The sequence below is a fragment of the Silurus aristotelis genome, assembly GCF_946808225.1.
Source record: "Silurus aristotelis genome assembly, chromosome: 5".
NCBI classification, from domain to species: Eukaryota; Metazoa; Chordata; class Actinopteri; order Siluriformes; family Siluridae; genus Silurus; species Silurus aristotelis.
Window position 1 is genome coordinate 15718811 of NC_139578.1, and position 71412 is coordinate 15790222.

General features: G+C 37.3%; 6 protein-coding genes across 13 annotated transcripts; 2 read left to right on the forward strand and 4 right to left on the reverse strand.

Annotated features, from left to right (window-relative positions):
* Positions 1-2526: 2526 nt before the first annotated feature.
* eif4a1a (eukaryotic translation initiation factor 4A1A) lies at positions 2527-8019 on the reverse strand. Its single transcript, XM_083543087.1, has 11 exons — positions 7919-8019; positions 6751-6796; positions 6445-6577; positions 6041-6180; positions 5567-5735; positions 5090-5199; positions 4689-4832; positions 4340-4477; positions 4008-4097; positions 3832-3911; positions 2527-3745 (listed from the first exon to the last, which is right to left on the reverse strand). Exons 1-11 carry the CDS (start codon positions 8011-8013, stop codon positions 3601-3603), a joined length of 1290 nt encoding a protein of 429 aa, XP_083399213.1. The 5' UTR covers positions 8014-8019; the 3' UTR covers positions 2527-3600.
* A 779-nt stretch (positions 8020-8798) lies between these two features.
* Positions 8799-16150, reverse strand: senp3b (SUMO specific peptidase 3b). The gene is made up of 11 exons (XM_083541120.1): positions 15957-16150; positions 13844-14575; positions 13598-13750; positions 12005-12116; positions 11671-11818; positions 11512-11559; positions 10465-10542; positions 10051-10188; positions 9808-9891; positions 9536-9586; positions 8799-9335 (listed from the first exon to the last, which is right to left on the reverse strand). Exons 2-11 carry the CDS (start codon positions 14535-14537, stop codon positions 9225-9227), a joined length of 1617 nt encoding a protein of 538 aa, XP_083397246.1. The 5' UTR covers positions 14538-14575; positions 15957-16150; the 3' UTR covers positions 8799-9224.
* A 5393-nt stretch (positions 16151-21543) lies between these two features.
* Positions 21544-37016, forward strand: tnk1 (tyrosine kinase, non-receptor, 1). Of its 6 annotated transcripts, none has more exons than XM_083540786.1 (15): positions 21544-22285; positions 25276-25328; positions 25424-25614; positions 25738-25808; positions 27390-27578; positions 28904-29056; positions 29291-29568; positions 30392-30518; positions 33524-33670; positions 33943-34037; positions 34340-34558; positions 34696-34757; positions 34854-35335; positions 35522-35617; positions 35699-37016. In XM_083540786.1, exons 3-15 carry the CDS (start codon positions 25458-25460, stop codon positions 35834-35836), a joined length of 2214 nt encoding a protein of 737 aa, XP_083396912.1. In that variant the 5' UTR covers positions 21544-22285; positions 25276-25328; positions 25424-25457; the 3' UTR covers positions 35837-37016. The 6 variants fall into 6 exon arrangements, with proteins under 6 accessions (XP_083396912.1, XP_083396915.1, XP_083396911.1 ...); XM_083540789.1 differs by having other exon boundaries at positions 34699-34757; XM_083540785.1 differs by lacking the exon at positions 25276-25328.
* Positions 37017-37461: 445 nt separating this feature from the next.
* LOC310725779 (phospholipid scramblase 2-like) lies at positions 37462-47905 on the reverse strand. Of its 3 annotated transcripts, none has more exons than XM_083540818.1 (10): positions 47477-47800; positions 46960-47076; positions 44744-44811; positions 42845-43054; positions 42271-42359; positions 42139-42181; positions 41696-41916; positions 40122-40283; positions 39239-39400; positions 37462-39072 (listed from the first exon to the last, which is right to left on the reverse strand). In XM_083540818.1, exons 3-10 carry the CDS (start codon positions 44754-44756, stop codon positions 39013-39015), a joined length of 960 nt encoding a protein of 319 aa, XP_083396944.1. In that variant the 5' UTR covers positions 44757-44811; positions 46960-47076; positions 47477-47800; the 3' UTR covers positions 37462-39012. The 3 variants fall into 3 exon arrangements, with proteins under 3 accessions (XP_083396944.1, XP_083396945.1, XP_083396943.1); XM_083540819.1 differs by having other exon boundaries at positions 46953-47076; XM_083540817.1 differs by lacking the exon at positions 46960-47076 and having other exon boundaries at positions 47477-47905.
* Positions 47906-51222: 3317 nt separating this feature from the next.
* Positions 51223-55377, forward strand: LOC310725775 (uncharacterized protein). The gene is made up of 2 exons (XM_083540813.1): positions 51223-51357; positions 51961-55377. Exons 1-2 carry the CDS (start codon positions 51242-51244, stop codon positions 52928-52930), a joined length of 1086 nt encoding a protein of 361 aa, XP_083396939.1. The 5' UTR covers positions 51223-51241; the 3' UTR covers positions 52931-55377.
* On the reverse strand, positions 53627-56057 carry LOC310725786 (uncharacterized protein). Its single transcript, XM_083540828.1, has 3 exons — positions 56017-56057; positions 55563-55706; positions 53627-54899 (listed from the first exon to the last, which is right to left on the reverse strand). Exons 2-3 carry the CDS (start codon positions 55687-55689, stop codon positions 54211-54213), a joined length of 816 nt encoding a protein of 271 aa, XP_083396954.1. The 5' UTR covers positions 55690-55706; positions 56017-56057; the 3' UTR covers positions 53627-54210.
* Positions 56058-71412: the final 15355 nt, after the last annotated feature.

Sequence of the window (71412 nt, forward strand, 5' to 3'; positions counted from 1 at the left end):
ACTGATATACCCCATGTCCCTCCTCTGCACATGTCCAAACCATCTCAATCGAGCCTCCCTCACCTTGTCTCCAAAACTTCCTACATGCGCTGTCCCTCTAATAAACTAATTTCTAATCCTGGCCATCGTCACTCCCAACGAAAACCTCAACATCTTCAGCTCTGCTACCTCCTGCTCCACCTCCTGTCTTTTACTCAATGCCACTGTCTCTAATCCATACAACATCGCAGGTCTCACCACAGTCCTATAAATTTTCCCTTTCACTCTTGCAGATACTCTTCTATCACAAATCACTCCTGCCACTTTTCTCAACCCACTCCACCCTGCCTGCACTCTTTTCTTTACTTCTCTAACACATTCTCCATTACTTTGCACTGTTGACCACAGGTACCTAAAGATACCTTTCCCCTGTAGTTACTGCAGGTCTGCACATCACCCTTATTTTTAAAGATCAGTACCTATAAATCCTTTTCTCCTTCCTTAGTGTCCAACTTCTCATACAGCTCCACATATGCCTTTTCCTTGGCTTTCGCCACATCCCTCTTTACCTGCTGCCGCATCTCCTTGTATTCCTGCCTACTTTTCTCATCACTCTGTCGATCCCAATTCTGTTTCGTCGACCTCTTTCTCCTTATGCTTTCCTGCACTTCCTCATGCCACCAACATGTCTCTTTATCTTCCTTTCTATTTCCAGATGTCACACTTAGTACCTTTCTAGTTGCCCAATCATTCTGCACCTCTTCACCACCACTAAGCCCCAGTCTGACCTCTTCCCTGAATCTCACACTACACTCTTCCTCCTTCAGTTTCCACCATCTTATTCTTCTTCAGGCCTCACTTTCCTCCTCTTCTTCTTCACCTCCAAAACCATCCTACAGACCACCATCCGATGCTGTTTAGCTACACTGTCCCCCGCCAACACCTTACAGTCTCCAATCTCCTTCAGGTTGCATCTCCTACATAGAACATAGTCCACCTGTGTGCACCTTCCTCCACTCTTATACGTCACCCTATGATCCTCCTTCTTCTTAAAATAAGTATTCACCAATGCTATTTCCATCCTTTTAGCAAAATCTACCACCATCTGCCCTTCCACATTCCTCTCCTTAAAACCATACCTACCCATCACCTCCTCATCACCTCTGTTCCTTTCACCTACATGCCTATTAAAGTCTACCCCAATCACCAATCGTTCTTTTCTAGGTACACCTTTTACCACTTCATCTAATTCACTCCAGAATTTTTCCTTCTCCTCAATCTCACAGCCCACTTGTGGAGCATAAGCACTGATGACATTTATCATTACCCCTTCAACTTCCAGAAACTTCACTACACTCTTACTGTACTCTTCCTTTAGGATCACCCCTACACCATTTCTCTTTTCACCCACAGCATGATAAAACAGTTTAAATCCACCTCTAATGTTCCTGGCCTTACTCGCTTTCCACTTGGTCTCCTGAACACACAACATCGGCCTTTCTCCTCTCCATCATATGAGCTAACTCTCTCCTTCACCAGTCATAGTACCAACATTTAAAGTTCCAATCCAAACCTCCACTCTTCTACACTTCTCCTTTCTCTGCTGTCTCTGTAGACGTCTTCCTCCTCTTTTTTCTCCTCCTTCAGCCAACAGTAGCCCAATTTCCACCCTGTTGGCTAACAATACCTGTGGGGGCCGTTGGTAACTCGGGGCTTGACCGATCCGGTATGATTCGTGCTCCGCATATTCGATTTGGCACATTTTAAGCTGGATGGCCTTCTTAACGCAAACCTCCCCATTTATTCAGGCTGAGTGTGCACTGGCTTGTGCAACCCTAATGGCTGTGTTCCCATATAACTACTTCTCAATACAAAATATATCTGGTGTGTTGTCCAGCCAGAGACACAACACAGCAAATTTGTTTCATCTTTAACACACTTGAGTAAACTGATCAGACATCCACTTTTAAAATCACCTTCAATCTCTGAAAATCTACAAGCTAATTTAGAAAGGCCATCTTGATATGCGAGGTTTAGATTGTATGAAGAGCAAAATCACAAACCTGTATGTTATGACTTGTGACCTCAGCAACCAGTGTTTGACATGCCTTTATTTATCCTGTCTACCATCTACACAACAGCATTCATTTCTATAATTAGGCTAAACACAAGAACTAATTAAGGTAAAACAGCATTCCTCCTGCATGTGACTTCATTACAGCATGCCCCCAAGCTTACGCCAGCAGATTTAGTCATCACTAGTATCACATGAATAGTCAGCATGAAAAATAAAACAGCCAAAAGGTTTGCATGGTCAGTATTTACTATTTACTTTAACTAAAATACTAACGATTTGGACAGACAGCACCATGTACCACGTCCTAAATATTTTATCCCATTAAATGTGATGAGTTTTTATGCTTATAACCTTTATGAGTCGGGAGTTTTCCACTAGATAAAGTGGACTGCTTGTTTTGTACCAAACTTTTATAAGGCTTAGAGACTTTACCTTGGCATGGTGCCTCAAAGGACTCCCAAGAAAACGTGTTTGACTAGATAAAAAGAAATACCTTTATTTAAGAAATTAAAATAAATACTATACAGAATCCAATGTAGAAAAAGTTTAATACATGGCTTCTGTCTGAAAAAGGTTATCACATTTTAATAAATTCATTTAAAAAAAAAAAACAGCACTGAGCAATGTAAACTGCACAGCCAAACCTCCGCTCCCACTTCACAAGACAGGTTTCTTTAAACCAGAAAAAAAAAAAAAAAATTCGTTAGAAGCTCTACATAATCATTTGTGGTTTGGTCCTTTAAAAGACCCCTCCAATCTCTTTTGGTGAGGTAGGTTACTGGAGCAACACTCCTCAATACAGGACGTACACAAAATCTATACAATACACTATGGGGTGATAATGTCCCAACACCGAGCCATGTGTGGCATGGGTGAACCGAGAAACGTCCTTAAAAAGACAATGCTACTGCAAAATGGCACTATACAAGTTAAGATGTAAAAACCATGTCCGGCAACAACGCTTATTAATTTAGAAATGTTTCTAACAAATGTGATGGCAGTGTTTTTGTTCCGAGCACTACAAGAGGGGAAAACAAATCAAAATCTTACACTCCACCCTCAAAGCACAGAAGATTTAACACTTTGAATGCAAGACAGATCTTTGCCCAAATACCTGGCTGAGCAAGATGAGAATTTTACACTCATCATTGTATGTTCAGCCATACTTTTCCATAAACTATTAGAGCAGCCACAATGTATGGCATAATGGCATGTCAAATAAACAGGTCCACTTCAACCATTTGGTGCTCAGCTCTTTAGTCAATAGATACAAATATACAGAACAATAAAATAAGTGGATGGAACATGTCAGAGGGATAGCATCACTGCACAAGGCTCACTCCAATTTAACCAATCATTGTTAAATGCTAAAAAGAACACTCAAGAAAGTCTTTTCAAAGTCACACAAGGCATATTTATGTCTTTGTGTACAATGATAATTGTTTGGGCAATGTTGTGGATTTAGAGGGGAAAGGAGCATGTACAAGTCCAGATATATAGGAGACAAAGAAATGAAATGGGAGAAGAATAGTGGGAAGATGGTTTTAGATCAAGTCAGCCACATTCATTGGCATTTCTTCCACAGTGGTGTTGTAGAAGGTCTCAATGTCCCGGAGTGTGCGCTTGTCATCCTCAGTCACCATGTTGATAGCAACACCCTTTCTGCCAAAACGGCCACCACGCCCAATTCTAAACAAAATAAAATCATGGTTAGAATCCCACAAATCACTTCATTAAAAATATATTTTCGGACCGGTGCTGTGCTCATTTCTTGCCTGTGGATGTAATTCTCCCGGTTTGTGGGCAAGTCGTAGTTGATGACCAGAGAAACCTGCTGCACATCAATGCCACGAGCCTGGAGGACAAGGAGTATTTCCATTTTAAAAATGCACTTGGCAGGTTTTTAAAAATGTTATGAGCATTACCATCCCTAAACTTAAGACAAACCTACCAGCAGGTCAGTGGTGATTAGGACACGACTGGAGCCAGAGCGAAACTCCTTCATAATTAAATCTCGCTCCTTCTGATCCATGTCTCCATGCTAGAGAAGGGGAAAAAAAGAAAAGCCAGCTCATGGTTAGTAAAACTCAATTTCAGTTCCAAATATCTGTGTCCATAGCATGAAACAGTCTTCTGCTCACTGTACTGAGTAGACTGGGATGAATATGGACTGCATTTTTTATTCCCTCAACAGATATAGAACCAAGTGCCACTTACAGACACTGCCTTGCCCAGTTGTTAAGGGGGGGTGTTTGTATTATACACAGGTGAGAATTTACTTACCAAAGCAGACACTGTAAAGTCTCTAGCATGCATTTTCTCAGTCAGCCAGTCCACCTTCCGGCGAGTGTTAATGAAGATAACAGCTTGAGTGATAGTCAATGTCTCATACAGGTCACAGAGTGTGTCCAACTTCCATTCCTAAGACACGATTGAAGGGAGCCAGTTACACAATATGCCAAGTAAAAAAAACAAGTTACTAAATCCTCTAAAAACTTAAATATCTAAAGCAACAGTAACCAGACCACCTAGATTAAATTTGACCACGTGTGCAATGACAAGTTATGTACACCAGATGGCGCCTTTTAGCTTTACATTCTTGCACTGCAGAAATTATTGTAAATGCATTTACCTCCCTCTCCACATTAATGTAGAACTGACGAATACCCTCTAGGGTCAGCTCTTCCTTCTTCACCAAGATCCTAACGGGATCTCGCATGAACTTTGTAGTGACATCCAGCACCTCTTGAGGCATGGTGGCCGACAACAGAATCACCTGCAGGAAAATATACACGTTTTAGCACAACTGAAACTTGTTTTTAATTATTTAATCAAGCAAAAATACACTGGAACAATGAAATGTCAACTGCTTTATAGTCGTGATAAGGGACAGAGGGGACCCAGTCACTGTGGAGAGCAGCAGGAATACTATACCAAAGAACTTTGTTCCCTCCACAGCAAAGGTGGCTAGGGGGAGAGGGATCTTTGGCCAACAGCCATCGAAGATCATAATGATTGTACATAATTTTTTACCTGAATGTCAGTGGATAGCTTCTGGAAAATCTCATAAATTTGGTCCTTGAACCCTCTGCTCAGCATCTCATCAGCTTCATCCAAGGCAAACATCTTAATGTATTTGGGAGCTAATAAAAAAAAGAACACCCATGTTTAATGAAATCTTCCACCAGACAATATACCTTGAAAATTAATTAATAGCAAACTGAAAATATGCTGGACCAGGTTAAACAAAGCTGAATCTGCTAACCAATAAAAACCCTCATTGTCAACTACTCAAATCCTCATAATGCAAAAGATGGGCAATGCTGTGTTCAGGTCAGTGAAGTCAGATCATGCCTCCAGAGATCCATGAACCCTGTTCACACCTCAACAGAACGTAGAGATGTGGCAGAGGAACACAGGAAACTCTGGAGTCAGTTGACACGCATGGGGATCATCATTACAGCTTTTACGCCCTCAGATATTAATTAGAGTGTTGTAAGAGATGCTTACAAAGATATCGTCGGTTAAGCATGTCAAAGACTCGCCCAGGGGTTCCAACCACAATGTGGGGCACATCAGCCTGGAGCTTCTGCACCTCGTTACGGACATTGGTGCCACCAATGCAGGCATGGCAGGTACCACCCATGTAGTCTCCTAGGGCAAGAACCACCTTCTGGATCTAAAGTCCAACAGAGAAATCAGTTAAATACACCCAGTTGGTTGCTATACACAAACTTAGCACCATTGAGCCAAATACTAGAGGTCAAGGACATGAGCTAATGAGCCAGAGCAGCAAAAAAAAAAAAAAAAAAAAAAAAAAAAAAAAAAAAAAGGACTGATTTTCCCACAGATATAAAAAGATATCACTGAGACACTACCCTGCCTAGCGAATAAGACAGATCTATATTTCTAATCAAGTGCTCAATGCATGCAGAAGTGTAACATTTATGCAAGTTATAAAAATTACTATGCACCGAGTCTTACCTGCTGAGCAAGCTCTCTGGTTGGAGCCAGGACCATAGCTTGCGTGGCCTTAAGCTCTATATCAATCTGTTGCAGGATGGAGATAGCGAAGGTGGCCGTCTTCCCCGTTCCAGACTGAGCCTGAGCGATGACATCATAACCTGCACAAATAAATTTTGGTAATTATTTTGCCAAAGGAAGCCTTCCAAAGTTAAAAGGCCTTTTCATTCTGTGCCCGTAGCATGAAACAGTCTTATGCTCACGGTACTGAGTAGACTGGGATGAATACAGGCTGCATTTGCTCTTCCCTTACCAGATATAGAACAATGTGCCACAGAGAGACACAGTCTTGCCCAGTTGCTAAGGGTGGCAGAAGACCAAATAACACTACTCCAATAAAATAAAGATCTTTCCAAAATACATACCCTTAATGCAAGGGAGAATTGCCCTCTGCTGAATGGCAGAAGGTTTCTCAAAACCATAGGCATATATCCCCCTGAGGAGGTTCTCACGCAATTTCATGTCATCGAAGCTGTCGACAATCTCCTTCCAATTTCCCTAAAAAGACAAAAAAAATCCTTAGCACAAGGCATGCATGGAGCAGGAAAAGAACTAGTAAGAACAAAAACTGGAGCTGTACTGGCAACCAATTAATGAATGCGTATAAAACACTAGCATTTTAAGCTACATAGATTAAATTAAATAAATGTTAAATACGGTATGTAACCCACCTCAATGACTCCATCAGGCTCCATGCCCTCGGGACCATTGTCTCTACTGGGTAAAAAAAAAAAAAAAAAGGTGGAGAAAAAAAATTAGATTCTAATCTATTCGTGCCAGTTCTTATAACTGGTTCGACATTAGCGAGACCAGAGAGAGGCGCAAATCCAGGAGTGAGAGAGCCACGAAATGGAGGAACACGTGAGACACGTCGCAGGTTCTGCAGGAGGCCCCTTCATGCCAAAACCAGTTTCAGCAGAAGGGTTTTTGGGCCTCGTTGTATAATTGGCAGTAAAAAAAACACCCACACGATCGTTTAATAAATCGGATCACTGCCATTTCATAGTTAATGTAAACCCGTAGCGAACAAATGGAGTAAAACCAGCTATGCTAACACTTAGATCATGAACACGCGATCAGACTCGTTTAAATAATATTTTCCGCCTAAATTAATGAAAATCGGGAAAAGTATAAAAACAGTTGAATTTGTGATGACTAAGTGAACTCGGTGTTAAACCGAGGTGGGGCTGGGTGAGGTTGCGGCCTACACTCCCCCGCACTAACGGACACTTCTCTTTTGTCTAGCCGGTAGGCCATGTGCACGAGGCTCAAGGTTTTTGCGATACTTTTCTAATCCTGGTTAACACGAGGCAGATTGATGAACAAATCGCACGATATTATACCAGAGAGCATCGCAGCCCTTTTCCCCCGCGTCAAATGTCGGGAGAAAGTGACTGATTAACCCTCGAGAAGTAGAGTCACGAGGCGACCATGTGGATGAGGCCGTGCCGGCATCTAGCATAAAGTGTTAGCATGAGGCTAGCGACCCGGCAGATTTTAAATTTTCCGCTAACCTCATACTAAACGGTTTTTACCTACACATATAGACCAGAGTGATGGTTAGACACGTACAAATTGTAAAACGCACTAAAATAACTAAAAGGCTAAAACAAATTGTTTTATGTCCAACCGCGGCCTTCTTTCGTCCACGCTGCGGAGTTAGCAAGCCTACTATGGGCCACGCCGCCAGAACCTTCGAATTAGTCTGAATTTATCCGAAGCAAAAATCGAATAATCGCTTTAGTTCCTTCTCGTATAAGCAGTATCAAAACATTAAAACCAACATTCAATACATTTAAACATGTTTAAAATGCTTGGTGTATTAAGCGATTCACTCACCTATGTTCATGTTCAGTCGTCATGATTACAATGAAAGATAGAAGGGCGGAAACGTTCTTAATACTGGGCTGTGTCACGGCTTGAAGAATTTTCATTGGAGCATTCGCCTGTCATCAAATCTAGGCTTGGCGCCCATTGGCTGAATACTACATCGCAGTAAAATAGTTACTGTGACATCACCAGCCAAAGAAGTCCGGCCCAAAATGTAGGCGGGACTTCTATGGCCTCACAGTAAACGTTGACTCAATGATTTCCGACAAACGTTGAATTGCAAAACTATAGTATTATAGCATTAAATAATCTATATAATAATGATGTCGTGTATACATATCATATATATTTGTGTATGTATATATTTATATTTATATTTATATATATATATATATATATAGAGAGAGAGAGAGAGAGAGAGAGAAAAAGAGAGCGCTAGCTAGCTCGCTTGCTTGCTTGCTTTATGTTCAGGCAATTCAAAGTTTATTACTAATCAGAGTGCAAGGTAATTTGATCAACTTAAAATGATATGTCTGTACTAATAAAAATGTTGAAATAATAATCCGACTATCAATTATACTAGGGCATTCCATTGAACTTAGAGGCACAAAACCTAGATGAAATGATCGTCACAGTGGTTGTGAACACTACACAGGCATACAGGAGGATTAAAAAAAATAGACTGTGCTGTTTCACCCTTTAAATATCTCCATTTGATCATATTTTGTCATTTTAGAGATCTTCAAAAGTGGTCCAATTCAAATCACAAAAACAAATAAATTATAAAGCAGTGAAACAAACAATCTGCATATTTTCCACAAACTTGTAATACACAAACATGACAAAGATAACAATATACAGTCAATAGTGATCAGACCAGGCCGACCCATTAGTTTACACAGGACATGGTTTATTGAAAAATAAAAATAAAAGAAATATGATTATACTTGCACATTTGAGTAACATAACTTTTCTCAACATTTAATAAAAAGTCTCACTAGACCATTACAGATGATGAGAAAAATCCAAGAGCGGCATTCTAACCCTCTGGTGAAGCCTTTTACAAGAGTCCGAAAAGGCTGCTACCAAGATGTCAAATCTCAAAAAGGTAGCCATTAGAAAGAAAGGAAAAAAAACCCTGGCCTCTTGCAACCACAAGAAAAAATATCACTGATACAAAACAAAAATATTTAAAAAACTGGGTTTTTTTTAATTAATGTGATATCCTGTTGTATAGTCTTTCTCTGCCTTTTGGGATGAAGGTTTTCAGCTGTTTCTTTTCCGCATCTCTTGCTGCATAACCCTCAAACAGTTATCACAGTGAGAGCTTGCAATGACAGAGCTCTTTGTACATAAGTCTTCTCAGTTTAGGCATATCCTGCTGACTGAAGCTGAATGGCTGCCCCAATGCCAGACACTTACAGTACTAGAATGAAGAAAAAGTGAAAGTTAGCAAGGTGACACAAAAGATGGTGCATTCATTCTACTGACATAAATTTACATTTTTACTCTTGCATGTATTGATGGTGGTTTCTAATGGTTTCTCTGTTTCTCTGGGATATGAAACAGCTTTAGAAAATTATACAAAAACACTGAGGAGTGTTGGAGAAGGTTTTCTTAACTTACCTGAAGGACAAAAGCTCCACAGTCGCTGTCATTATTCTGCCTTCCTACATTCTAAATACAAATACATTAATAAATGAACAGCTTGTAAAATGGACTATGTACAGGTCATTTGTCTGGTATCGGTAACACTTTACACCTACTGAATATGTACACACACAATCGCTCACGCCTCACACACTCACTCACATGCGTTCACACTCAATATAATTCTCAGAGTTTTGTACATAGAGGTTTCTGGTCAATTGTTCTATAAAACTGCAACTATGACTCACCATTTTGAAAAAGCCCCTCCACCCAGTGAGAAAATCTCTCTGCTGCTTTATAATAGCTTCTGCCTGGAGGTATTTAAAAATATGCTAAAAAGGGAAACAAAAAACAAGTGGATTTAAAAATACAAACTGTGTATATGTTAAATGCAAATTCATGTTAAATCATCCAATTGTGGAAAAATAAAAACACTATTAAAAAAAAAAAAAAAAAAAAAAAAAAAAAAAAAAAAAAAGACAAGCTCGGACCTTGGGACATCGCCGGTTAAGAGTTCGCTGAGAGTCGAAGTAAGTGATGAAACGTTGTTTGATGTCCACTGATACAAGTGACCAATGCACTTCCAGGTGAATGGGAATCAACAGAAGATCCTTGCTGAAGATATCAACCTAAAAGCAAAAAATACAATACAACCTTACACACTTCAGGCCCAAATATAGAATCTATGCCAGGAGGTCTCTATGCCATCTGACTTTATCTCAGAACAGACAAAACATCTCAAAAAAACCAAACAGCTAAATATCCAGCCAATGGACTATCAAGTTATAGTCACAAAATCATTACATCACTAAATACCTATCACTATTACCTCTCTAAATGGCATACTATTTTTTATTAATTTTTTATTTTAATGAATGTATTCCAAGACAAAAAAAACATCTTACATTTTTTGTCCACCGTTTTACTCCTTCATAACCTTTAGTTCGCAGCTTATCATAAAAGAAGCTGTTGAAGAAATGGACCTAAAATGCATGGGGGAGAAAAAAAAAAAAAGTTTCTTAAACATTTTGCGCTTAAAGACTCTTTCACCTAATATACAACTCAAACCTCACTCAGTACAGCATTATATTACAAACTATCATATTTACAAGGTAGGTGGTGCCCAGGAAATGATTTATCATCATTATTTCTCTGTTTCAGTGAATAAGAATATAAATATCAAACGTACTGATATTGCAAATGTAAATGTTCTCATTATTAATTATCAGCTGAAACATGCTCCAGGCATTCTAGACATTCCTTTGTCTAATATTAGGCATCTGTTTAATGAAGTTTATAAATGTTCCACTTCAAATGCTTAATTTCTGTGTAGGTGGAAAATATAATTTTACAGAGTGTAGTGGAATTTCCTCTTTTACACCTCAGAATGGGTTGGTGTCGAGACAAAGTTTGTCTCCTGGATCAGACTCATGTATTCTGATCCACAGGCCTTAGTTACAACAAGCAATATTCATTCATTGGTATCAGTATTTCACCTCTTTACCACTCGTTTAAAAATACGAGACAGAGCTAGCCTTATTATGTTCAACTACAATAGAAACCCTGGCTCTTTATTTTAACCCTTTTATCATGTGTAAACAGAAATTTAGGGTAAAATTGGTCTCTATTTAAGTGGACAACCTTTTTCTAAATAACTCTAACCCACCCAACCCATCTCTGTTTCCATGCCCAGTCTGTTAGCCAAATATCTGGATAGAAATTACATTAAATAATGGTAATAATATTTTGGGTAGTTGTTGTAGCCAGAGAGAGTTCTTATTAAAGAATAGATTTTTTATGACATCTGAATGCAGATTCCAGTTGGCATTATATAAAGTAACTTTATAAAGCGGACTGTACAAACCCCCTGGATTCCATCCATTTCTTTTTTATATTTTTATATTTAAAAGAGTTACTGGAAATAATGGAAAAGTAATTTCATGATTCATCACCTTGTCAGGCACTGAATCCATTACAAGGTCTCCGTACATGTTCATAACCTGAAAAAAATGTACATGGTATTCCTTGAGAAGACGTGAGGGAATATACAAGTGTGTACATTTTAAACATTTTATTAAATAAATATATATTACTATAGAAATGCACTATACCTGGTCATTGAGCCAGTTCTGTCCATACAGAGTGCTCAGATCATCCATTGTGAGAACATGGCGCTTGTAGTTAACGCTGAACCCACGTACCATGCTCGTACCTGGGGACCTCTGGTAGGACTGGATTATCTGGTGCACCTCTGCTTTCCTAAAATGACCATCATGTGTCCATTTGTAATAAATCACATGTGCAGTGTGAAAAAAAAATACAATAACTATATGTACTTGAATTCACTGAATAAAATCTAGCTGGTATCTTAGAAAAACAACTTTTTTCTCCCATACATTCACTTGTGTATTAATTGTGAGACCATTAAAGTTTGTTCAGCTATACCTGTAAGGTTGAGAGAAGCTCTCACTGAAGATCTCCTGCAGTTGCTCCACTATATCATCAGTGTGTATTGGGATCAGACTGCCATATTTATGGAGGGACTCATCCAAAATGCCTGGTAGAGGATTTAAAAATGTTTTGCAAATATATCATTCCATACAATTAAAAAATATAATTCCATAAAAAGTCTGAATACCCTTAAAATATATGTAGAAAGACATTATAGCTGTTCAGTTTTACCAATGCTTTTTTACAGTAACAAGACACCTAAAATGTATTATAGAGGTACATATACAATACTGCCACGTTTCCACGTTTTCTGGGAAAAGGGATGGCATACATTTTCTCTATACAATGAGTTGAGTAATATAAATAAAAAAAAACTGAGGCAAATTATTTGAGAAAAATAAATAAATAAATAAAAGTACTATACACGAAACATGGTGTTTCCCAGAGGACTATTATTACTGATGCATACTCTGGAGAGCTCTGGAGAGGTACACACAAAATATGCTGCAGAATGAAAAAAAAAAAATGGAGGAACTGGGAGAAAACGGTGAGGGGCGAGGAGAAGATTCATGTTAAAGCTTGTTTCCGCCACAACTTGATTTCTCGCAATTGCGACTCGATTTCTCGAATTGTCTCCCAATTCTAAAATTTTTTTTTAGCCAATCAGGCAGCGTCACCTCCTCTGCAGTGCCAGAAAACTTTACACATTGAAAATAAAATAGTCTACAATCAATAGAATTGCATTGTATAAAACTGAGCCTCTGATCCTTCGAGAGAACTCTGGAGAAGACGGAACAAGACAGATGAAGCAGAGGAGCCTCGTCCATACACCAACAGCTTCAATCTTTAGGCCAACAACATGGTTACAGGTGGATGCACCAGAAATACTGGATGTTTACAAGAAAAAAGTCACCAAAAGAAACAAACAAAACAAAAAAAAAACTGAATGTAGTGAGAATTGAAAGAAAAAAGTCAGAATTATGATGAGAAAAAAAGTCAAATTTACGAGAGAAAAAAAAATTGCAATTGCGAGAAAATACTAATAGGAATCAGGCAAACTTTTTTTAATGTGGCGAAAAAGAGAAGAAAGAAAACGACAAAGTTTGGGATCATTTCAAACTAAAACAGAAAACACAGTACAGTGCTAAATTTATTTTTATTTATATATTTGTATTTTGATGTAATTGTGGCAATTAACTGCACTAAATGGGTTTAGTTTTCACAGACATATTCTTATATGCAATTTCAGAAATAAAAATATAATTTTTTCTTAAAAGGAAACAAATTACTTGTTAATTTTTAGAGACCCGTCTTATTTTCTCTTGTGTATTTAGTATTGCTCTTAAATTAAGAAAAAGTACTTCTTATCCAATTACTAGATTAATCAGTGGAAAAAATCGGTAAAATACATGATGACTAAAATAACCGATAGTTGTTGGAGATCAAGAGGACTTTTTCATTAAGATTTAATTGAAGTGATGGATAAAATCTTTCAATAAACAAGTAGTAAATGCATTTTTAAAGACAGGATATTATTAGATTTTTTAACATTTGCTGCCAGTGGGTTTACTGAATATAAATATTTACCTTGGACACAGGACACATGCTCTTTTGTAAGGGCCATCTCCATTCTTTGCATGGAAACTGAGGGAAAATCTTGCCTTTCACTGTTCCCAACACTGACCGCTGTGCTTGACTGGGAAATGCCATGATACCCATTCAAATCACTAAATGAAGCATCTGAAATGAGATCAACACCATTTTATGAGGAACTACATGGATAAGAAAGTTGCTGATAAATGTCATTTGGACTTCATGAAATATTAGACTTACCTGTCTCAATTTCATTTGCACTCTGTGCTGTTAGTCTTGAGCTGTTCAACCCTGGGTCCCGCCTCTGCCTGCTTGGATAAAGATTATACTGACGCCACCGCCTTGCTCGTCTATACCCAAGTGTGCCAACCCACTGTGCCCGCTGCCGCCATGATTTCCAATTCTGAGCAAGCCGAAAGCGAAGTCGTGTTGAGGCTCGAAGCTTCCTCCACCGCTTCAGCCTCTGCTGCCTCAGGCCAAGAAGCCGAGCCCAGAGGGGTCTCTCATGGACATCCATGACTTCAGGTTTGTCTTGCTCCTTATTCGAAGGTGAAAAGTTCTGGTAGTAATGGGCCATTTGTGGCAACGACTCATGTGGCTCATGCCAGTCCCCCATTCCTTCCTCCTCCTCTACTGGAGCACATTCAGAACTGATCTCCTCACCTTCCTCCAAGTGGTCCTCTTCTAAGTCTTCCTCCTCTTCTTCATCAAATCCATCCTCTTCATCCATCTCATCAGTCTCTATATATTCTCCAGTCCACCCCCTTTCTTTTTGACCTACTTTGAAGTCCATAGCACTTTGGGCATTAGGAGGAGAATCAGGGCCCAACAGGTGACCTCCTGCCATACCTCCACCACTGCTCTCATGGCTCACGGTTAAGGAGAGCTCACCCTGCCAGCGGTTTGGAACCAAGCTTGTCCCGCTGTCCCTCATGGTCCACGGGCACCCTGCCACCTGCGCCAGCTCGCCGTCTGCAACAGGCATAGATGCACAAAGCCTCATTTGGTAAATGAAAGGATAAAACAAGCCTTTGTAATATAAAATACAGCAGAATGCAATGAAATAGGACAGGCTGGGTGACACTAAAGCACTGATCTATATTGTTTCCTTCTGATGATGGATCCAAAATGTAAATATGTAAATATCAATACTGTTTGCTTATTTTTTTAAAGCACTGAATGTTACACATATAATTTTGCTTTCAAAACAAATCAGAAATTAATAATTTATAGTTTTCCCTATTTTATATACACATGCAGACTGTGTTATTTAATACAAACAAGTATTTGTATGGTCATTTTCACAGTACTAATTTTAATTTTTTAGTTTGTGTATGTGCGAGACAACATTGTGGGTGTACTGAAGTACTGAAGGCAGTGATTTTGTTCACAATACCTCCAAGTAAATTTTACACACACAATATGTATACTTCAATAACAAAACTGCAATATAGTTTAGTATAAATGTCATATAGTACTCTATCAATAATCACACAAATTCAGGACTGTGGTGTTTATTTTTAACCTGAGATGTTACTGCTTTGGGAATTTCCTGGTTATAACCAAATAAATCAGGATGTGTGACAATATGATTTATTGCAGACTTTATGCACAGATCCGGGAAGTCTGCAGAGTATAATTAAGAGGCACTTTTTCCTATAGTATTAAAAAACACATTTATTTAAAATGACATAAAAAAAAAAAAATACACGTAAAAATTTAATTCTGTTGTCAAAGTAGAACGCAACAGATTTTTTTTTTACATGTTTAATTTAATAATTAAACTCAATTATTTTTTAAAGCCCTTTAATTCCCACAGATCAATATGAAAACTAACAGTATATAAAATGTTTTGAACCTACAGAGTCTTTACTGAGCTGAATTGTTAATTGGCTTCGACATGTTCGTATTGGTTTCAAATACAGCTTAATAATATAGCACTGGAAAAAAATTCATATCGTTGGCCAGAACAAAAGAGGAAAATAATAAAGCTGCTTGTGTGTGTGCTGAAGCACCTTGTGTAATTCACACGAACATACTAACAGGTTAGCATTTAGCCGCAGCCGAACATGTTTATAAACGTGTCTTCGGTCAGTGCGGCTCATGAAGAAATGACTGATATTTCACATGATGCTATGTAGGTTAAATAATCCCCCTGAATCCCGTTAGACATCCCTTTATAATCCGCGATATGTTTTTTTTGTTTCTTCACTTATTGAAATGTGACGTTAATAAAGCGTGCATAATTAGCAGGCTAGGTGGCTAGCTGGCCTAAACACTTCTCATCACACCGTTCCCTTTTTTTTATTTGTATTTTTTGCATTTGATTTATTCATATCGAGATAACACTCACCGTCCGAGTGCAGTTTTGTGTGATTTTCAGTAGATGGGTGTTAGCTGTGCGGTTCACTATATGTATTAGATTTGTCGCAGATTTGGTATGAGGAGAATTTCAGCCCTAATCAATGAAGCCCGTCGCCTTCTTTCAACGAAGCTGTGACGCGCCTGTTGCCGAGCCTTTGTTGATGACGTCAGCAACGCGCGCGCACGCACATGCACACACACAAGCCCCCCCCCCCCGTTCTCTCTCTCTCTCTCTCTCTCTCTCTCTCTCTCTCTCTCCACGTTCCTCTAGAGGTGATAATGGTGTGTGTGTATAAGGATGATTGAGATTTTGTTAAAAAAAATTCTTAACATCTTAACAACAACCTTTTACTCCCAACATGCATGGATGGATGGATAGATCAGGGATCATGCATGTTGGGAGTAAAAGAAGGAAAATAAATCAGGGATGGATGGATGGATGGATGGATGGATGGATGGATGGATGGATGGATGGATGGATGGATGGATGGATGGATGGATGGATGGATAGATAGATAGATAGATAGATAGATAGATAGATAGATAGATAGATAGATAGATAGATAGATAGATAGAGCAACAAACTTGACTTGATTGATTTGACCAAAAATGCAACTTACGACCATTTGACCATTACGACCACAATCGCTAGCCCCAGCGTACGAAAGTGGCATAATTTCACAGTACTGTACATATAGCCTACTCTACTTACGACCAAATCGTGTTACGACCGGTCCTGAACAAACTTTTAAGACCAGGAAAATTATTTGCATTTCTGCTGGTGGATCATAACCAGGTTGTAAGAACTTCTTCAAAAAGGCAAAAGAAGAAACAAGGGCAAGAGACAAAAAATAGAGAGTAGACAATTTATTAAAAACTGCATCAAAAGTTTAAGACCATAGCCTTTTAAAATCTGTGCAAGAATATAACTTTAAAGTCATGATCTCCTGATGGAAAAAAAAAAGCTTTCTGTTTTTGAACGTGGCAGGATTGTTAAGCTGGGACAGAATAGATTTCACCTTCATTGAGCCAGAGGATCCGACAGGATGTCCATGAGGACACAGACTGATCCTCGACCAAATTAAGGCCCTTCCTGATGCTGACTGGAGCCCAATAACTATAAGACAGCATCTGCGAGAGAAGGACTTAAAGAACAAAAAACGTTTTCGAAAGCCACGTCTCCTCCCACACCACAAACTGGAATTTGCAAGGGAGCAACAAACATGGGACATTTAAAGATTTTCTCGGATGAGAATTTTTTTTTACCTGGATGGTTCTGATGTCTTCCAACGATACTGCCATGACAAGGAGATCCCACTGGAGATGTTTTCTACATGGCACAGTGGAGGAGGCTCCATTATGACCTGGGATGGAGCTTTAGCTTGTGCAGGGGGGTCAAATGGCAGCTGGCATTGTAGACATGTTGACTGAGGGCCATTGTCTGTGTGGTTCCCCTGATCTAACTCCCCTTGAGAATGATTGGGAATGGATCGCAAGGGAAGTTTACAAAAATGGACAATCAGTTCCAGACTGTGGATGCCCTTCGTGAAGCCATCTTCACAACATGGAGCAACGTTCCCACCGGTCTCCTGGAAACAGTTGAATCAAGCATGCTGAAACAAGTGTTTAAAGTTATGAACAAGAACTGTGGGGCTACTCACTACTCCTTTTTTGAGACTTTTAGTTCTGTTGTAGGGCTATAGTCTTAAACTTTTGATCAGCTGATGAACAGCCTGTTTGAGTTTAAAAGCAGTTTAAAAAAAATTGCCTACTGTCTGTTTCTTTGTCTCTTGCTCCTTTTTTGTCTTTTGACATTTTAAAGCAGTTCTTACAACCTGGTTATGATCCACCAGCGTGAAATGCGAATACTTGGAATGTTTCCCCAGTCTTAAGATTTTGTTCAGGAGTGTATATCGTCTTCTTCTTCTTCTTCTTCTTCTTCTTATTTCAGCTTCTCCCATTAGGGGTCGCCATGAACCTCCTCCTTGGTCTTCCTCTTTTCCTCCTTCCTGGCGGCTCCATCCTCAGCATTCTCCTACCGATATACCCTATGTCCCTTCTCTGCACATGTCCAAAGCATCCCAATCTGGCCTCCCTCACCTTTTCTCCAAAACGTCCTACATGCGCTGTCCCTCTGATAAACTCATTTCTAATCGTGTCCATTGTCGTCACTCCCAGCAAAAACCTCAACATCTTCAGCTCTGCTACCTCCAGCTCCACCTCCTGTCTTTTAGTCAATGCCACTGTCTTTAAACCATACAACATAGCTGGTCTCACCACAGTCCCCAAAACTTTCACTTTCACTCCTGAAGATACTCTTCTATCACAAATCACTCCTGCCACTCTTCTCCACCATGCCTGCACTCTTTTCCTCACTTCTCTAACACACTCTCCATTACTTTGCACTGTTGACCCCAGGTACCTAAACTCCTCCACCTTCTCTATTTCTTCTCCCTGCAATGGCACCACTCCACTGCCCTCCCTCTAAATCACACATATGTACTCTGTCTTACTCCTACTGACTTTCATTCCCCTTCTCTCCAGCACATACCCCCAGCTCTCCAGGCTCTTCTCTTCTCTAGGCCCTGCTCCCTACTCGCACTACAAATAATAATATCGTCCGCAAACATCATAGTCCATGGAGACTCCTGTCTGACCTCGTCTGTTAACCTGTCCATCACCACTGAAAACAGGAAAGGGCTCAGAGCTGATCCAACCTCCACCTTGAACCAGTCTGTGGTTCCTAATGCACACTTCACTGCTATCACAATGTCCTCATACATGTCCTGCACCACCCTCACATACTTCTCTGACACACCTGACTTCCTCATACAATACCACAAATCCTCTCTCGGCACCCTGTCGTATGCTTTCTCCAAATCCACAAACACACGATGCAACTTCTTCTGACCTTCTCTATACTTCTCCATCAACATCCTTAAAGCAAATCGTCTGTGGTGCTCTTCAACGGCATCATCATTAATTGAATTACATATATAATGGGAATGTAACTCACCATTATGCAGAATCAGCGGGGAATAATTTATCGATGCATACAAAAAGAACTGCAATTAAAACAAGTGCAGGAAATTGGCACAAGCGGAAGATGTTTTTATTAAACACCCTGCAAAAACACTTTTGCTGACTGAAAGATTTTGACAAAAAAATGTTTTAATAGTTTTAGTTTGATAGTAGGTTTGAGGAACCCTGCATTTACAGAATCTTTGTAGTTTTTGGAAGGGGCAAAGTAAAAAAAATGTTTATTAGTTGTTGCAAATTGGATGGAAAAATATAAATCAACTGATAAGACATAGTGTGCAGGCCCAACATATGGCATAGTTAAGTCCGAATTGTAGTTTCACATGTTTGAGGTTATGCATTGCTGTTATTTACTGTGCTGTATGGCTAAAGGTTTGTGGTCACCTAACCATTATACTTACATATGCTTTTTAAGCCTCTTATTTTAGATTTGGTCCTCTTTGCTGTTATAACACCATTAACCTTTCTGAAAAGGCTTTCTTGGTTGTAGGGATTTGTGCTTATTTAGTCACAAGAGCATTAGTAAGTTCTGAGCAATGTTGAGTAAAGAGGCCTTGGATGTAGTCAGCATTCCAGTTGAGGCCAAAGATGTTTAGTGGGATTGAGGTTGGGGTTTTGTGCTGGCCGCTTATTTTTTTCTTTCATAGCAAATGTGTCACTATAGAGCTTTCTTTGTGCACAGGGGTATTGTCATTCTGGAACAGGTTTGGGCCCCTCAGTTTCAGTGAAGGGAAATTGAATTGCTACAGCATACTATGACATCATATACGGTTGTGTGGTTCCAACTCTGTGGCAATAGTTTGGGGGAAGAAACACTAGAAGAAATAGGTGTGATTTTTAGGTGTCCACAGGACTGTCTTTAGAGTTGTTCAAAGATCAACGCAGGGTAAATGTGTTAAACAGATGCACCCATGGTTTCAAGGATCTGTGAATTTCTGCTAAAATATTCCTGGGGTGGTCAATTCAATCATCATTTCATTTGATCTTTACTACTCTGTTGAAGAAGAGTGTCAAGAAAATCAAGTGTAATTCTGAGAAAGATCATGCCCTGAATCAAGGAAAGGAAGCATTCACTTAAGCGCCAATCAGTCAAATCAATCATATCAATTAATTAGCATTGTTAATGAAGAACAATCACACAATTATATAACAATTATTTACAAAAAGCAGGTTGTGAATTGTTTGTGCTGAACAGCCTGGACCAGATTTGTCTTTAAATGAGAATATTCAAATCTGTGTAAACCTGTGACACAGTGCAGGTTGTTCTACTGTCCATAGATTGATAATATCAAGGAATATTAGGAAAAGAAATGTGATATTGTGATTTGTGGTGAGAGTAGAGAGCAGGTTGAGAAGAGCCTGGAGAGGTGGAGATATGCGCTGGAGAGAAGGGGAATGAAAGTCAGTAGGAGTAAGACAGAGTACATGTGTGTGAATGAGAGGGAGGGCAGTGGAGTGATGCGGTTGCAGGGAGAAGAGGTGGAGAAGGTGGAGGAGTTCAGGTACCTGGGGTCAACAGTGCAAAGTAATGGAGAGTGTGTTAAAGAAGTAAAGAAAAGAGTGCAGGCAGGGTGGAGTGGGTGGAGAAGAGTGACAGGAGTGATTTGTGATAGTAGGGTATCTGCAAGAATGAAAGGGAAAGTTTATAGGACTGTGGTGAGACCTGCGATGTTGTATGGATTAGAGACAGTGGCATTGAGTAAAAGACAGGAGGTGGAGCTGGAGGTAGCAGAGCTGAAGATGTTAAGGTTTTCGTTGGGAGTGACGAGGATGGACAAGATTAGAAATGAGTTTATTAGAGGGACAGCACATGTAGGATGTTTTGGTGACAAGGTGAGGGAGGCGAGATTGAGATGGTTTGGACATGTGCAGAGGAGGGACATGAATTATATTGGTAGAAAAATGCTGAAGATGGAGCCACCAGGTAGGAGGAAAAGAGGAAGGCCAAGGAGGAGGTTCATGGATGTGGTGAGGGAAGACATGCAGGTAGTTGGTGTGAAAGAGGCAGATATAGAGGACAGGGTGGTATGGAGACGGATGATCCGCTGTGGCGACCCCTAATGGGAGCAGCCGAAAGAAGAAGAAGAAGAAGAAGAAGAAGAAGATTAGGAAAAGAAATGTATGTCTGCATGGATGCAGACTTTACCAGTGGGCACATGGAAGGTACTAAAGAACACAATTTTGACCATTAAATAAAAAATAAAATAATAGAAAGTGATTACAAACTTAGCAAAGCTCATTTAGTAGATGTTCCTTAAAATGGACATTGATTGCTGGGGACTCTGGACCAAAAGTTCTCAGAAGTGCAAAATAAATATTTAATTATTAATTAAGTCACCTGGCCACCAGTGTTGGACTCCAGGAATGGATGAGTATAGCTTAAGGCCTAACATTCACCCACCCAGACACATGTAAATGTAGACTGCAAGGGAAAAGAAACACATCACACACAGGGCCTTTCTGTAATAGTCTAAAAGCTATAGAGAAAAAAAAGGGGGAAGCAGTGAGGAGGAGTAAGAATCTAGTCAGACTGGCCTGACTAGATCCAGGAACTTAGAAACAAAGCATGCAAAATAAAGCTTGAGGAAAAAAAGTTTAGTTTTTTTTCTTTCATATTTGTTTGTTTTTTTCCCCTCATGTGAAGTTGCAGCACTACCTACAATTCTGATGGTGTAAAAACCACCAATGATCTTTTTTTTCACGTGTCATTTATGATTTTTTTTATCTTCAGTGAAACAAATCAAGACAATCAGAAATGCATCTGATTGTTGCTAATTGTATTTTTGTGAACGTCCACTCTGTTGCAGTGCAAAGCAAAAACATCTCCTCGGTGGATGTTGGCGGAAATTGTAGGTGTCATGCTTGTTGGACGAAGGTACAGGTGGATGTCGATGGGCGGAGAGCCGGAAGAGGAGGAGTGCACTTGGAGTTTTTGGAAAACTCTGGTTAAAAGAACTTCAGGTGGAATCTCCTGAGTTACTACTGAGCACTGAATTAGTTCCAGGATTCCCCCAAAAACTGTCAATAAGGGAAATACTCTGTGTAAGCGACATCAGATCGGACCGTGCACCATTTCCTGCTGAAGATCGCACAGGTTTGATCCAGGGATACGATTTACTTTTAAAGGAGAATCTGTGTAAAACAAGCTCGGGAAGGCGACCTGAGCGATAATACTGCGGTCAGACTTAACAAGTTATAGACAGAAGCATACAGGCTGCTATGTAATTCACGAAGAAAGAAGATTCCTTGAAGAAACTCCGACTTCCTGTTTACTTACCTGTAAGTATTTACCTGGTGTAGGACTGAGGGTCGAGGTTGCGTGAGTTTACGTCAGAGCGTCGCTCGTGCGTGACGTTAGTGCTTCCTGGAACCGAAACCGACACCCTTATATGTGTTTTAGATCACAAAAAAAAAATTAATCTCACCCAAAAACCTATATACCAAATCTTTTGATGTACCAAAATAATGATACTTTTATAAAAATAGATCTGTATAGTCTGTATGTATAGACAGTAAACTCTTATGCTGTATATATGCAGTATGTAGTCTCAGGAATAACCTTAGCAACATGAATGTAAATACATACAGTGGGGTTGCTGAGTTATAAAATGTCTTTGTTGCCTAACAGTATGAAAAATGATTAAATCCTGGTTTGTAGACACACAATCAATGATGATCACAATAGTGAACTCTGTGAACACAATTGTGCTTTTTAGTTTTATATAATTTATATTGTTTTATGGTATAAGTGTGTGTGTGTGTGTGTGTGTGTGTGTGTGTGTGTGTGTGTATATATATATATATAATATACAATATTTTCTACATATCTAACTGTTCACTTTTTTTATCAATGCATGGTTTTACAAAACCTATATCAGCCTCCTTTGGTTTCTGCTGCTAACATGGAGGAAATGACAAATACACGACGAATGCGTAATTAAAGCAAAGCACGCATTGGCATTTGTGCCAGTTCATGCACCAGTTCATATGCGTCACATGTAACAAACACAACTATTTACCAGTTAGGAGTATTGGACAACTCTTCTGGATACCTATTCCTATGTTCAGTCAAAGGAAGATATGAATCACAACTGATCCCTTAATGTTAATAATTAATATTTATCGACTAATTATTTTCGTATGAATTTTTGATACCTTTGTATCATGTTCCTTATAGATTTTGGAATCAGAAGGACGCATGTAATACCCGGTAAACTTCTAAACACACCTATTTTATCATAGACCTTCAGAAACATTCACCTCTGCATAATTGCCAATTGTTATCTTGTAAGGGCTTGGCAATGTGACAATATAATATAAATGTTTAAATTCATTATGCTATATTTGTTGGTATTTGCATAATCTTATGCCATTTAGAAACTCTGATTAAAAGATTAGATCTTAAAAATGTTTCCCCCCTTTCCCAAGGTTTTTTTTAATGCAACACTGAGTCTGAAGGTTTTTTGCTAACCTTGTGTGTGTTATATTTTAGATGTCTGTAATAGATTGTGATTGATTCATTGACATATTTTGATCACTCATCCTCGATTTATAAAAATAAGGCTTTGCTGTATCTATGAGTAATCATGGCTTACTAATCAACCTTAGCCTGAGAAACTGATTTCACATGTGCATTGTTTCTGTGAAACTGTTTTGTTAAATTCATTAGATTTCCTCTCAGTGTTTTGGGTGTGGGTTTCTGGGTGTATCCCATGAGAATCTTATTATTTTTTTTAAGTCTTTTAGTCTGTACTTGTCTGAACTGGCCCCCATGTTATTGACTCTGACATGCTTACTGATGCTTCAACTGTGTTTCATTTATTCGTTCAGTAACGGTTGTGTATCTGTCATTCTAAATACTTTTTCTTTCTTGGGATACTGCCAACGTCAACATTTGGTAATATCTGTTTTTTTTACACTTATTTCTTAAAGTTACAAATATTTAGGATTTGCCTATACTTCAGGTAGCATTTGCATTCTTTTTATGTGGTGATAAAATAATCACTGAGATTTATTGTAATGTTTCAGTATTGAATTGTTAAGTGTTAAGTGAATGTTCCAGCTGATTTGAGAAATCAGAAAGTTCAATAGCAACTTGAATTCCATCAATAACTAAATACATATTGAACATAGTGAACATAGTGTTCACACTGTCTAATACTACAAAATAACTTTTTCTGAATTCATGATATCTTGCTGAACAAGTATGATAATCAGCCAGCCAGCTGCATGATACATAGATGTTTCAACCTTCCTTATACTATTACAATGAAGCAGAGGTCATTAGTTTTGGGTTATAAATGATGGTACTGTTACTTTTACGGTATTCTGCGAAAAAGCTCTCTGTTATCTGTGAACATGATGTCTTCCTTTTCCCCCTCCCTTCTGTCATGCTAGCCATCTGTAGGTTAATTCTTCCTCCTGTAATTGTTACTTCTCTTTCTTTCTTTTGAGTCATGTAATTGAAGATATTATGTTGCAGTTTGTTAAGTGTTCTTTAGAAGGCATGTTGCTTTGGTCAGAACATTATCATTGTTTTTTTGGTAAAAAAAAAAAAAAAAAAAGGTTAAAATACTTTTAATGTCTGAGATTCTGTTAGCAGGTTCAGTAACACATTACTTTTATTATTATTATTATTATTATTATTAGTAGTAGTAGTAGTAGTAGTAGTAGTAGTAGTAGTAAGTGATTATTTTTATTTATATTTTTTAAATCTGCTTTGGATACAACCTTCACATTTTGGTGTCTAGGTTCCTAACCTAAATGTTTTTTTGCTGAATGCCTGTCTGTTGTCAGCAGCAACCCAGCATGCCTCCTCAATATAAAAACAGCAGACGTAAAGAATAAGACATTACAAAAACACTGCTTTCATAGCTCTAAAAATATTTTTTTTTGTAATTATTAGTTGTCTAATTAGTTGCAAATAAATCATTAATGCGTGATGGCATTTAATTATTTATGGAAATAAATGTGCTCAGATTTACGATTGAGGTAAGGTTTTTTTATTGCAGGTTTTAAATAACTTGTGGTTTTATGTAACTAACTTAAATAACTTTATGTAAATATTTCGAGACACAACATAATTTCTGTAATTTGGCAAGTATGACCCTGGATCTTATTTTTTGTCCCAACTGAGTGGTTGTTCATGTTTTGTTAGTAATAGCAATATTTATTGTATTGAATATAGAATAAATAAAATTGTTCTGAATCTGGTTTTATAGATAAATTATATTTCTGTGTATATTGTTATTTATTTTGTCCTACTGCAGATTTATATAATTCAGCTGCAGGACTAAATGAAAGCTTGTGAATGAAAGTAGATGTAAGCTTTTTTGGCCTTTCATATTATATAATCATTGTTTTAAAAATCTTTTATATTTAAGTGTATTTGTTTTATTAAAAACTTTCTCCATTCAGATTGCCTACTGTGTTGAACAGCCATGGAATTCTGATGGATCCGGACACTCAGTTGCTGTACCAGCTTTTAGCAGAAGTTCAGCTGGAGCGTTTTTTCCTGAAGATCCGCGATGAACTCAATGTGACGCGTATCGAACACCTGGATTACGTCAAGGACACGGATTTGGAACAGATAGGCATCAAAAAACCAGGTTTTCATCTCCTATGCTTTGGGTTTCATAAATTTATTTCCATTGGTATTTTAAAGAATATTAAAAAAAAATAATTTAAGCTAGATTTGCAAATAAAAAACAAACAAACTGATGTGTCAACAGGGCAAAGACGATTATGGGAAGCAGTCAAGCGATACAAAACAAATGCACGGCCACGATCATGGATGGCCAAGGTACAGTCTTAATACATTATTATACAGTGCCTTGCGAAAGTATTCGGCCCCCTTGAACTTTGCGACCTTTTGCCACAATTCAGGCTTCAAACATAAAGATATAAAACTGTAATTTTTTGTGAAGAATACTTTGTAGCGCCACCTTTTGCTGCGATTACAGCTGTAAGTCGCTTGGGGTATGTCTCTATCAGTTTTGCACATCGAGAGACTGAAATTTTTGCCCATTCCTCCTTGTAAAACAGCTCGAGCTCAGTGAGGTTGGATGGAGAGCATTTGTGAACAGCAGTTTTCAGTTCTTTCCACAGATTCTCGATTGGATTCAGGTCTGGTCTTTGACTTGGCCATTCTAACACCTGGATATGTTTATTTGTGAACCATTCCATTGTAGATTTTGCTTTATGTTTTGGATCATTGTCTTGTTGGAAGACAAATCTCCGTCCCAGTCTCAGGTCTTTTGCAGACTCCATCAGGTTTTCTTCCAGAATGGTCCTGTTTTTGGCTCCATCCATCTTCCCATCAATTTTAACCATCCTCCCTGTCCCTGCTGAAGAAAAGCAGGCCCAAACCATGATACTGCCACCACCATGTTTGACAGTGGGGATGGTGTGTTTAGGGTGATGAGCTGTGTTGCTTTTACGCCAAACATAACGTTTTGCATTGTTGCCAAAAAGTTCGATTTTGGTTTCATCTGACCAGAGCACCTTCTTCCACATGTTTGGTGTGTCTCCCAGGTGGTTTGTGGCAAACTTTAAACGACACTTTTTATGGATATCTTTAAGAAATGGCTTTCTTCTTGCCACTCTTCCATAAAGGCCAGATTTGTGCAGTATACGACTGATTGTTGTCCTATGGACAGAGTCTCCCACCTCAGCTGTAGATCTCTGCAGTTCATCCAGAGTGATCATGGGCCTCTTGGCTGCATCTCTGATCAGTCTTCTCCTTGTATGAGCTGAAAGTTTAGAGGGACGGCCAGGTCTTGGTAGATTTGCAGTGGTCTGATACTCCTTCCATTTCAATATTATCGCTTGGACAGTGCTCCTTGGGATGTTTAAAGCTTGGGAAATCTTTTTGTATCCAAATCCGGCTTTAAACTTCTCCACAACAGTATCTCGGACCTGCCTGGTGTGTTCCTTGTTCTTCATGATGCTCTCTGCGCTTTAAACGGACCTCTGAGACTATCACAATGCAGGTGCATTTATACGGAGACTTACACACAGGTGGATTCTATTTATCATCATTAGTCATTTAGGTCAACATTGGATCATTCAGAGATCCTCACTGAACTTCTGGAGAGAGTTTGCTGCACTGAAAGTAAAGGGGCTGAATAATTTTGCACGCCCAATTTTTTAGTTTTTATTTGTTAAAAAAGTTTGAAATATCCAATAAATTTCGTTCCACTTCATGATTGTGTCCCACTTGTTGTTGATTCTTCACAAAAAATGACAGTTTCATATCTTTATGTTTGAAGCCTGAAATGTGGAAAAGGTTCAAGGGGGCCGAATACTTTCACAAGGCACTGTATATTCTTAACATTTATCTAATGGAATTTATACAGAAAATCTGTCAATCATCTTATGACAGGTCTTTACTGGCCGTGGACAAGAAGGAGGTGACCAGTTGAGTGGTGGTGCCCCTGGCCCAGGGCCGGATGTAGTACGAGCTGTCACTTGTCTTATCCAGGACAGAGATCTGGTGTTTGGGGACAGGCTGGGCTCAGGTTCCTTTGGGGTGGTGAAAAAGGCAGAGTGGCATACACCTTCTGGACGAGTGGTTTGTTTACTTATTTCTGCTAAAAGTTTTTTTACATTAAGTCATTAAAGTAACTGTGTGTAAATCAATATTTGTATTGGTTTAAAGGATAATTAACCATGCTTAAATCAGGATAAATATAATACAACATTGTTTAGACATTTTGTTCAGTTGTGAAGATATATGCATAAATAAAATATAACAATATATGCATAAATAAAATATGCAAACATTATAAATCATTTGACCGTAGAAAAGTCGCGGTAAATCACGTTTAAAAACATATAAGGTATTGTTGTAATAGACAAATGCTATAAAAAGAGAATGGAGCTGAGAAAAAGGGAAAAAACATGCATTGGTGAAACATTTGCTGAAAACCACAACAGTGACTAAAAAATGTAATAGTTACACTGCTGCTGTTATTTGCTGCTTTTGAATTCAGTGTTTGTTTACACCGTTTTAATTGAATCCATGTCAAGAGCGAGCAGATTGCGCAACCTGATGCTTGCGAGTCCAGAAGTTAACAAACAGTTTACACAATAGCACCTCATTAAACTGTACTGTTTTCGCATGATAAGGATTACATATCTTAGTTTTTGCTTACTGTGCTGATGATTCGCCTTCATCCCTGACACCAGTGTGTTTTCTTTTCATATGCTTGTGCATTACTGTGGTATTTCCATGCCATACAAGCCTCTTTGAATAACCTGCATGTTACAGTCTTTATTGCCTTGGATAACTTAAGACGCACAGTTTTTTTCCTGCTGCCGGTTGACCTGTACTCTCCGCTATTTTGCAAGCAGCTGTGTTATCTCACACTCACGCTAACCCATAGCTTAAGCAGCAAACTTATCGATAACGGCATTGTTTGACAATTAATTTCATTATTGATTATTATCGATTTTATTTATTAGTTGTTGCAGCCCTATTTATGTATAAGTTCTTCAAAATCAATTGTACTTCTTAAACATGCAAAGAATATTAACACGTCTAAAATAATACAATTGGTTGCTAGAAACTAGAGGCAAGTGTACCATCCAATCACCAAGGGCAAAACTAACATAAAAGAGACAAAGAGGGTGGTTGTTGACCCATATATGTTAGGCTGTTAATATAACAATACATGCAGTAATATAAAAATCTAAATAAATAAATAAATAAATTTATACTGAATTAAAGACAGCTGTTGACTTGTTTTGTATAGGCAAGTGGGTCTGAATCCATGTACAAGTGATGAGAATATGAAATGTTCTGCTGACTACAATTGACAAGTGACTTAAAATTTGGTCTCAGCAGAAGCACTGTAACTATTAAAAACACTGCATTTCTTGTGTTCTTGCTTTTAGCTCCCTGTAGCAGTGAAGACTCTCAGAACCAATATGTCTAGGGAGGTGGAACTAGTAACAGACTTTCTGCAGGAGGTCACTACCATGCAGTCTCTGGACCATCCCAATATTATCCGTCTGTATGGCGTGGTCCTCACTCATCCTCTAAAGATGGTAAGTTGTGGTTCCCTTGTGTTTTACTGTAAATGTTAATCACTTGGTAGGCTGGGTTGTAGATGTTCTGGAGTTTTCCAAAACTGTAGCATAAGGAAACACAGGAACATGTTGTCCAATCATATACATTTGTTTAATGCTTAGGATTTATAAGGCAAAAAACATTTCTAAATGATGAGCCAAGCTATAAAAAAAATAAAAAAATAAAAAATGTTTTGATTGTGTTTACTTAAGGTGACGGAGCTGGCAGAGCTGGGTTCTCTGTATGACATACTCCGCATGCGGCGGGGCGTTTACCCACTAGCTCGTCTGTGGCACTTTAGCACCCAAATTGCTGCAGGAATGGATTATTTGGAGTCACGCCATTTCATTCACAGAGATCTGGCTGCTCGGAATGTGCTTCTGGCCTCCAAAGATATGGTCAAAATTGCAGACTTTGGCCTGATGAGGGGTCTGGGTCGTGACAAAGATCACTACATCATGGGAGCCCACCGACGTATCCCTTTTGCTTGGTATGAAATAAACACTTATTTTTGCTAAAACATGTTACTGTTGATAACCATAACCCACCTGGAAAATGTCAGACTCTTATATGTGTTCTGTGATGTTTATTTTATCCTGCGTTCTCTGGTACATAAATGCAAAAAAAATATTACAAAAATGGATAACTAAACAAAACTAGTCTTGTGTGTAAAAAGTCATTTTAACAATAGCAATGCCGTTTATGTGGAGGCTAAAATATTTCTCCTTGCAAGTAAAAGTCTTCAAGACCTAATTTAGAGTTTTGGGCAATTCCCTGTGTATCAAAAAAAAAATTTATGCACAAAGCAAACAATACACACTTTTTTTTTTTTGGACATAGTATACTTCTTTATCAACAATGGTAGTCAGTCAATCAGTCAGAGAAAATAACTTTTTAGGCCAGCCTGTGGTTTGGCAAAAACACCTGGACAGATGTGTCCACTTTTATTCTCAGTAAAGTATCTTCGTACATCCTATATTAACATAAAATATCATGTCAATTTAAAGACAATTTCGTTCAAAAGTAGATTGTTTACATTTATATATTTATGAGCCTATAAATAAGCCTTTTCAAAAGCCTGACATATTCTTGTACAATTTCAAACAACAAGCTGTTGTTGTATGACACTCCTGGAGCCTTTTTTAAGTAATAGCTCTTCTGCCCACTAGCAGTAGTTCTGTGAATTGATTTGATTTTGTTAAAATGTAAATTTCTTAGAGGTGTGAGGGTATAGTTATGCATCTACTGAATAGATGGAGATTAAATAAAGTATATATCTCCCTTTCGTGCTTTTTCTCTCTCTCACTCTGTAGGTGTGCTCCTGAAAGTTTGCGTGTGGGCTTTTTCTCACATGCCTCAGATGTCTGGATGTATGGGGTCACACTGTGGGAAATGTTCACTTACTGTGAGGAGCCCTGGTTAGGATTGTCTGCAAGACAGGTTTGTGTGTATGGATGTAAGGTGTTTATCTGCAGGAATTGCACGATAAACTTGTGATATAGAAACAGCTATTTATATATTTATTTGGAACCCCATTAGCTTCCACGAGTGGTCGCTAATCTTCCTGGGGTCCATTTTACAAAATCAAAACATATTATATACAATCACACCACACTTTTTACAATATGTTATAAAAAAATAAAAACAATTAAATTTGTCATTACACTTAATTTTGATTACAAATCATACATTTTTTCACCATCTTTTTAAAATAATATCTGTTACTTATTTGTCTTATACACATTGACAGTTGATTCCAAGCTATCGAGGATCTAAATAGTACAGTTCTCCTCATACAATTTGACTGTGCAAAAGGAACAACTAAATCACCAGAGCTGACCTGCCGAGTAATATGTTGTACCCACTGTAAACCAATTTATCCACAAAAAATCTGGGATTATTTTTATAGATAGCATTATGCATATAGCACAGAAGACTTATCTTTACCTTATCCTGTACCTTCAGCCATACTAATATAGTGTGCATCTCATTCACACTGGTCCTGTACGATCAGCCAAGAGCTACCCTGGCAGCTCTATTCTGTGCAAGTTGAAGTTTTTTCAAGTGCTCCTGTGTAGCACTGGACCAAATAACTGAGCAGTACTCCAGGTGTGACAAGACCAGAGACTGGACAACTGTTCTCATGACTGAGGGTGGACAAAACGGCACACACTTCCTAGACAAAGCAATGCCTCTGCCCATCCTGGAAACAATATGATTTATCTGATCAGTCCATGAGAGCTGATTATCCAGCTTGACACCCAAGAGTTTAATTTTAGTAACCTGCTCAACCAAAATTGTTTCAATAGTCAAATTTAGGTTACAAGGTTTATTTAACAAATGTTTAGTACCAAAAACGATACATTTGGTTTTGAAAATATTTAAAACTAATTTGTTCAAATTAACCCAGTTGATAATCAAATTTAATTGGTTTTGAAGGTTCAGACTTAAATTAGTGATTGAAGGAGATGCACAAAATAAACTTGCATCATCTGCATACAGTACAACTTCTGCATTTCTAACAACATGGAGCAAATCATTCACAAAAATAAAAGTGGACCCAAACAGCTGCCCTGTGGAATACCGCATGATATACATTTACTGTCAGAAAAACTACCATTAAAAAAATACTTGCTGAGTTCTGCCATTAAGATAACTCCTTATCAGTGAAACAGACAGTTGTGAGAACCCATAATACTTGAGCTTTGACAACAGAATATCATGGTCAATTACATCAAATGCAGCTGTAAAATCTAAAAGAACTGCACCAACAAGCCTTTTATCCTCCATATATGTAAGCCACTGATCAACCATGTGCACTAATGCAGTGTTAGTTGAATGGCCTGGTCTATAGGTATGCTGTAAACTAGTAAGCAATTCATTTAATGTAAAGTACTCTAACATTTGATTAAAAAGTAACCTTTCAAATATTTTGCTTAATATAGGAAGAATATGAATTAGTCTACAATTAGAAGGAATAAACCCTGCCTTATCCTCTTTGAGTAAAGGTACAATTTTAGACTGTTTCCATAGCTTAGGAAACACTCCGCTGAGCACTGATCTGTTAAATATGTGACATATTGGTTTGCACAAAATATTTGCAACAATTTTACAAATTTTGCCATCAAGATGATCAGTACCAGGCGTTTTCTCATCAGATAAAGAGAGAAGCAACTTCTTAACATTGTCCTCACTAAAAGTATAAAATGACAAGGAGCAAGTTTTCCCTCTCATAATAAATCTAACATTGTCACAAGGAGATTCAATATCTAGCATTGTCATACAAGATCTTAATTGTTCTACTTTGCATATAAAAAAATTATTCAAATGATTGGCAATATCATATGGTTTACTGATAATGTCACCATCATTAGTCTCCATATACATATTCAAATTATTTGGCTTTTTACACATCAATTCCTGTAATACTTTCCACAATTGTTTGCTATCATTCATAGTATTAGAGATTTTTTGTCCATAATATGCTTTCTTTTTTATGTTATTTAATTTTGTAGTTTTGTTTCTCAACTTGCGATAACGTGCTCTGTCTACATCACATTTTGATTTAAAGGCCAGATCTTTGACATTGTCCCTTAGCCTTATGAGGGACATTAGCTCTTCATCTAACCATGGAGCGCTGTTGATTTTTATAGATCTTTTCCGGAGAGGTGCATGTTTATCAACTATTTTACTAAACGTGTCCATAAAAATGTTAAGAGAAGCATTTACATCCACCTCCTGAAGAACTGCCGACCAATTTGAATTATTGATCTCATCAACAAACAGGTTGGGATTAAAGTTTTTATACGATCTACGATATGTGATCCTTCCACCAGGTTTAGGAATTTTCATCATTATTGAAATTGCTATCAGGTTATGATCACTGCATCCTACCCCCACAGAAACTGCTCGTGTACATAAATCAGGAACATTAGTAAAAATATGATCTATACATGTTGATTTAGACGTATTATCCATAGCAATTCTTGTGGGTTGTGTCACCTCCTGTTTGAGATTGCATACATTAGCCATTGTGATCAACTTTTTATGTAATGAGCACTTTTTTGAAAACCAGTCAATATTAAAATCCCCAAGCAGAAAGATATCCTTATTTTGATCTGAAACCATGTCCATATTTTCACATATTTTTTGTAAGTACTCTACATTTGAGTTTGGAGGTCTATAACAGCAACCAACCAGAAATGGCTTATTGAATGGAAGATTAATCTGTAACCATATTATTTTAATATCTCTGCACATTAAATCTGATTTAATTGTAGCAACAATATTCTCCTTTATATAATCTGTCACAATGTTATTACGTCTGACAGACAAGCAAGTTCTATTAAGTTTAATGTGAGGTTTAATAAGTTGCCTGCATTACGTTACCATTAAAGCACCCATGTTCACATTGGTCACTAAAAGCATATTTTGTTCAATTGCAGATCCTGTTTCGTGTGGAGCGGGAGGGAGATCGCTTGCCAAGGCCCCCTGACTGTCCTCAGGAGATTTACGGTGTGATGCGGAAATGCTGGGCCTGCAATTCAGCAGATCGGCCCACATTTGCCCAACTAACTACTTTGGTGGCTGAGGTTAGTCCTAAGTACACTTAAGATATGTATGAAATTGCTCCATCATTTGTGTGTTGCATACTCTGGTGTTCAATACATGTATATTAAATGCAGTAAGTAGATTAGAAGGGTGCATGTGATTTTGTTTCAGAAGACTGTTTGGATTATATACTTCAAATTTTTTTTGCTTCAATGATGTGTTGACCATGTTAATATATTTATATATCATATACAATACATGAAATATACAGTATATAATAATATAATGTTCTTACATGCTTTTATATGTCTAGGCTCAGCCTATGCTACTGTGTGCAGCACGGGATTTTGCAGAGCCCAGAAAGCTTACTCTACAGGTCAATGATGCACTGACTGTGATAGAGCATGGGTAAGATATGGAAGGAAAACCAAAAAAAATGGACTAGAAATGGGACAGATTAGTTTACCTCAGCCTTTTGAGTCAGCCCTTATTCTTTAGTCTTTAAGCTCTTTGCAAAGACCTCTTTGCAAAAGAGGTTTAGCAAAAGCTCTTTAATAGTTGACGCTTGACAGGAGCAAGAATTTAAGATTTATTCTGTTTCTGACTCAGCAGGGAAACTGGCTTTGATTTAATGCTTGTCTGTAGAAATTTTAGTCTCAGTGTAATATAGATCGGTTTTCTATTCACTTTTTGACATTCTTGATACCTAGGCCGGATTTCCCTGAGTGGAAGGGTCAAAACCAGAGGACAATGAATATTGGTTGGTTTTCTCCAGCACTGACCACTTCCTTCGCTCCTTCAGTGGGACCATTTAGTCCTAATTCTGGACCTGTTCATATTTCTTCGCCAATCAGAGGAAGCCTACAGCACACTGGACATGGAGACAGCAAACTAGAGCGTATCTGGGGAGCCCCAGAACGACTTGAGGAGTGAGTGATGTGGTTTGATTTCTTTTACCTGTATAACACGGAAGTGTGGTTGATCCAAATTGTTGTGTATGCAGTCCGATTTGTATGTTTTTGCTATGGAGGTTTACACTTGACTAAAAATAATGTGGTCATTTCAGCAGTGGAAACTGGAGAACAGGAGTGAGAGAGAGGCAAGAATCCAATCTAAAGAATATGGCAGGTTAGAACAAAGATACAGCATGTTCACAAATGCTGTCACCAGATACATGATTCCTTGTTATTCCATGCCTTGATACCTACTATTTTTTTTTTCTAGGAATGTCCCGCAGTTTAGAATCTGTCTTGGGTGCCCCTCAGAACAAAGCTCCAGGTGGTAATGGTAACTGTGTTCAGCGAGCTAACGAACGAAAACCTGTCTCAGGTGCCTTTGTCATGGACACTCGCAGGTTCAGTGATGCAAGTGGTAACAACCCTCCTCCACGGCCACCACCCCCCAACTTCAAACGTATAAAGCATCCAAATATGATTTTTGATCGGCGAGGAGCAGGAAATCCAGGGCCTTGGGCACCTCCTCCATTTCATCCAAATATGCAGTTCCAACCACAGCAGCAGACTAGAGGTTTTACCAATCTAACCAAGATGGCCCATCTGGCCAAATCAAGCCCCCAGCTTGATAGTGACATGGATATGGAGAAAGAAAAAGAGAGAGAAAGGGAACGGGAGAGAGAAAGAGAGAAAGTACAGGAAAGATACCCACCACAACAGACCCAGGAAGTTAAGGAAACGATAAAATCACAGGTGTGGACATAAAAAAGAAAATATATATATATATTTTCTTTTCTTTTCTAATAAGCTTACAAATGTAGCTTTTTAAAAATTTTTGTTTTACACTACACTAATGAATACTATAGTACAAAAACAAAATAAGAACAATCCACCAAATATAAATTTCAGTCTGCCTGCAAATACGTTGTGATTCCACAGGTTCAGGCAGCAGTACATGGAGTAACTACTGAAGAGGTTCAGAAAGCCCTACAACGCAACGACTGGAATCCACTGAGGGCAGAACAACAGCTTAAGGTAAAAGAAACATTTTTAAATATATAATATATAATACAAATGTATATAGCTTTCACTTATCTACTACTGTGCTCTATTCAGGCAGAGCAACTTTACCACATGAACCAGTGCTCTCGAGATGAATGCCATAAGATACTAGCTCGCTACAATTGGGACCTTCAGCAGGCTAGCCGTTTCATTATCCGCATGGTTACTGAAAAACGCAGTGACAGACCATAGAACTGAGAGGATATATTTCAGTCAGATACCTCACTAAGGAGATGCTCAGCTCTACACTTGAGGATTCAAAGGGCCTGTGTCAAATGGCAAAAGGGGGCATGACTAAACTTCTTTATTGACCACCACTGCAGGGCTATTCTCTCTTTTGTGGTTGGATTATTCCCGCCTTTTATGGATCACAGTCTATTACCAACTTGAGAAATAGAAGCTGCAGACCTAGTAACATTTTTGGTAATCAGCGTTGGACCCCAATTTAAAAACCAAAAACAAGGAGCAGGAATCATCACTTTCAAGAAATAAGAGAAGCTTTGCTGCTACACAGTTGTAGCAAACAGACACCACCTTGTCCTGCGATATTACCGGTTTCAAAGTGCAAATTTAGTCATACGTTTTGTGGAGACTGTGTCCTCTGAACTAGAACCTGTCTCTACATGCACGAAAAGCTGCTTGCTTATCCAAATCCTAATTTGCAAGTATGTAGCAACTCAGTATTGCCCCCTGCCTGCTGAAGGAATTATCCTTAATAGACTTCTACAGACTTACCTACAGTGAATCACTCAACATCAGCACTCATGCAAAAAATGAAGGATTTGTTTCAAATGTTGTACTTCAGCATAATTCAAGCAAACAAAATATGGGGAGAGGGTGGAACAGCAACTGTGGGCTTTGATTTTTATATATATAGAAATTGTAGTTTATTCAACTTTTTTGATATGTAATTGGTTTATAGAATAAGATGAATGTGTAGATCTGAATCTGTGCAAGTTAACTGATGCTTATATTAACAAACTCTAGTGCAAGATAACCAGGAAATTACATCCAAGAACAGCAGTAAGTAGAGAGTTCAACCAATAAACAAAATACTCTAAAGAAAGAGAGCTTAGATGAATGTTACTTAACTGTAAAAAAAAAAAAAAAAGAACAGGCAATACTAAAAGGCCAGTTATTAACATTGATGCCTTGTTTTTTCTAGGTCATTTTACAGGGCCTGGCAACAAAACAAATTTTATATTATCATGATCAACATTAGAGTAACTTTATTTAAAGAAATGTTACTTGGAGGAGCATGCAAGTGATTGAATGTTCCAACTTTTGTATCAAATTGTGCTGCTTTTTACATGTTCACATGTAGAAACTTTGTTTGTTGGCTTTAAATAAAATGGCACTTTATATTGCTGTATATATTGTGTGGCCCCTCACCTTCTACAGAAGTAAATTTAAATCTGCATATCATGCAAGCATTCACAGTTGCAAATGCATAGAACTCAACGTATTTGCTCCCTAAAGTGATTCATTCTTTCTATTGTGCATTGTAAAGATTGTAAGCATTAAAACATTATTCTCTTTTTCTCTGGATTAAATGAGCTGAAGTCACCATTTCCCCCAGCAAACTGTGCTTTGAATAAATAAATAAATAAATAAAAAAGTACATCTGTTAATCTTAAAAAAAAAAAAAACACCCAACACACACCCTTGCTTAAAAAAAAAAAAAGCTTTCAGCCTGTAGGGTGAGACAGATAACATTCTAAATTCTTAGAACAGTATGGCGCTGAATCATCAGATTATATAGGTTGGGTGACTGGTTGCATGACTGGATGGTGGTTGTGCAATAAACACTCCTTTAATTAAACATTAACAGTCTCATTTTATTAAATCACAGGTAAGTGCATTTTTAATGTTAACAGTACAGTTCTTTACACATGCATGCATATTAATATTTGGCTAATGTAGGTTTATGCACAGGTATACAGGGACATGCAAATACTAGCATACTTAATTTCTATAAAAGCTTTTGAATAGTCACATTATATATTTAACTCTGAGCTTAGCAAAACAAAAAACAAATAAAATGGCTTTACTTCATAATGGATGGAAAAAAATTAATAAAATCAGGCACTTTTGAAACATAAGATTGGTTGCAAAAATGAGTTTGTGTATACAGTGTGTTTAGAAGATTAACCACATTTTTAAATGACACTAATACCAGCCATCTTACAAATGGAAATAAGCTAGAAATCTTTAAGGTACTGGTTGTAGTATTAGTTTAGGTTCTCTTTATCCACAAGGACAAACTTTATATTCCTACCATTTCACAGTTAAACGTGCAAATAAAGCTGGCACAGTGAGGAAAAAGCTACTTCCGATAAACCAAACTTCTGTTTTCTATTACATTTAGACAATAGTTTTGATATAAAAGAAGGCTGTGGCCCACTCTTTCTATGCACTGTGGGTTCTTTAGGCATGTCATCATCCACCACAGGGAATAGAGAATACAGAAAGAAAAAGAAAAGATTTCCAACAGTGGAGTACTCCTTACTATTACTCAGTTTTTCCTGACCAACTGGTTCATATTCCAAACTTTGAGAGTCACTGATTAAATGCTTTATGTCTCGGGTTATTATTCAGTTATTCATCTACACTTCATCTACATATCCAGAGCAAATATATATAAATGCATAGTAAAAAATATACAATATCTACTTTATTACTTATTAATTTCTATAATTCTCTAGAAATTAGTCCTAACTAATATTAAAAGGTATTAAGTCATGAAAGTAATGAGGTGTATGTCTTGACCCCCAGACAGGCCCTAGGAGATTAAGGACACAAGTATACAATTTCTAGTTTATTATCTAATAATTTCTATATTATCTAATTTATGTATATGCTATTATCTACAACTTTGCAACTCTTAATATTGAAGAGCTACAATGTAGCACTGTTATTGTATTTATTGAAGCATACAAAATATTTGAAAAGATAAGACATTTTATGGTATAAAAAAAAAAAAAGTTTTTAAACAAGACATTTAAACCTGATTTACGTTTGTCTAACACGATCATGCAATAAAAACCACACATTCATATTTGATATTTTTGTGGGATTAGCACAATGTGCTTAAATCGACACCACTGAATACAATACATTCTGAACTATGAAGGTTAAGGTGTGTCAGGAAAATGGCAGGAATGCCACGTGACCAAAGATAGATAAACCGGAAATTCCAGCTAGAGTCCATCACTTTCCTGTGTTTTACACACTGTAGGTCAGGTGTGCAAATAGAAAAACCAAGTTCACCAGTATGACCAATAGGAGTTCTAATAGTGTTATCTTTTTATGACCCAAATACTACATGAGATAAGAGAAATGACTGATTACAAGGCATATCTACTTATCTAAGAGAAGACAGTGTTGCGTTGGTTAGAGTCTCCCACTTTCTCAAAGAATATAAAATCCTGCAAAGACAAAAGAGAATGTTAGTGTGAGCTTGAATTAAAGCCTGCATTGTGTTCATAAAGGTCACAATGAACAATATGTTTGAATAAATTTGTAAATTCTGCTTGTGTACATTAGGAAAATGTGCTTTCAATCACTTGACATTTACACAATGTTACAACTCACAATGAGGAAGCAAGCTCCCATTAGGACAGCTTTGATTTTCACATCCATGTCAATGGGAAACTGGATGCCAAAGTTGTCTGCATCGGTAAATGCTTCCTTTAGTAGTCCACTCCACTGCTTACTGATTCGACCAATGGGCTTTCCTCCATCCTTGCCTTTGAGCTGAGGGAAATCATGGATACGAATAAGGAGTATAAGCGAATATTTATAAATAGGTGTAACGCTAAAACTGTATTAGGATGTACAGTGCTGCCGCTTCCCCTTTTTACACATTTTGTTATGTTTCAGCCTTATTTCAAAATGGATTAGATTCATTATTTTCCTTGAAACACTGTATGGTAAAGCGGCAAAACAGAAGACACCCCTCAGTAAAAGACATGACAGCCCGCCTGGAGTTTGCCAAGAATTGTCTGTAAAGAATTGGAGAAACTGCCCAAAAAATAGGTACGCCAAGCTTGAGGCTGTAATTAGTGCCAAAGGTGCTTCAACAAAGTATTGAGCAAGGGCTGTGAATACATGTGCAGTACATTTTTTTTTTTTATATACATTTGCATGTTGTCATTATGAGGTATTTGTAGAATTTTAAGGAAAATAATTAATTTAATCAATTTTGGATTAAGGCTGTAAAAGAAAATGTGGAAAAAGTGAAGCGTTGTGAACACTTTCTGGATGCACTGTAACACTGATTATTAAATAAGAACCAAATACTTACTGGCTTTATAAATACAGAACACTTAATAAATAAGCTACACAATGATTAAGAACTATCATGGTAACAGTATAATTTTTAAGTTATCAAGTTACCATCAGCACTGTCTATACAACATGTAACATTACAACACAGTACAGTACAATACAATACATCTCCAAGTATTGTACTCACCTCAAAGTTGACATCCCCACAGCAGTTGCAGGCCAAGCATGGCCCCTCCAGTTTCATTAAAGTCTCTTTGTTGGCACCCTTGATAGAGAATTTTGGGTAACAGGGATGCCAGTCTTGGGTCACGTAGCCAATGGTAGTGCCAGGGGGTGCCTGCACTTCCAGCTTAAGGAAATCACATGTATTATTATTAACATTACATCAAACAGTAAACTGAATCTGTTAGAATAAAAGAGAAGTTTTCCAAAAAACAAACAAACACCCTTAGTTGCATGGCATGTAAAGCAACTAATGACCTATAAACATGATGTACTATATGGAGAAATGTTTGTGGATGCCTGACCATCAGATTTGTATGTGCTTTATGAACATTCCATTCCGCATTTAGTCCCCATTTTATTATTGTAATAACCACCACTCTTCCACTAGATATTGGGGTCGGGTTGTAAAGATTGTGCTCATTTACTCAAGTGTATTAATAAAATCGGGTACTAATATAGGATGTGGAGGCCTGAGGTGTGGTAAGCATTTCAGTTAATCTCTTTAGAGACTTACAAATAAATTCTTCTAAAGTAATTTTTTGCTGAAGTTTTGTTCGCTGCAATTCGACCAAGAAGGCCTGACTCACACGGTCTCCTCTAAATAGTGGATGTTGAAATATGTCTGCCACTTAAACTCATTTATGTAAATCGTTGGCTGCATATTCTAATAAACGTATTCTCTGTAGCTCACTTTCTTGGGATGGTCAGGCGAGCCTGTTAAAGAATAGCTTTTGACAGTTGAGGAAATAGCACTTGGAGATTCATTTAAAGTTCTTGATTTTTCGGATGGACCGACCTTCATTTCTTAAATTAATAATGGAATGTGTTTTCTCTCTACTTAAATGAGTGTTTCTTGCCATAATATGGATTTGTACAGTAATTGTAGTATCACTAATAGGGCTATTGACAATGTACACACCCTTCCTCTGCAGAAGACAATTGTTGGTCTAAAGCACATTATAACTACAACAATTGTCACAAATTAACTATTGACAAGCGACACCTGTGGAATGCAACCCATGTCAGGTGACTACCTCATGAATATGATGAGAGAATGCCAAGCTGTTAAATGTTTTATATTTTAGATTGTCCAAAATAACTACAATTGAGTTGTTTAACACTTTTGTTTACTACATAATTCTATATGTGGTCTTTTTATAGTTTGGATGTCCAGTATTAATGCACAATGTTAAAAATAAAGAAAAAACACAGTGTCCAAACGTTTGACTGGTACATATTGCCATGGAATATTTAATCTGTTAGCATCTTCCTCCAGTGGGAGAGGCAAATGCATCATTAGACTAAATGACATGAGAGAGGCGTCTTAACTGATGCAAAAATATCCATTAAAATAATTATCATATCAAGTTTTAATTCATACTCCCCCTTTCTGGACTATTCAATCCAGTTACCAGATCACACACCTAAAAGTGGTTAGATCTTCAGGATTCAAAATCTTATGTTCAATATATTGTACAAAATATTTGTAATAAGATTTGCATGCCAAAACCCACCCGAACACACTCATACACTCACCTCTTGCAAGCAGCAGGGGCACCAACAAGAGACACAACGAAAAGGGCGAATTAGCCGAATGACCTCACGGTCCATGTTGTCTTTAATTTTCATGTCAAAACTCCTAATTGCACCACAGCAGTTCCGTGTACAGCAGTCATTTTTCTCTTTGGCCTTGTAAATCTTCTGGCCCAGGCTGTTCTTGATCTCATATTGATTGTTGGTCTCAAAGCCGATAAAAGCTGAGGGATAAATGAAGCAGGTAAATAAATTGAACTCAAACAATTGTAATATTTGTTTACAGTCAGACTTATTAAATACTTCAATAAAAGTAGTTAGTGGTTGTTTGCTATTCATGATTTTTCCATTGCCTTATTCAGCATTTCTCTGGAAGAATATCCCGACACAGCTCCCATTGATTTTACCGTAAATAGTCAGGATAACACTGGAATAAACAAACTTACCTTCCAACAACTCAACTTTCTGGTGAATTAGGACCTGGTCAATCTGAAATTTTAAGCGATCATGCTGGGTTATTAACTGAGCCAATGGCAGCTAAAGAATAAGGACTAAAAATAATTAGAAAGCAAAACTACCTGTGTTAAATATTCCAGACCTGGTGGTACTCCTACTGGCACTGATAAAGGTGCTGCTGGTGAAGGACTAGCATTTGGAGGAGCATTGCCTAAAAATAATTCAATTAATATTTATTTGTATACCGCTTTTAACAAATGAACATTGTCTCAAAGCAGCTTTACACAGATATTGCAGTGATAAACAATGAATACGAATTTTCTTTATAAGTGTAAGTAAATACAAAATCATCTTTTCTAAATTGCTAAAACTAATGTCTATCTAGCACTCCAAATTGTTATTCGGTTTGTCCCTGAAAGATTTGTCCAATTAGAAATCATAACAGTGGGTTTTCCACTGAGAAATGGCTTCAAGAAAAAAAAACAGTTTAGACATGATAGCACATTTAACGGTCTCCTTCAGGTGCATAATAAAGATGGGGATTTTAAGACTGCCGATTTCTGCTTCATACACCATCAAATTTGCTTTGTACTGATATTAACATTTGTCTAGTATAGTACACTTTCTAGTACATGAAGACAAACAATTCAAATAAGATTATTCTGACCATCGGAGTCAATTTCACTTAACATTTACCTCCATATGTATTCATTTGGATTGGCTGCTGTGGTGGGCCACCTGGGCCTGGCTGGTACATGATTGGCTGATTTGGGTTAGGTTGATAGCCCATATAGAATCCTGCAGGTGGGGCAGTTCCAGGCTCTCCATAACCCGCTGGAGGGTAAGGGAGCATAGAGTCACCCATTTGGGGTACAGGGTATGGAGCCTGGTGTGGGGATGGATAACCTGATTAATCAGAAGAAGAAAAAAAGAAAAGAAAAAAAAAGAAAAAGACCATTAATTCTAGGACACACAAGCTTCACTGTGACTTCACAAAGCAAACAAGACTGTTGTGTCACTTTGAAAGTCACCAAGTTCACCAAGGAAGAGGTAGGAGTGGTTTCCTTATTTCAACGTTCGTTTAGCATGCATTGCATTCTGTGACAGAGCTGACCGATTTTGAGAAGCTTGACTTGAATTTTAACGCACTGTTAAATAGCGTTAAATTGTGGTGAACATGTGAACATGAATTTACATTAATTATCAAAAAAAAATAAAAACTTTCACATAGTTAAAAAATTATTAATGCATGAATAGAAATTTACATTCTTTTCTCGGGGTGCTTTTCACAGAAGACAGCCATGAACAGCCTGGCTCAAAAATAGTCATCAGGTTACCGAACTTTCCTGAGAAGAGCACAAAGGCTACTAACATGAACCCTAATGGAATTTGAGAAATCACTTGACTGTCACTGCAACATCCAGAATGCACCCAAGTCTGTCTATCTACAAGACTGTTTTCTCACTGGTGACAGGCCTAAAGAGACAAAGCTGTATTGTTCAATCAAGCTGCTCTTCTCAAGCTAATCTTAACAAAAGGTTTTGTGGTTTGTAATGATTTTAATTTAAAATATAAATAGTACAGATGTTGCATCAATTTATTTTTTTTTTATTCCTTTTGCATACAGTGATTAGATTACTTTTTACTATGTCTTATGATACAAAGGGTTCGAGATAAAGCGAACGACTGCTAACAACAGTTATCTAACACAATCATTAAAGAGAGGCTTGTGATTATAAATGAAACACTCTGAAGTGCCCAGTTTTCATACTTTACATTAATAAAGCGAACAGACTGTGGGTGTGTGTGTGTTTAAGTTCATCATATATCGCTTTTCACAATGGACACTGTCTCAAAGCAGCTTTACAGAATTAAAAAATGAAAGTGATTTACATGTATTTAACCCTGGTGAGCAGCCTGGGGTGACTGTGGCAAATAAAAACTTCTAGATGAATGAGGAAGAAACTGAGAGGAACCAGACCCAAAAAGGGAACCCATCCCCATTTGGGTGATAAATGGTAAAGCTTAAAAACACAAAACACTGGAGAGTGAGAACTACCATGAATTCCGGAGTGTGTGTGATTACGAATAATGTGCTTTCTACGGTCTTATACAGTCAGTTGGCTTTGTTGAACCAGGAGCTACTAAGCAACTCAAGTGTGTGTGTGTGTGTGTGTATGCATGTACACATGACTCACCACACATGTCAGACCTGTTCTACAGTATCTGTTCTGAGCCACTAGTCTTTAATGATCTAAAATTGTGTTATATTTATCTCAAAAGAATAGGGAGAAATAAATAAATAAATAAAAAGCATTTCACTGCACCTTGTACTGTGTATGGTTGCGTATTTGATTCTATTTTTAAAATAAACATTAGTTATTTTTCTATGTAGAGAGAATACTGGAAAACAGGACAATAAACCAAAAAAAAACCCCCAAAAAACTGATTGGCATCTGACAACACCAGGTGCACATTAACACAAAGTTAGTACACACTATAAAATAGATTTTTCAAAAGGTCACGTAATCTACGTAATCCAAGATATTAAGTTTTTATTGTGCTAATGTTTTTGTCATGGTGTCAACCATTTACCTGGAGCAGACATGTTTCAGCAAGATGTGTAAATGCACTTGACTTCTTGTCCTAGTAGGGACTGGAGTCTGCAATACAGAAAAGGCATTCATTTATAGACAAAGAAACAATGAGAAGACCAAAATAAAACCCTTTAAAAAAGGAAGATAAAACATTTTCACTACCAAAGATTCAGCAGGAAAACACAGGGCAAAGTTTAGGCAGGACTGTACTTTAACAGGCTATTTGTGGAAAGCTGGTAGGTATTCCATAATGGGAGTCAATTAAATGCAGGTTAAAACAGGCTGGCTTAGACTAGTCAGACAGGCAACTAAATGATTAAAGTATTTCACTAACAATCTCAAAATGTGACTTGGTTTAAGTCTAGCTGTTGTACTCGAAAATCACAGGTGCACACAATGCATAAGAAGCCGTAAAATGTTATTACAGTAACAGCAGCAAGGTTTAGTGTATGAAAAGAGCAATTCTTTTCTCCTTTCCTAAGCATGAAATAATTAAACTCTACAAGCACAGAGCTTATAAAAAAGTGAGTAATAAAAGTAATAATAGCTTAAAAATAATACACTTTTCTTTCAAGTAGGCCATGACCCAGTCAAAACTAGGGGAAATTATTTGTAATTAGACCAAAATGATGTGGTTTAATAAAATTCCTTTAGAAGCGCCATTATCAGGGTGAAAAGTATGTAGGGCAATGTTAAATATAAATAAGCCAAATTTCATTGTAGTATGAGACAAAATCTAAAGTCTAATCTAGAGAACGGAGAAGGATCAATTAAAGCAGCTGTGTTAATTTCTTCAAAAAATAAAAATTATATTCATTTTAATAGAAAAGTTATTTTCTTTTGCAGTACTATACTTATAATTTGCCTTTTATTGTTGCCATTAAAAGCTTCTTGACTTGACTGTTTTTCCTATTGGATACCATTAATGACCTATAGAACACCATTGACAACTTGTAGATCACACACACACACACACACACACACACACACGTATCCAATAGGGACAATTAGGACATTATGTCCTAAAATTCCAATTTTTTTATTGGTTTGATTTGTTGGCGATTATTTAATGCTGTACACAAACGCACTATGTAATGGAAACAATTTAGTAATAGTATAAATGGTTAACAATGGATAGTTTCAAGCAGTGATCACTGAAGTAATGTCTGGCACTGATCATTGAAATAAGAACGTTTTTTTTTTTTTCAATTCACAGATAGATTCTTACACCTTTAAATAATACACACTTTTGCCAAGACACTACTTTCAGTAAAAGGTAGCTGAAATCTGCTCAAAAAGTTGTCTTGGGCTAAATTACATCCTGTGCCGTCATCAAATCGCATTTGCATTCTGTCTAATACGGGGCCTTTACATATGTTTGTTCTCATACTCTGTTTAGATAATGGAACATGCAAAAATAACTATATAGATAAACTATGATAAATAGTTGCAATGTAAACGGGGCCCATTCACCAGTTTAAAAGACAACTGCTGGGCTGTGATTCTGGCAATGTTTACATGTAAAATGATCACTTAGACAGAAGGTTTGCCTTAGGAGTGTGAAAAATCTTTGACAAACTCAACAAACTGGACTCTTTATAGCCCAGGCAACAGCTTCCCAACCCGAGTCCAGGTAACAGACCCTGGACATATTAGACCTGTATGAAGTTACCAATTTATCCACCAGGGGTTCTGCCATAATTTGCCTCCATTCTCAGTCTTTCTACAGCCCATACATGTTAACGTATAGATACAGGCTTCGTATTGCACAACCCACTCAAAACAAAATGTCCGTCACAGAAACCTGAGGTGGTTTGTTAATAATAAGACCACTTCATATAATTCTAAACAAAATACAAACCAACCACCCATTTGTTTAATTGAATTTGTCCGATAAATGACATTAGAAGGCACCTTGAAAGCAATTATAGTGGCATTTCATAGTACAGTACATAAATTACAGCCAAACCAGATAGACAGAAAATCTCACTCTCAAACGCCAACAGTTATCACACCCTTAAGATGAATGATGCTCATGCAAAAGCTGACAAAAGACCACCATAGATTATAGCAGTCTATCTGCTCATGTTACAGCAGTAAAATGTTTCTTAATAACCTTTTATTTTTAACTTATTGATAAACAAATCGTTCTTATATCAAACTTTACCAATAAACCGTAAAGAATAAAAGGCAAAAAAAAAAAATACATCTTACAATAAAAAAATCAAGTGGGTTGTTAAAGCACTTGTGTTTTATCGGGTCAGTTCCTCTTTTCCCCCGCCTGTATGTTCAGTGGTGGGTCTCAGGATGCTGGAGGGGAGGCTTCCTTATCTTTATAACACAGAGCACACTCCTGGATCAGATAACTCCATGTAACACTAGTGCAGTTTCTCACGGGTTAGCAGTTAAAAACATCTTACAATACAATAAAGCATACAGACAAAGGATTGAGTGATTTAAAAAAAAAAAACGTTCTCCAGACACGTTTAAACATCCTCTTGTACATATTTAACTCCTTAATACCAACTATAATCTGGAGAATCGTTCAGGTTTTTTAGTTTACTAACTCCAGTCTTATATAACGCAAATATTCTGGTCTGGCTCTGGTTTATTTTCCGGGAAATCCAGACCTCCCCCATGAGAAGATCACTTGAAGAACATTCCTCCTTTACAGACCAGTAACATGCCTATTTTTTGTTCAAAAAAAGTGCAGAACTGATCCAAGTCTTACCTCTTACGAAGTGTCTTTGGTAATAGATCGGAGAAGATTATTTGCACCAAACTTCTTAACTGATGTGGACGTGATCACAAAAACGACAAAACTGCGTCTATGATTTGTGCACACGGTGGACCTGCGCTTGACCGATCAACACTCCGCCCCACAACACGAAGGCTTCGCCAACACGCCCTTCCCTTTAAGACTAATTCTCCATTGACTCGGATGCGAGATAGTCACCGGACTTCAATTAACCAACTACCGGAAACATCATACACGGAAGATGATTCTCTGTTTACACTCTCATTCAATAAACTGATAAATTTACGCGCCAGACACTTCCGCGCTTTTTTATAGTCGTTTTCTTAGTATTAAACACGCACACATATATAAATGCAAGCTTTCTAACTATTTCGATTTGTCGATCGCACTAAAGAAACTTGAATAGCATTAAATGTTTTTCAACATTTTTACAATACCCTTTTTTAACCAATTTGCCAGATGTATTTAATTGGGGGGAAAGTGCGCCATCTGCAGGTCGTGCTGAGTTACACTTGCGCGCCTACATGTACTGTTGATCATAACCTTAATTTGCTTCAGTAACCAAAATTAAACTTTTATTTTAGGTTTTAGGTAGGTGGTTTAGAAGGGTGGCTCGTTGTTTCAAGTAAAATCGAGCCTGTTCGAGAAGAACGTGTGGGTGTGTGTGTGTGTGTGTGATTAAAGAGAGAGAGGGTGTTGGAGAAGAGTAGCGTGGTATTTGCTTTGCAAAATATGGCCACGATAATAGAGACTAATTTAAACCTATTACATGACCCTTGGTGTATAAGTTACATATCTTTCGGAAATGGTAGTAATCAGTCCAACGTTTGAAAGACCATGTTCAATAATAATGTTGCTGGTATGGTATTTTCACTGCAACTTCACTGACTTCCCTGTTCTTTATAAATCTTTTTTTTTATGCTGCTGGTGGTAAAGGTATTATTTGTCTTTTAGAAGTTAAATACATACCATTTATTTATTTATTTATTTATTTATTTATTTATTTATTTATTTTATATATGAAAAGTATGTGGTCACCTGACCATCACCCCCCCTATACAGTATGTCCTTTTTAGAGATCACATTCCAAAACCATGCAAATTAATATAGAATACTGTTCCGCCCCTTTTCCCACATAGCTATAACAGGATCCACACTTCTGAGCAGGCTTTTGACATGGAGTGTGTTTGTTGGATTTTGTGCACATTTAATCAAAAGAGCATCATTTAGGTCAGGTACTGATAATTGCAAATAAGACCTGGCTTTCAATGTTTTAATGAATCCCAAAAGTGATCAGTGGGGTTAAGATGAGGGCTCTGTGTAGGCCACTGGAGTTCCTCCACATAAACTTCTTAAATTATGTCTTTATGAGCTCACTTTGTATCTGCCATGTTTACCACAAAGTTGGAAGCAAACAGTGATCTGCAATGTCTTTGTATGCTGTAGCATCAACATTATCCTTTACTGGAATTAACCCTGTTAGACAGCTTTCTCCAGAGAACAAGTTTCCACTGCTCCAGAGTCCAGTGACACTGCTTCCATAGACAATTTGTATACAGTTTGTAAGTGATGCAAAGGACAAGCTATTTTTAAACACACTTGGCAGGCCTGATATGTGTGTTTCCGTGGTCTGCCACTTTCTAGCAGAATAACTGTTGCTAGAAGGCCCTTTGGTTTCACATTATAAACACTACGATTCAGCAGATGTAGCAGAAAGAAAATAAAAAAAACTGGCTTGTGGCAAAGATGGCATCCTATAACATTAATTTACTAAGTGAAAAATGTTCTGCTGCCAGTGTTAGCAATGGATATGAATGAAAATATGTGAACTCTGTAATTGGGGGAGGGCGATGCATTATAATTGGCACAGAGCAAATGCAACCCAACACCTAGGTTACACTATTTCTACCGCCAAGGACGGTGGTGCTATTATAACGTGGTTGTGTTGCTTTTTACCAACTGTAACCTAAACAAATATTTTGAACATGTATATTATTGCCATCAATGGATGGAGCCAAATACAAGCATCTTCTTGAAGATAATCTATTGCAGTCAGACAAAAATATGAATTTTATAGCAAAATATACACTCACCATTCATTTTTATAAGGACCATCTCTACACTTGCATATTTATACAGCTATGTATTCAATCTATGTGACTTTAACCATGACATAGATGTTGGTGAAACATTAAATGGTTTGAGTATTTCAGAAACCACTGATCCCCTGGGATTTTTACACATTATAGTCTCTAGAACAGAGATGCCCAAAAGTTGATGCCAGTTGATGCAGAGATGGCAAAGTTGGCCTGTGGTGAATGGTGAAGTTTGATTTGGCCAAGCATACCATAGATGAGAATAGGAAAAAAAAAAAAAGAATAGGGGGGGGGGGGAGAGGAATGCCATTTGGAAAAACTTCTTCATGTCTCTCATTTGTATTAGATATGCTGTATTAGGCATTGTGCTATATTGTACAAAAAATGGATTGCTTTTATTTTTACTGCACTATAAATTTCACTCAACAAGAACTTAATAAGATTACAGAGTACTGTTTTCTATTCATTTATTATATATATTTTTTTTAATATTATGAGATTATAATTGACTGGAACCATGGCTTTAAATTTAATATGTATGTTATAATGCAAAATTATTTTTTATCCCACAGGTTCAAACATCTTTTTGATGAGTGAGAGATGGGAATGACCAGACTGCATTGAGCTGACATGAAGTCTATAATAACTCAAATAATCAAATAATCACTCTTTACAACCACTGTGAGCAGAAAAGCATCTTAAAACACACATCATGATGTTCATATATGTAGGATGTGCATAATAATAATATCCATAATAACTGCATCATAAGGAATTAGTTATTTGCTTTCTCTCTGAATAAATGGAAAGAAAATTGCAGAGTACCACAATGTCTGTGAGCCTGTATGTTCTATTCTGACCTTTGCTGTCCATACTCAGGGATGGCAGATTGCATCCGTTGTTTCCAGTTAATAAATAAATGAATACATAAACAAACAAACAAACAGATTAATAAAACAATTAATTAAACAACCCCCAGAAAGGCATACTTTACATACTTTGCAACAGTCAACATGTGTGTGGGTGTGTTTGTGTAAATATATGTACAGCAAATAAATAAAAAAGGCTATAGCAGTAAATATTTATAAAAGGTAAGGAAGTGAAAAATGTGCAAAGTCTGAGTACACTAAGTATATATGCACACATATGTGAAATAGTAGTGCAGATCTATGTGTGGCACAATATGTGTAGAGAATGAGGATATGTGTACATAAAGTATACACAGTATTATAACGGTGCACTGTGGAGTTCAGTATGGTGATGGTGGATGGGAAAAAGCTGACCCTGAATCTATTGGTTCTGCTGGTTTCGGAAAACAGTTTGTGACTGGGATGTGAATGGTCCTTGATGATGTTGTGAGCTCTGCGAATACATCTGCTGTGGTAAAGGTGCTCAGTGACATGTAGTTGAGTGCCAGTGATGCGAGTACTAAACAGTATAGTTCATGAATTTCATGGAATCAGTATAGATCATGAACTTTGCATTCAGCCCAGTTTTTTTTTTTTGTCAGCCAAATGCAAATACACCCTTCTGCACTTCCTCATGCAGCCCGCCTCATTCAACTGCTCAGATTTAACGCGGAAGTAAACACCCAATTACGTCATTTCCGACCGCAGTGTGCGCGCGCGTGTTTGTGAGAAACATGGACGCCTCTATGAGAACTTGCCTCTTGTTTGCTCTCTCAGAGCACAAAAAGCTTATGAACAGATTTCTAGTTCACATCAATGAAGAGGCGGAAGAGCAAAAAAAGCGCACAAGGTGCTGTTTTGTGTTTGTTGTTATGTCGAGAGGGAAAATAATAAAATAAAGCGGTGTGTTTTTAACAACACAAATCATTCTTGTTTAGTGGAATGATATAAATGTATTTCGTCGAAACACGCATTCGTGTTAGAAAAGCATTTCTTTATCAAAATTTCTCACGGTAATTAATTACCCTTCAAGATTTCTTAGTTTTAGTCAATTTTACTTGCATTTCAAGCCCTGCTTTGTTTTCTTTTGACCAGGAACCTTTAGTATACAAGCCTGTATCCTCTAAACGAAACTCTAAAAATTTTCATCCATATTTATCTTTAATTATTAAATTATACTTTTGCTACTAAAATCTCCATCTGTATTTACACACTTAATGCAAGCATTGGTTTTAGTCCTCTTATTTATTATTATATACTAATTTGTTTAACTCCCCAACATAAAAGAATGAAGTACTGAAGTTATGTTCAAAGATACTACTGAAGAACTTCCCCATGCAAATATTTCATCAAGTATACATCTGTTCGTGTTTGCAATAAGAAATGGTCATAATGACAATATTTGTACATCAGACAATACTGAATATTAAATGTGTTTTTTCTCTACTTTTAGGGTGGCAACAGCTGCTATTCTCCGTTCACCGCATAGAGTGACGCTGAAGACTGGAGCGAAATGGGAAGTCATGCTGAACCTGGATGATGACACTTTTTTTCGTCCTTTCAAAGTCACCAAAAGACAGTTTGATTTTCTTCTCATGGTCCTGCAGCAGCAGGGGCTGAAACGACAAAAAGCCAGAGGTCAGCCAACAGTACCTGTAAGAATAAAGGTCTTGATGTTTCTGTCATACATGGGGAACCAAAATGGCTTCAGAGACATTTCAGACAAATTTGATGTTTCTGAGTCAACAGCGCACAAGTCTGTTTTGGAAGTGCTTGCCTTTTTTTCCACTCTAGGGCCATCTTTCATTTCCTGGCCAAATGCAAGCAGAAAAAAAACATCCTCTGCTGCATTCCACAAGCTGTGTGGCCTTGACGGAATAATTGGTGCAATCGATGGTTGCCATATCAAGATAAATCGACCAAACATAAGAGGGGGAGACTACATGAACAAACAGTCATTTTATTCTGTGCGCCTTCAGGGGATTGTTGATGAGAAGGAGCGATTTATTGACATATTTGTTGGACCACCAGGCAGAGTTGATGATGCCAGGATGTTAAGGGCCTCCAGCTTTTATGCAGACTGGCAGGAGAAAATGGGTGAATACACTTTGCTCGGAGACAGCGCCTACACTGGGCAAGCTGACCCATTTATCATCACTCAAAAGTGTGATAATGGTGACCTCACTCAAGATGAACAGCTCCAAAACTCCAAAATCAGCTTAGGGAGAACGGTCATAGACCAAGCATTTGGAAGGATGAAGTGTAAGTGGAGGCGGGTCAGAGACCTGCAGAACACGCGTCTTGAAAATGTGGTGATGATTATTATGGCAGCCTGTTTCCTCCATAACATGTGTATAGGTGATGACGAAATGTGTGAGGAGCACCCTGAAGGCTGTCCAAGGCAGACAGATGACCATGTTTAAGCCTGGTTTATATTTTTTATATCTTTGTACTTCATGCTCAAATGACAACACAATTAAAAGTATACATGTATGAGTGTGTTGTCTATAGAGTTGCATGCTACATTTGTTCATTTTATTTTGTTTATTATTATTTTGAGCTTGAACCTGGGATATTATTCAATAAGCATTATTTCTATTTATTTCTGGTTTCACAAATGAATCATAAACCATCCTGGGCTATTAATAATCTAGCTTTATGTCTAGCAAGGTTTAAAGCTTTAGCTTAGCTGGATGAATTCTGTTAGCCATGCCTTGTACTTTTGCAGTTATGTTGGATGGTAACAGTTCCCAGGAACATCTGTTGCTCTACAGTAGTCATTGAAATTGGTACATCTGTACACGAGCATTCTGAGGCTGTTGTGGTGTCTGGAACCAAGATATGAGCAGCAAATCCTTTAAGTTCTCTAAGTTATGCAGTGGGGCCTCCATGCACCACTATTTTGTACACTATAAATACTCAATCAGAATGAGATCTGGAGAATTGCAAGTCACCTTATGTTTTTCAAACTGTTCCTGAACAAATTTGCAGTTCTGGAACACCATGAGTAAAGTAAACCGCTGCAAAACAGGAACACTCAACAAGACCTCTTCGTAAAAATGCTTTGACCCAGTCACAATCTGGACCTTGTCAAAGTTACTCTGACTTTAGGCATTTAATTAGGTTTAAAACGATTTATTTGTAAAAATCTAATTCATAGCATCAACAAACAAACCAACCTCAAAATCCATCAATATATTCTGATGCAGACAGCAGATTAAATGTATAGACAACAGAATAAATTTGACTACACATTAAAATGTTGGCCTGAGAAATATACAAATTAAGATGTTTATAACAGCAGTAACAGAATAAAAAATCTTCAGACTCAAGTTCAGAATTAATCTTTTCCCCAAAAAAATAAAATAATAATTAACAGTAGCCTAACACAAGGGAAAACACCAGGCTATATATTTTGTTTTTAGAATGAGGTCAGGAATTTAACTTGACAATTGGTCACAGTTTTAAAAAACAAACCTGACTCCTACAGATTTTATTTTTTGGTAACAGCAGAAAATCTGAACAACAAATGAGCATAAAGAACTTTGACATAATGTAAATCTATTGATCATACATTATTGTTTAAGGCTGTGCTAGGACTGAAGAAAAAAAAAAAAAAAAAAAAGGAAAAACAAAAGTACTACATGTGGAAAAAAGGATTACCAGATTATCAGAGCATGTCTGTGTGCGCACAGAGAGATAGTCACATTTTCTCCAAGAATTTGCACATTAGCTCCTCAAACCCCTTCTGAGCTGATTTCATCTGGGCCAGAATTTCCTCGTGGCGCCGCTGACTAGCCGCTTCAGATTCCCTTAAAAATTCTAGAAGAGTGGAATAGTCCTCTTCTGTCCTTCTCCGCTTGCGAATAGGTTGCGTTGGTGAAGCAGGTCTTGTAGACGTTTGTCTTGCTGCAGACGAGTCTCTCTGACAGTCAATACTTAAAGTCTTTCTTCTGCGCCCCACTACACCTTGAACCGTCCCAACAGCAGGGAAGTCAATGTCATGATGGCCATCCAGCAGCTCTTCCATCTCGGTGAAAAACTGGAATCGTGTTTTTGTTTGACTGTTTGTATTTGTACTATTATGTTCTAGAACTTTCTTATACCCATCCTCGAGGGTGTACCATTTTCTAGCCACCTTACTTGGGTCAAAGGACTCCATAAAGTGTTTGGAGAGTTTAGCTGCCATATCCATCCATAGGTTTTTCTTTTGGCCTTTGGCGGACTTCAGTCGGTAATTCAGCTCTTTGAAAGTTCTTGGGAGTCCTTTGCCATCTGCCTCCAACTGGTTGCGGATCAAATCGATCAGAAAGCGGGTTTGCTCTTTATTAAAAGCTTCATTGAGTGGCAAGTTATCAGTCGCTTGAATTGTTTCCGCCTCCAGGTTGCCTTCTAGAAGAGCAGAGCAATCAGAGATAATCAATTTAAAGAATATTTCTTGAAGAAAATCACATGATATCAGCCACCTTTAATCCAGACTATAGATCTTATATATTGCAACCAGGCACTAATTTTTATAAATGCCAGCTGCGGTAAAACCCTGGTCCTGATATTTTGTTCTCGTCAGGACGTTCCCTGCTTACCTTTTAACATCCCGGCTTTATTTTCTTTTACAAATGCCACCTGCAGTTTACATTTTAAAACTAACTACAACATCCTGTGAGGAGCAAACTGTTTTTATAAATAATTCAACAGTATAATGCTTGTGGCGTTCGTTTAACCACTGGAAAGAACTCTTACTTTTCAAATATGATTTTCTATATCAAATAAACTGGGATATTGGAGTGAGTTTTGAGAAGTACACTGCATTTGTAACATCTGTAACAGTATGCTGATACCTGATTGCTGAATATTAGATCCAATGTGTAGATCTGTGATCCATACATTAACTAGTTCACCTACTGTAAGTAGATGGTCATTGTTTTTTTATTGGAAGGAAACACTAATCACTAGTGCATTGGGTGAGACATTATTGGTGGTTTAGTGGTTTTTGTTTTGAGCGTTCTGGAACTGGGGGAGAGGCGAATATGCAACGTGAAATACATCAGATCTCACCAGTAACATAGACAGTCACTCTCTCTGTCATGTTGTCGTCCATGTAGCACGCTGTGGCTTCGCGCGCTGCCTGGTACAGCTGGTCAGTGAGAGGGATGCTCCTCTGTGTGTCCACGAACAGACTCATTCCACTGTCTGACAACACTACAGGATGTTAACACATGCATAAGATTACAGTCATCGTCCACAGTAGACGCCTTTACCTACAGTGAGCAACACTGTTCTACACCATCAACAGAGAACAATAGCACCGAGTGGCGTTAGCAACAAGCTAGCCAGCTAACGTTAGTCACATGAGTGATAACGCTGTTTGTCCCGCACTGCACGGTCACTGTTTCACATTAAACCTTACAGCAACCAAATACTGCTCTAATCTCGATTAGAAGTAGACTTAAAAAAAAAAAAAATAATACAAATAAATAAAAAAAAGACTAGTTTACTGCGTTCGACTTACCTCGGAAGTAGGAGCTCGGAAATACGTCAATTCGACCGCCCCCTTTTCCGATTTGCGCCGCGCATGCGTAAACAGGTTATATGTACAGTACGGCCCGGGTTCGATTCCCGGTCAGGGAACCAATCCCAGTCATTATGGTTGTACAAGCCAGTGCACTCTTAGTGCCGGTCTCAAGCCCGGATAAATGGGGAGGGTTGCGTTAGGAAGGGCATCCAGCGTAATAACATGTGCTAAATCAAACATGCGGATCATGAATACGGATGATCCGCTGTGGCGACCCCTAATGGGAGAAGCCAAAAGAAAGTTTGCATCACCCACTTCATTCGGAAAGTATTCAGACTCCCTTAATTTTTATACAATTTTATGTTGCAACCTACGGTGGCCGAGAAGTGCAAAACATTAACAAATCCAAAAACAAATTAACAAATCCAAAAACAAATTAACAAATCCGAAAACAAATTACCAAATCCAAAAACAAATTAACAAATCCAAAAACAAATTAACAAATCCAAAAACAAAACAACAAATCCAAAAACACATTAACAAATCCGAAAACAAATTAACAAATTAGAAAACACTAACAAATCCGAAAACAAATTAACAAATCCGAAAACAAATTAACAAATTCAAAAACACATTAACAAATCCAAAAAACACAACGACAAACCAGACAACCGGAAAAGATAGGTATAGTTTGCAAATGGAAACTTACAGATCATTGGACAAGACACCTGTCAGTCAAGATATACAGGTGAGTGACAGGTGTCTCGTCCAATGATCTGTAAGTTTCCATTCACAAACTATACCTACCTTTTCCGGTTTGTCTGGCTTGTCGTTGTGTTTTTTGGATTTGTTAATGTGTTTCGTGCACCGATTCAGACAAACCGGAAAAGGTAGGTAGTTTGTAAATGAAAACTTACAGATCATTGGACGAGACACCTGTCATTCACCTGTATATCTTGACTGACAGGTGTCTTGTCCAATGATCTGTAAGTTTACGTTCACAAACTATACCTACCTTTTCCGGTTTGTCTAAATCGGTGCACGAAACACATTAACAAATCCAAAAAACACAACGACAAGCCAGACAAACGGAAAAGGTAGGTATAGTTTGTGAATGGAAACTTACAGATCATTGGACGAGACACCTGTCATTCAAAATATACAGGAAGTATTAAATCTTATAACTTTGTTTCTTGTACATGTGTAAAATTGTCCGTTTACTTTAAACTTTTTTATATTATTTGGATTAGTGCACCTTTAAATATAAAAAATAACAGAAATAAACATTGGCAAGCAAGGAGAAACTGGAATTAATCCAAAGATACTTTGAGGAAGGAATTTCATATGCAGTGATGTTGAAGATGCTGCAGTATATCATGACAAAAAGATCTAAGAAATTTTACGGTTTGGCACATGTTTTACGATGGATGACCTTCCTAACGCAACCCTCCCCATTTATCCGGGCTTGGGACCGGGACTGTTTGTGCAACTCTAATGGCTGGGTTCGGTTCCCTGACCGGGAATCGAACCCGGGCCGCGGCGGTTAGAGCACCAAATCCTAACCACTAGACCACCAAGGAATCCAAGCTGTGATAAACAATAACAGAGACGACTTTCTTGTTAATAATATACTTCTGATGGGAAATTTTTATATACAAAATCGAAATACTTGAAACCAACGTTTTTTGGTTTTTTTTTGCATTTTATAATGAGTTTATTTCTTTCACAACAGACCTAAAAGTGATTAGAAAGAAAAATGCAATGAATCTTTTGTCTTTTATAGAAAAATATGATTTACAGAATAAACCATAGCCCTGTTTATTTTTACCCTTTTTTTTACTTTAATTTGATGATTATTATTATAAATTGTATTTATGTATGTGTATATATTTGTATTTTTATGCACCTGTTCTGTGTATTGTAATGTAAATTGTACATGTTATTGCCAAGTTGTTTGTATATGGTTAATTGCTTAATAAAAACATAAATAAATAAATAAATAAATAAATAAATAAATAAATAAAAGGGGAAAAAAAGTTGTACTTCCTGTATATTTTGAATGACAGGTGTCTCGTCCAATGATCTGTAAGTTTCCATTCGCAAACTATACCTACCTTTTCCGTTTGTCTGGCTTGTCGTTGTGTTTTTTGGATTTGTTAATGTGTTTCGTGCACCGATTCAGACAAACCGGAAAAGGTAGGTATAGTTTGTGAACGTAAACTTACAGATCATTGGACAAGACACCTGTCAGTCAAGATATACAGGTGAATGACAGGTGTCTCGTCCAATGATCTGTAAGTTTCCATTTACAAACTACCTACCTTTTCCGGTTTGTCTGAATCGTTGCACGAAACACATTAACAAATCCAAAAAACACAACGACAAGCCAGACAAACCGGAAAAGGTAGGTATAGTTTGTGAATGGAAACTTTTCTCATTATTTTACACTCAGTTCACCATAGTGAAAACAGAATTCTAGAATTTTAAAAATAAAAATAAAAACCCTTAAGTATCACATATATCAGGGGTGTCAAACTCAAATTCACAGTGGGCCAAAATTAAAAACTCTCCAGATGTCTAATGTTGAACCCTTTCATATGGAAACTAACTTTAGTTTTGCAAAAACATTGACTCTGGAACAACCAAAGTTTAATATTATAAACACATGAGAAATTAAATTTAAAATAAAACACACATCAGTGATATTCGTTTCTTATGTCTCTCTCTCTAGCTATAGACTTTCTAATTCCTTTATACAGATAGTCGTCGACTTACGACCTATGCAACTTACGACCATTCGAAAATTACGACCACAATCGCTAGCCGCGGCGTACGACAGTGCGTACCAGCTTCCGGTATCATTTCACAGTACTGTACATATAGCCTACTCTACTTACAACCAAATGTTACGTGTTACGTCCGATTTGTCGGTCCCAATCCTGGTTGTAAGTCGACGACTACCTGTAATGTAAATTTTTTCACAGTAATGTAATGTAATTTTTTTCACAGAGCAACAACAAAACAACCTAAAATAATAATAATGTCCTTTAATTAAAAAAAACAATCTTTCAGCTATTAACAATCCATGCCTTGGAGTAGAAAAAGTGCATAAAGACATAATTCATTCAAGCTCAGTAGCTACACTCTGATTTACTCTGATTGGTTGAAGTCAGATACCTGCATCTCTTCTTAGATACAAGTGCATCATGTGTGGGGTTTAGGCTCTGAGCTGAGCATCATGTCTGGGTTTAAGCTCTGAGCTGAGCATCATATCTGGGTTTAGTCTCTGAGCTGAGCATCATGTCTGGGTTTAGGCTCTAAACTGAGGAAATCCTCAGGATTGAGTAAAGATGTTCATCAGTGATACTCCTGAGTGGTGTTTTGTTCATCTTCATCAAAGAGAACAGTTGCACACCCAGATATGTGCTGGTGAACATAGAGAGTATTTGAGCAGCTTGGGCACGGAGTTGGAGCAGTGTGTCGGGGAGGAAACATGGAAACTGTGCAGCACACACAGAGTCGTACTTTGGCTTGAGCATGTCTCTACACTGGAGTCCAATCAGCTCCATTTGGAGTTTGGTTGGTGCGCTTTCCACGTCAACCACAAACGGATTACTGAGCAGTTCAAATCTGCATTTCTGGCCTTCAAAATCGGTAAATAAAAAAGAAATAAAAATGCACCCTGGACAGATAATACTGAGGCAATTTATAAGAATGGACAAAACCGACTCTTTCTTTTGAGGAGACTAAGGTCTTTTGGAGTGTAGGAGGAGCTACTGAAGACCTTTTTTGACTCTGTGGTGGCCTCAGCCACATTCTATGGTGTGGTATGCTGGTGCAGCAGCATCTCTACTGCAGTCAGGAAGAGACTGGACAAGCCGATCAGGAAGGCCAGCTCAGTCCTGGGGATACCCCAGATCATCATTACTGCAGAATGACTCTCACCCCCTGTATGAATCAGTTTCATCTCTGAGCAGCTCCTTCAGTGACAGACTGTTAAATCCTAAGTGTCTGAAGGAGCGATACAGACGGACTTTTCTCCCTTATGCTATTAGACTTTACAATCAGAGCTGCTCCCAGTAAACCACTCACCAAAATATACACTGTTTAACTGTGCAATAATAACTATAATAAAGTTTTTTAAACAACGCATGGGCAATAACAATAATTTAAAACAGTGCAATATTACCTGTGCAATATGTCTGTTAGTGTAAATACTTACTTGTTGTCTCTCTTTTTCTTCTTTTTTTGTATTTATACATTGTGTTGTGTTGTGTATATACTGTATACTGTATTATGTCTATTATTTTATATATTTCTTTTTCTTTGCTGCTGTAACAGAGAAATTTTCCCACTGTGGGACGAATAAAGGTATATCTTATCTTATCCAAAGGACTGTCGGACTGCGAGAAACAAGATACATTTTTTGTCTGATGAAACCAAGATTGAAGTGTTTGACCTCAATTTTAAACATGATGTCAGGAAGAAAGCAGGTACAATTCCAAACGTGAAGCATGATGGTGGTGGCATCATGCTGTCTGAGGGTTTTTTTTTGCAGCTGTGACTGGGAGAGTGGTCAGGGTTGAGGGAAAGCTGAATGTCATACAGAGATAAAGAGATATCCCCAATAAAAACCTGTTCCACAGCGCCCAGGACCTCACATGCTTATCTGTGCTGCAGGATACTGGAGAACGTTTAACGTTGTACCATTGAGAGCATCCTCACAAACTGCATCTTAGTGTGGTACAACATCTGAGCACCAACAGAAAAAAGAAATAGCTTTTTCCCTGTGGCTGCACTGAACAGCTACAGGTAGTCTTCGACTTACAACCTATGCAACTTACAACCATTCGACTTTACGACCACAATCGGCATACGTTATTTTTTTTTACCAGCTTCCGGCATCAGTTCACAGTACTGTACATATAGCCTACTCTACTTACGACCAAATCGTGTTACGACCGATTTGTCGGTCCCAATTGTGGTCGTAAGTCGATGACTACCTGTAATTATAAAATGTACACTAATACACTATACAAATTAGGACTGTAACGATTCCTCGAGTAACTTGATTAATTTAATTACACAAATTAATCGAGGCAAAATATTTTTTATTGTTTAGTCAATTTAGCACTGTGTTTCCCACGGACCATTATTGCTTATTTTATTGTATTTTTTTTTATTTGAGTTTGACTTTTTGTGTAAATGAACAAGGACATTAACAAGGAACTTTTCAGAACATAGAACTGAAACGTTATCTTATTAAAAAAAAAAAAAAAGAAAGAAAGAAAAAAAAAACAGGCAAAGGTTTTGTTGTGTTGTATGTTTCTTTATTTAATAATGAGATAGTATCTGTAGCACTCAGAGATTCTCCTTTGTCTTGCACTTCAGATATTTTGAATAAAAAAAAGAAAAAAAAAAGAAAAAAAAACAGGCAAAGGTTTTGTTGTGTTGTATGTTCCTTTATTTAAACGCTCGTCCATGCGTTTATGACCTCTAGAATAGACTACTGTAATGCATTACTAGGTGGATGTCCTGCATCATTAATAAACAAGCTTCAGTTAGTTCAGAATGCGGCAGCAAGAGTTCTTACTAGGTCAAGAAAATACGACATATAACCCCAATCTTATCGTCCCTGCACTGGCTTCCTGTTAAGTTTCGAATAGACTACAAACTACTGCTACTCACTTATAAAGCACTAAATGGTTTGGCTCCCATGTATCTATCCAGGCTTTTAACACGCTACAATCCGTCACGCTCCCTGAGATCTCAAAACTCTGGGCTTCTAGTAGTTCCTAGAATAGCAAAGTCCACTAAAGGCGGTAGAGCATTTTCACATTTAGCTCCTAAACTCTGGAATAGTCTTCCTGACAGTGTTCGGGGTTCAGATACACTCTCCCAGTTTAAGTGAAGATTAAAAACATATCTTTTTAGCAAAGCCTACACATAACACACATCACACACATCACATCACAACCTTGTGCTCCAGAATATATGATCACATGCACATTATCAACTTGTGCTGTTAATATCATGAACAGCAGCTACGCTAATTCCTCTCCACTGCTTCTCTTTCTCTCCCCATCCCGAGGCATCCTGAGGTTTGGCCAGCTCCAGTCACGTCCCACCTCGTGAAGATTATGGACCTATGGATGATCATGGAGAAGTAGATGCCGAGTGTTTAAAGGCCCTGGCATGGAGAAGCTGATGCTGGATCAATGATGATCACAAATGTTGAGCTTTTTATACCAAAGACTGTAGAAAGAACATTCACTTATAATCTTATACTCCAGTACTCATGTTAGTTCTCTCTCTCCAGTGTTCTGTATTGTTGAAAGATTTATGATTAAACTCTTGATGTCACCCATATGAGGATGGGTTCCCCTTTGAGTCTGGTTCCTCTCAAGGTTTCTTCCTCATATCATCTAAGGGAGTTTTTCCTTGCCACTGTCGCCACGGCTTGCTCATCAGGGACAAACGCACACCATTCACCTTCACTGTTGTTTTCTGTAAAGCTGCTTTGAGACAATGTCTGTTGTGAAAAGCGCTATACAAATAAACTTGACTTGACTTGATTTGATTTAATAATGAGGTAGTATCTGTAGCACTCAGAGATTCTCCTCTGTCTTGCACTTCAGATATTTTGTCTGTGTGTTCTAGTAGTTACCGCACATGAACCACGCGAGTTAAGAGTCCGACCCTGTGCCTGTAAATCGTTTTATTTTATTTTAGTTGCCATTGTTGCCTTTGTGCAATATATATTTAACAGTGAGGAAAATAAGTATTTGAACACCCTGCTAAGTTCTTCCACTTAGAAATCATGGAGGGGTCTGAAATTGTCATCGTAGGTGCATGTCCACTGTGAGAGACATAATCTAAAAAAAAAATCCAGAAATCACAATATATGATTTTTAAACTATTTATTTGTATGATACAGCTGCAAATAAGTATTTGAACACCTGTATATCAGCTAGAATTCTGACCCTCAAAGACCTGTTAGTCTGCCTTTAAAATGTCCACCTCCACTACATTTATTATCCTAAATTAGATGCACCTGTTTGAGGTCGTTAGCTGCATAAAGACACCTGTCCACCCCATACAATCAGTAAGAATCCAACTACTAACATGGCGAAGACCAAAGAGCTGTCCAAAGACACTAGAGACAAAATTGTACACCCCCACAAGGCTGGACAGGGCTATGGGGAAATTGTCTAAAAAGCATGGTGAAAAAAAGTCCATTGTTGGAGCAATCATTAGAAAATGGAAGAAGCTAAACATGACTGTCAATCTCCCTCGGACTGGGGCTCCATGCAAGATCTCACCTCGTGGGGTCTCAATGATCCTAAGGAAGGTGAGAAATCAGCCCAGAACTACATGGGAGGAGCTGGTCAATGACCTGAAAAGAGCTGGGACCACCGTTTCCAAGGTTACTGTTGGTAATACACTAAGACGTCATGGTTTGAAATCATGCATGGCACGGAAGGTTCCCCTGCTTAAACCAGCACATGTCCAGGCACGTCTTAAGTTTGCCAATGACCATTTGGATGATCCAGGGGAGTCATGGGAGAAAGTCATGTGGTCAGATGAGACCAAAATAGAACTTTTGGGTCATAATTCCACTAAACGTGTTTGGAGGAAGAAGAATGATGAGTACCATCCCAAGAACACCATCCCAACTGTGAAGCATGGGGGTGGTAGCATCATGCTTTGGGGGTGTTTCTCTGCACATGGGACAGGGCGACTGCACTGTATTAAGTAGAGGATGACCGGGGCCATGTATTGCGAGATTTTGGGGAACAACCTCCTTTCTTCATTTAGAGTATTGAAGATGGGTCGAGGCTGGGTCTTCCAACATGACAATGACCCGAAGCACACAGCCAGGATAACCAAGGAGTGGCTCTGTAAGAAGCATATCAAGGTTCTGGCATGGCCTAGCCAGTCTCCAGACCTAAATCCAATAGAGAATCTTTGGAGGGAGCTCAAACTCCGTGTTTCTCAGCGACAGGCCAGAAACCTGACTGATCTAGAGAAGATCTGTGTGGAGGAGTGGGCCAAAATCCCTCCTGCAGTGTGTGCAAACCTGCTGAAAAACTACAGGAAACGTTTGACCTCTGTAGTTGCAAACAAAGGCTACTGTACCAAATATTAACATTGACTTTCTCAGGTGTTCAAATACTTATTTGCAGCTGTATCATATAAATAAATAGTTAAAAAAATCATACATTGTGATTTCTGAATTTTTTTTTTTAGATTATGTCTCTCACAGTGGACATGCACCTACGATGACAATTTCAGACCCCTCCATGATTTCTAAGTGGGAGAATTTGCAAAATAGCAGGGTGTTCAAATACTTATTTTCCTCACTGTATATATGTCTAAGACCATTTTGCGGGTTTTCCCGCACACACAAGTATTTTACCGCCTGCCTATCAGATCTTGGACTGGTCGCACTGGTTTGCGTTGGGTCCCGTGGGAGTGCAGGTGTCTACTCTTAAACACTCTGGACATGTATCACAGAAGACGGTGCAGAATAAAAAAATTGAGGAACGGGGAAAAAACAGCGAGGGTCGAGGAGAAGATTCATATGAAAGACCGTTTCCGCCGTATGAAATAACAATTTTGCCTAATTCTGAGGTTTTTTTTCTCTTCTCTTAATTTTGCCCCTTTTTTTTCGCAATTCTGACTTTTTTTTTTTTTGCCATTCGGGGAGCGCCACCTCCTCTACAGTGCCAGAAAACTTTACACGTTGAAAATAAAATAGTCTACAATCAATAGAATGACTTGATGACTTGGCGGGCCCCTATAATGTACTGTACACATATACTTTACTTACCTAAAAATTTGACCGAAATCGAACACTACATGCACAAACTAATATATAAAATATACATTTTTATACATAAACATATATGTATATATAATATACATAGACATTTTTTGCACTTTGCCTGAAGCTGGCCGACAGGGTACTGATTATCGCTTCTTTCTTAAAAATATAGTGTACTGTGCTCTCGTTCATCCCGTGATGGCGGCCAGGTCCAGATGTTCAATCTGTTCTTGAAGAGTCGTTGTCTTCCTCTTCTGCCGCTTAGTTTCATTACCAGGAGCTGTTGATCGTGCACGTTTTGGGGCTATTTTACTCTACAGTACTGATACTGTATACATTCACTACAGTAGTACAGTAAAGTTTCGCTAAACAACACGTTTTATCCTCACGTCAGATAGTAATGTTCCATATGAGAACTCGCGATATATCGAAGGATTACTGTAAGTCATTTACACAGACAATTCTGCACCCACTTCTAAATAATTATAACTTTCTTGTGCCTCATTATTACTTTTCTCTACTTTCAGTTTTTTTTCCACATTGTTTAATGTTTAATATTTAATATTGCTGTAGATTGCCTGGAGCCTCACTTAAGAATTTCATTATACAAAGTTCATGTGACAAATAATGAATTGAATTGAATAAATTAAAACAACAACTTCTTCTCCGGGCTGCTCCCATTAGGGGTCGCCAAAGCGTATCATTCGTCTCCATACTACAGTACTCTGTCCTCTACATCTGCCTCTTTCAAATCGAGGTAGTCTCCATCCTCAGCATTTTTTCTACCGATATACCCCATGCCCAAACCATTTCAATAGGGCCTCTCTCACTGTGTCCCCAAAACGTCCTACATGCGTTGTCCCACTAATAAACTCGTTTCTAATTCTGTCCATGTTCATCATTCCCAATGAAATGTAAATAAAACTAATAAACAAATACAACTTGAAAGTATTATTACCTATTCTGTATATTTGGACCCATACCCTCATTTAACATATTGCTGTGTATTGTAAATAGGCCACTTATGCACTGTATTGTTTATATGCTATCTGTATATTTTTGTCTCTGTAAATGTACTCTGCACAATGACAAAGTTGAATTCAATCTAACAGTAATAACTTGGCAGATGTATGAGACGTCACATGCTTATATTCCATTTAAACGTATCAAGCTAAGTAAAACTTTATAATTGGCACAACACGGAGCAGATGCATATCCAAACCAATATGCTGCAGAACATACGGCTCACAAAGTGACGAGAAAACTATTAGGTAGTGTGGAAACTCTGTAGTGATTCTGATTAATCTTTTCCACTAGAGGTCTTATGTATGTTATAGAAACCCAGATGCAGTACCAATACTAACCAATAGAGGCACCATTTCCCAGTTTCACCACAGGTTAAAATTCAGGTATACGCCTCTAGAAAAATAGGTTTGCCACCTAACAGTGAGATGGATTTTGAATTCCAAGAAATAAACACGCGTCTGCTGGGAAATAATAAAACAAAAATCGGAAATCCATGAATAAATATATATTTTTCTTTCTGACCAATAATAATAATCAATAATCTAATAAATAATCACTGTAACTTCTGAATGTAATCATGATTCAGCCACAGTCTTACAAATGTTTTAGCTGAATTAGACTTTTATTAAACCCATTATAAAGTCGTTTTCCCCCCGAGCTCCGACCCAAAAGCCTTGAAGTGATTAAACATTGGGCGAAATTACGTTACAAATCTATAATTACAATTTAACAATGTTTCAGCGATGTTTCACAACTGAAAAGATACATAGCAACAAAAAAAAGCACAAGTTTGCTCAAGTTACGCAAAGGAGATCTGCTCACCATGGACCGTACGGGGCCATATTGTTGTGACGTCAGACTTGTTTATCTTATCAAATTAGGGCAAGGTGGATGTTGCCTGAGTTCCCGACATGGACTTCCGACGTGAGAGAAAGTCTCATTTCACATTTCCCTCTCGAAGGTCGTTGTTTTTCCGAGTTCCGAGCACAATGGAATGAAACTTTTTAACGAATTCTTTAGACGTCAGAGGAGGAGAAGTGCGCCATCTTCAGGTCGTTCATAGGAAAGACTAATAACACGCTCACAGCCTTAATCGTAGTCACCCACTAAAAACATTCTCATGGCAGTACAAAGAAAACAAATAGGTTTAAGAGCACTATGTAACTAAGATCATGTTAGAGAAGAGTTATTACCACTTCAGCAAGGACAGCTGTACTGTACATAAATCCCAGACCCACACTGATGTACTATGCACATCACAGTCCTACTACCTGCTACAAATTACTTAATGTATATTTCAAGGTCAATGAAACTAATCAGAAGCATCACAAAAAATAATAATAATAAAAATAAATGTATAATATGAAAAAAATATATATTCTTCTATGAGATACTTGACTAAGACCTGAGCATTTTCATTTCATTCATTTAAGTTTTATTTGTTGTTCAACAACGGATATTTTCACAAATCAACTTTTATAAATATATATTTTTTTGTTAAAGAGGTTTTAAAAGTTGGATGTATATGTTAATGTCTATACGTTTGTTCCCTATAAGTTTAATTGTTCCCTAATGAGCGAGCCAGTGGTGACAGAAAAACTCCCTGAGATGGTATGAGGAAGAAAGTTTGAGCAGAACCTGACTCAGAAGAGAACCTGTCCTCAACTGGGGGCACCGAATGTCCGATCATTATGTTTTCATCATTGTTAAGGTGTACTGTTCAGTGATGGGCATTTAAAAGCAGAACTGTTCATGCAAACTACAGTTCTAAATTATTGTAGCAGACTGCTTATTTAAAAAACAGTCCAAATCCATTCTCTTAGTTCTTGAGTAGCTTAGTAACTTAATGAATCGTTTTCATGAAACTGTTCATGTATAACAATCTTCAGCTGCACAGAGTGGTCTGTGAGACAGGAACTGGACAAGAACACTGGTAACTAGTAGCTCAGGAGGACATTTATTCAACACAGAGAAAGAGAGAAAATGAGAACAGAAGGTTTATAAGGACTGATAAATAAATATAGTTAAGTTTTCTCATTGATAAATAAAAGTTAAAGACGCTGTACAGTGTGATCAGTGTGTAAGTAGGGACTCTGGTAATACTAGCAATGGTAGCATACCTAAAAGGGAGAGCTGGGAATTTTTGGTATAAAGGATGGCACACCACCTATTGACCTATTGACAAAAGGCTTGACTAAATAAATATGTTTTCAACATAGACTTGAACAATGAGACAGACTTTATTCACAAATAAATCATATGACTAATTACTGGAAGGTACTGCTGGAACACCGCCGATTATTTCTTGGCTTTTTGGATCCTTTCCACTACCGAGCTAATAGAGTCGCCAAAAAGGCCTGAGGGCAAAGTGTATAATAAATGCCTTATAATATATTTGTGGTTAATAAACTGTGTTATTATTTTAAATAAATATGTTAAATGACTCCCAAATCTGTAAGCACACATTCATAGTTTATGGCAATAGTATGGAAAGAAATTAAATATAATAATAAAATGAACGATTTAGTAAAATAAAATAGAGTCATTCATTTTTCATAACTGATTAATCGAACCATTCAGAGGAAAAAATATTTTCCCAGGAAACAAAAAAGACTTACTGGAATCTCATAACAGCAACACACCTACATTATCATAAACATATTTTTTATCATTACTCATGCATTTTCATATTACAAAGACAGCAGTTCAGATTTTCCTATAAATTGTACACCAGGAGTCATTAAATAGATTTGACTTGGGGTTATTTTCTTGCAGAGAAACTACTGCATTTTTAGACAAAAAAAATGCAGTATTTTTTTTTATATAGTGGTCAAGTAATCTTCCCAATAATGTTAATATGACATTTATATGAATAACATTAACAGTATAAGTATACTTCCTTTTTTCATAATGTTTTATATGTGCTTATTAAATGCAATATTAAAACATTAAAGTAATTTTCTTGGAAACAATTTAAATAGAAAGATTAAGCAAATGTTCCATCTTAATTTTGCCTTATTTCTAATATTTTATTGTGGTAACATTTGTAACAACCATACAACATCTGCCATGTAACCTGTAACAAGATAAGTAGCTATGGCTGGAAATGTAAACCCTGCCATATTTATATATGACTATATTACCCATTAATTATATGGACAGTACCAGGATTGCTAATTTGCTGTAATAAGTAAAATCATTACAAAAAGCAGGAGAAAATATATGCTGAGACTAATGGATATACATTTGATTTGATTGGAGGACATAAAAAAAGCATTTTTAATAAAATAAAAAAAAGAAAGATTCTTTTATTGTACTGTTTAAATGTACTGCCTGTAAATATAGATTTTATATATCGCATGACAATAATTAACTTCTGACAGACATTTATACCATCCATACTTTTCAAAGTAAAGTAAATTAAAGTAAAGTAAAGTAAAGTCTGAGGCACTTGTGAATTTATTTTTATCCATTAACAAAAAAAACCCCCAAAATACTAAATGAACAGAAAAGTAATAGAAATCAAATGAATCTTTTGTGACTAAGTTTTTGCCTTTCAAATCATACATTTGCACTCTTTGTACACATGCACAAAGTCAGGGATTTTGTAGGATCAGAGTCATATCATAGCTCCACAATGAAAACAAGGCTAAGCGAGTCAACTATGCTAAACACTGGGGTGCAGGAGAATGGCAGCAGGTGCTCTGCACTAACTAACCAAAAATTGAAATATATTTGGCTGTAGCCGGAGGCAAGTTGTTTGCAGAAGGGCTGAAGAGCAGTACAATAATGAGCATCTGCAATCAAAGGTGAGGCATGGTGGAAGCTACTGCAAGCTTGGGGCTGCAATTTTGAAAATGGAGTCGAAGATTTGGTCAGGATTAATGATGTCCTCAATTCTGAGAAATACAGGCAGATATTTATCCATCGTGCAGTACCATCAGGGAAGCGTCTGATTGGCCCCAAGTTTATCTGCAGCAGAACACTGACCCCAAACATACAGCCAATGTCATTAAGAAATTTCTTCAGTGTAGAGAAGAACAAGGAGTCCTAAAAGTAATAGTTTTGGCCCCTACAGAGTCCTTATCTCAACATCATTGACTCTGTCTGGGATTACATTAAGAGACAGAAGGATTTTAGGATTCTGTAGTCAGTTCTAGAAGACAAACTACCTGTTGAGTTCTTTTAAAAACTGTGTGCAGGTGTTCCACAAACAGCATGAAGAATTGATGCTATTTTGTATTTACTTTCCATTTTTTTAATTGATAAAAACAAACTTAAATTTTTTTAAAGCTTTTTTATATATATATATATATATATATATATATATATATATATATATATATATATATATATATATATATATATATATATATATATATATATATATTTGGAAAACAGTTTGCAAAAAAAAAAAAGTATTTATTTCCCGGAGACTTTCGGGACATCTTGTAGAATATGGAGAATAATATTAAATATATTTTTTATATTTTTTTACACTTTTGTCAACGGTCTTATTGAGTCATATAAAAAAAAGATCTAATACAATCAATACTATATCATATTAAAAAAAACAAAAAATATTATGTTGATATTGAGTATATTGATCCATAACATATACTTATAAAAAACTATTAAAATAGTTGATGACTAATTACTAGGTTTAAAGGACACTTATTTTACTTCACAGTTACACACACATGCACACAGTACAAAGAGAGAGGTCTTTTTTCTAGCGAGAGAATAATATTGAAGCATGAGCTGGAGCCAGAATATACTCGCTCATGAGTTGGATGCCTACCCAAGATAACCCTAATTTCATAAAGTATGACTTTATGACTATGACAAACTAAGCAATAGTAATACAGAGTGAAGTAAGTAATAGATGGTCTGAATGGAAAACAAAGCAAAATGTAATGGAAAATAGAGGGAAAAGAAAAGGATAGGTGTTTCATTTGAAGTCTAAATTCAATTCCTTTTTTTAAAGGGCGTAAATTTTATTTTTATAGTAAATTGTTAATAGTAAATTCAATTTTTATGTTACTTGAATTAAATCATATTTCATTTTAATTCACTTCTATTTTTAACTATATTTTCATTATCATATGATCATTTTACTGAACGTCGTACTGTGAATAATTGTGTATGCGACAAATAAAATCTGAATTTAAATCTAAAGGTTTAAAAAACACAGCTCAGTACACATGCATTTATTTAATGTGTAACATTATATTTAAAATATTTACAATTGTTAAATTAATGGTGATGTCTATTGGTTTATTGCTACTTTTCAAATAAAAATACAATAATGTACCTTTAAAGTGCCATGTAATGTGAGTCATTTAGTCATGACATGATCTCATTATAATCTCCATAAAAAAATGTTATAGATTTACAAGATTGAGAGAAATAAAAATCACAGAAATACATTAAACAAAAACTCCAACAAATAAACAAAATGTATAACTAATACATACTGAATATTCATTGTTTGAGTCACGCATTAATGCTATAAGCAGTACAAAACATGAAATCATCAG

Coding starts and splice junctions, on each gene's coding strand:
- eif4a1a (XM_083543087.1), bottom strand. CDS start 8,013: ATGAAAATTCTTCAAGCCGTGACACAGCCCAGTATTAAGAACGTTTCC. Junction 6,578..6,750: donor AGCCTGATGGAGTCATTGAG/GTGGGTTACATA, acceptor TTGTCTTTTTAG/GGAAATTGGAAGGAGATTGT. Junction 3,746..3,831: donor CGGGAGAATTACATCCACAG/GCAAGAAATGAG, acceptor TATTTTGTTTAG/AATTGGGCGTGGTGGCCGTT.
- senp3b (XM_083541120.1), bottom strand. CDS start 14,537: ATGAGGGACAGCGGGACAAGCTTGGTTCCAAACCGCTGGCAGGGTGAG. Junction 13,751..13,843: donor TGCAAATGAAATTGAGACAG/GTAAGTCTAATA, acceptor ATCTCATTTCAG/ATGCTTCATTTAGTGATTTG. Junction 9,336..9,535: donor GTGGAGCTTTTGTCCTTCAG/GTAAGTTAAGAA, acceptor TCTTCATTCTAG/TACTGTAAGTGTCTGGCATT.
- tnk1 (XM_083540786.1), top strand. CDS start 25,458: ATGGATCCGGACACTCAGTTGCTGTACCAGCTTTTAGCAGAAGTTCAG. Junction 25,615..25,737: donor GATAGGCATCAAAAAACCAG/GTTTTCATCTCC, acceptor ATGTGTCAACAG/GGCAAAGACGATTATGGGAA. Junction 35,336..35,521: donor AGGAAACGATAAAATCACAG/GTGTGGACATAA, acceptor GTGATTCCACAG/GTTCAGGCAGCAGTACATGG.
- LOC310725779 (XM_083540817.1), bottom strand. Junction 42,360..42,844: donor CCAAATGAATACATATGGAG/GTAAATGTTAAG, acceptor AATTATTTTTAG/GCAATGCTCCTCCAAATGCT. Junction 41,917..42,138: donor GAAAGTTGAGTTGTTGGAAG/GTAAGTTTGTTT, acceptor TTTATCCCTCAG/CTTTTATCGGCTTTGAGACC.
- LOC310725775 (XM_083540813.1), top strand. CDS start 51,242: ATGGACGCCTCTATGAGAACTTGCCTCTTGTTTGCTCTCTCAGAGCAC. Junction 51,358..51,960: donor GAGCAAAAAAAGCGCACAAG/GTGCTGTTTTGT, acceptor CTCTACTTTTAG/GGTGGCAACAGCTGCTATTC.
- LOC310725786 (XM_083540828.1), bottom strand. CDS start 55,689: ATGAGTCTGTTCGTGGACACACAGAGGAGCATCCCTCTCACTGACCAG. Junction 54,900..55,562: donor AGTGACTGTCTATGTTACTG/GTGAGATCTGAT, acceptor CTGCTCTTCTAG/AAGGCAACCTGGAGGCGGAA.